The 72,089-nt window shown below is 44.4% G+C and overlaps 1 protein-coding gene across 1 annotated transcript; it reads left to right on the top strand.

The window, feature by feature from the left end:
• Positions 1-49,980: 49,980 nt before the first annotated feature.
• LOC139829789 (uncharacterized) lies at positions 49,981-51,428 on the top strand. The gene is made up of 3 exons (XM_051337097.2): positions 49,981-50,704; positions 50,814-50,945; positions 51,057-51,428. Exons 1-3 carry the CDS (start codon positions 50,075-50,077, stop codon positions 51,183-51,185), a joined length of 891 nt encoding a protein of 296 aa, XP_051193057.1. The 5' UTR covers positions 49,981-50,074; the 3' UTR covers positions 51,186-51,428.
• Positions 51,429-72,089: the final 20,661 nt, after the last annotated feature.

Raw genomic sequence — 72,089 nt, forward strand, 5'->3', positions numbered from 1 at the left:
AGGCAATGCGAAATAAAAGGCAGAATCTGTCGAAACAGAACAGTTCGTAATGACGAATTTTATTGAGGCACCAGACTTGCTCAAATGAAAATGATCAAATTGAATGAAAGTTGCGTACATATCTGAGGATCACTCACGTAAATTGGCATAATTTTCTGAGTTACCTACAGAGAATTTTGCCCAGATTCGTGACAGCAAAGAAATCTGTTTCTGCGCAGTAATCCAAATCTAGTATGAACCTTACTATCAACGACTTTACTTGGCACAACAATGCACAAAACTAAGATAAGGAGAGGTTGCTACAGTAGTAACAACTTACAAGACTCAAATATAAAATAAAAATACTGTAAAACATGGGTTGTCTCCCATAAGCGCTTTTCTTTAACGCCTTTCAGCTAGGCGCAGAAAGTGTATATCAAGTATTATCAAGAGATTGTGTATCAATATTACTTTGGGCTTTGCCCTTACCTTTCTTGTTCTTTTTCTTACCCTTTGATTTAGGGAATACATGTCTTCCCCCCGGTGTAGAGGTGAATTTCAGGGTGCCTTCTCCCATATCTATGACTGCTTCCAATAGTTTCAGCAGGGATCTTCCGAGTGTGATTTGTCCTGTTCCTGCACATTCAATAACAAGATAATCAATGGATATTGTTCTTCCAAGAATGGTTGTATGCACACCTGCGGCTATTCTCTTAGGGATTATAACAGAGTTATCAATAAGAGTTATTCCTTCTCCCCCTTTTTGCATAAACGCACGAACTTCAACTTCAGGATTACTCATTTTAGCAAACTAGATAAAGTAATGCAAGTAACTAATTTTTTTTATGTTTTTAATATAGCAAACAAAATAGCAAATAAAGTAAAACTAGCAACTAATTTTTTTGTGTTTTTGATTTAGTGCAGCAAACAAAGTAGTAAATAAAATAAAGCAAGACAAAAACAAAGTAAAGAGATTGGGATGTGGAGACTCCCCTTGCAGCGTGTCTTGATCTCCCCGGCAGCGGCGCCAGAAAAAGAGCTTGATACGCGTACAGCACGCGTCCGTTGGGAACCCCAAGAGGAAGGTGTGATGCGTACAACGGCAAGTTTTCCCTCAGTATGAAACCAAGGTTTAATCGAACCAGTAGGAGCCAAGAAGCACGTTGAAGGTTGATGGCGGCGAGATGTAGTGCGGCGCAACACCAGGGATTCCGGCGCCAACGTGGAACCTGCACAACACAAACCAAGTACTTTGCCCCAACGAAACAGTGAGGTTGTCAATCTCACCGGCTTGCTGTAACAAAGGATTAGATGTATAGTGTGGATGATGATTGTTTGCAGAAAACAGTAGAACAAGTATTGCAGTAGATTGTATTTCAGTATAGAGAATTGGACCGGGATCCACAGTTCACTAGAGGTGTCTCTCCCATAAGATAAACAGCATGTTGGGTGAACAAATTACAGTTGGGCAATAGACAAATAGAGAGGGCATGACCATGCACATACATATTATGATGAGTATTGTGAGATTTAATTGGGCATTACGACAAAGTACATAGACCGCTATCCAGCATGCATCTATGCCTAAAAAGTCCACATTCAGGTTATCATCCGAACCCCCTCCAGTATTAAGTTGCTAACAACAGACAATTGCATTAAGTATTGCGCGTAATATAATCAATAACTACATCCTCGGACATAGCATCAATGTTTTATCCCTAGTGGCAACAGCACATCCATAATCTTAGAGGTTTCTCTCACTCCCCCAGATTCACCGAGATATGAACCCACTATCGAGCATAAATACTCCCTCTTGGAGTTACTAGCATCAACTTGGCCAGAGCATCTACTAATAACGGAGAGCATGCAAGATCATAAACAACACATAGACATAAATTGATAATCAACATAACATAGTATTCTCTATTCATCGGATCCCAACAAACACAACATATAGCATTACAGATAGATGATCTTGATCATGTTCGGTAGCTCACAAGACCCGACAATTAAGCACAATGAGGTGAAGACAACCATCTAGCTACTGCTATGGACCCATAGTCCAGGGGTAGACTACTCACACATCACTCCAGAGGCGACCATGGCGGCGTAGAGTCCTCCGGGAGATGATTCCCCTCTCCGGCAGGGTGCCGGAGGCGATCTCCTGAATCCCCCGAGATGGGATTGGCGGCGGCGGCGTCTCTGGAAGGTTTTCCGTATATCGTGGCTCTCGGTACTGGGGGTTTCGCGACGAAGGCTATTTGTAGGCGGAAGGGTAGGTCAGGGGGCGTCGCGAGGGGCCCAGGAGACAGGTCGGCGCGGCCAAGGGTGGGGCCGCGCCGGCCACCCTCCTGGCCACCTCGTGGCCCCACTTCGTTGACTCTTCGGTCTTCTGGAAGCTTCGTGGCAAAATAGGACCCTGGGCGTTGATTTCGTCCAATTCCGAGAATATTTCCTTACTAGGATTTCTGAAACCAAAAACAGCAGAAAACAAAGAATCGGCTCTTCGGCATCTTGTTAATAGGTTAGTTCCAGAAAATGCACGAATATGACATAAAGTATGCATAAAACATGTAGATATCATCAATAATGTGGCATGGAACATAAGAAATTATCGATACGTCGGAGACGTATCAACCTCCTCGTCTCGATGTGGCCAGAGAGTGCCACCGGGAGAAGCCATTTTCTCTCACCCTTGAGGCGCGGCGGCGCATTCCTGGCGTGGTTCGGCGGAGGTGATGTATGAGTGGTCACGGCGAGCAACGTGATGAGATGGCGGCAAGGAGGTGGCCTCGTACGTCGGAGGTGGTGCATCTTGATGTGTGAGGCTGCTGGCTGCGGTGGCCCTCTGACCCAGATCTGGGTTCCCATTTGGCTGGTTGGGGAGGGAGGGCATGGTGGGCAGCGGATGGGATCTCTCGGGCGCGCTGCTAGTGGGGCTCGATGGTGTAGAGACAACATGGAGGTGTTGTGGAAGCAGCAAAGTGGCGCAAGGATGGTGGTTTCGTTCTACTAAATCTAGGTCTAGTGGCATGCGAATCCGATGTCCGACACTTTGTGCGAAAGTCCTGCCCATTTTTCGGTTTCGGCTATCAGAGTGGCTTCAATTGTCATTTTCTCCATGGAAGTGTCATCGAGGAGTTTCCGGCATCCCCTTCATCCTCCGAACGTTGTCTTTGCGTGAAAACCTAGATCTGCTTGGGCAGCGTCCTCTACATGGCTGCTTTGTTAACACCATTGCTTCAGGAGACACTAATTAGTGGAGCTCAAGGCTTTCGGAGAGAAATAAGAGACACGGCACAATCCAATTGAGTCAAGACAGACTGGGCTTTTGAATGGAAAATGGAAGCCCATAGAGCTAGTTGTTCCAAACATTTCAGAGGATGTACCAGCTGTCTCCCGCGCTACTTTCCAGCCAAATTTTCACGCTAGGTGACTGCCCAGGGATTGTTTCAACGACGAAGCGTGCGTGCACGCATGAGATTAGCCACCTAATCATGCTTAGCGACGCACGTGTGCCGACCAGTTGGTCGAATTAACTGATCCCGGTTGGCCGGCCGCACGCACGCCGAGCTAGCTAACACGTACAGTACGTGTGGCGCGGAGCAGACACAACGACTGGCTTGCACGCACGCTCCGTTTTTAGTTAACTCTCAGGCGGTCGGTTCTGAATGCATTGGAATGGCACCCGAAGCTAGATGATCAGTGGATCCTAGAAGAGAACTCAGTAACTTAATCGGCAGTCCATCTGGTTGCAACTGTAGCTAGATCATCGTGTACTGCTGTACTCCTTCAGTTTTTATTTTTAACTTAGCGTTCTAGTTTACTTAAAATCAAACTTTTAAGTTTGATCATAAAATATCAGCATTTATCATATAAAATACTATATGGTATTATAACTATAACATAAATTATATTTTCTTATCATATGCTTTTGGTATTATGGATGTCAATAATTATCCAATATTTTTTACAACTTTATATAGTTTTTTTAAAAACAGATGCGAAAGGTTTGGCTCAATCTGTTAATTAAGAAGAAGAGAATTGCCTAATCAATTAATTGAATACCGATCGAAAACCATTACAACAAGTCAACAATACCTCATGTAGTCTACTCTGAAAGCATGAAAATTCTACCACCACAAAGTAGCAGCATATTGATCACCACATAGAAAAACCACTAAAAACATACGTAAAAGATCTCGGAGATGACATTCAGAAAGGATGAGAACCATCCATCAAGCAGTTGCAGACACCTTCCTTGTGGCACTACTCTTCTTATCTTTGCTTGTGAGATAATCTTGGACCTCTGGATTTCCCGTCTCGAAGTCTTCTCCGCTATAAGGCAAGGAATCTCCTTGGCCTCTAAACAAACGAATAAGTCACAAAACTCTCTAGCAAAGCCACCCTTGCACTGGTATTTTTGGGCCTTATCACGACAACTTTCGGTCTATCAACTACAACAAGCTCTAATACGACAAACTTTGCCTGGCTCCAGTGAGAGATAGGCTGCAAGCAAGTCGAGTTTGAGCAACTTACACTAGGCTCACCTCAGCTCATAATAAAATTCGGGTGAACTCTGATTGAGTCGAGCGAAAGGTAGAACCGTAATGTTGGCTCAGAGTCAGCTTATAACGATCTCTAGTCGATCTCAAGCTAAAAATGACAAGAAAAATTATTGTATTCGAATGCAATTTGCAACTAGTAAAGCACACAACGACACCATAGCAAAACACTACTAAATATTATTTCAATCAAAGCCAAGATAATAAAATTTTCTACAGTCAAACTTTGGTCGGAAGGCCTATGATGGCTATTTATAGGGGCATACCACAAACCATTAATGCCGAAATTTCTCACCAAATTAATTAACCGTCCATATTTTGTTGCACACGGAACGAAGCAAAATATCATTTTCACATCATATAAGGTAACAAGTTATCCTATTTATTTTCAAATATCACAAAAATATTTAGACATAATTATATTATTTGGAGCTAACGAGTTCAAATCAAGCGAGCTAGTGGTCGCTCAAGATCAACTCGTTTTTAGGACGAGCTACGTTGGAAACATATACTCGGCTCATTTCATTTTTGGCTTGATGTCAAATTGAGCTAAAAGATGAGTTGAACTCTAGTTGCTCTCAAGTCTCAATCTTTTCTTGCAGCCCTACTACAGGAGGGGCGAGGACGGAGGTGCGCCTTGGGCTCGCTCTAGTGCTTGTAGTCTCCGGTATATGGTCCAAGATTTTATTTGTAATTTCTTTTACTTATTGAGCTATTTGTACTACTATTGATGATTATCAATAGGTTGTTGGATTTTTCGCAAAAAAAGAGAACCTCGAAGTTAGGTGCCGATGCTCCTGCCCCGTTAACCTATTCGTCATAATATCTTGGCTCCACCGATACGATGAATTGAACTATTTAGGTCGCCGTTTTGGTTTGGAAATGCCCTTAGGTTGGTCATAGTGGGAAGTAACTTAGACTAGTAACATATGCCATGTTACTAGTCTAGGTTACTACCTTCATAGTGGGTAATAATTTATATGTGGTGTCATGCATTGTGTCATTATTATGCCGTAGACTCATTTTGCTTTGGGGTGTGTGATGTTATGGTAACATAGCAAGTTACCATCTCACTTTTTTTTTATTTATTGGCATACCATGTCACCAAAATGTCTTAAAATGTGTGATGTTACTAGCTATGTTACTCCCACTATGAGACTACCCACAATGGGAGTATCATAGGTAGTATCATGCATTTCATGCATGCAAAATGCTGATGTGGCACTGCAATTAAGGATGGGAGAGAGGGTACTAGTATCATAGGTAGATACTGTATCATGGCACATACTACTAGAAAAATTAATGTCAAGTAAATCTTGTACATATATTTGCATTGAGATTCTACAAAATAATTAATATATGAAAACTATGATACTAGTACATGATATCATGCATTGTGGAGATAGTAACATGTAGTAGTATCATACGCATGATACTTCTATATGATACTATGCATTGTGACTAGTCTGAGCAGTCTTACAGTGTCGGGTAATGACTCTACGGATCGATGGAACGAGCGGTTAGTTGGTTGGTCCCCCTGGCTCATTTATGAAGTTCACGTGCGCGGGAGGACTAGTAAGATTACGCACCCTGGTTGGGCCATTAATTGCGTAATCCTCGTCGATCCATCCAGCATGAGCAAGAGATACGCCAAGTTGACCTCGCCAGGGGTACTTCTTATAAGTTCATCCAATTGTTACTTCTGTTGTTGTCCGAGTCCGACCAAAACAACCCTGCACTTGCAGTAAAAGCCATTACCCGACTCAGCATTTATACTGCTATATTCATGTTTTGTGCTTTTCTACAGCAGTACAACAGAGTAGTTACTTAAGCTTGGCTTGGGCTACGTGCTATCACGTCTAGTTCTCAGATATAGCAATCACATAAGATAATGACCGATCAATATTAAGGTAGTGCTGTAAATGGCAAAATCGCGGATGGCCATGCATGTGGTCCGTATCGTCCGAATTAAACCAGCACGGAATTGGAGGGCCGAGTTAATCCTTCAATCAATCAATGGATCGATCCAAACCCTAGCCGCAATTAGATTAGCTCCGACGTCGACACCTGGATGTGTGCACGCTTGCTATTCTTGACTCGCAATTAAAGGAGAGCCAGAGCAACTTGAGTCATTAATGACTAGCATAAATGTAAAGAAGATTACATGCATTAATCACAGCGTGTGCACGAGCGTTAAAAAACACACTCATTGGGGGACAAGCAGTCAGTAAGAACATCAGGGAGAGAATTGCAGATTAGCCAGCATCCAGGCCAGGGATTAACGGTATCCCAAGCATATTGTCCCGTAATTTCTCTCTTCTCTAGGTCGTCTAGGATCCGCTAATCTGCAGTTAGTAGTACGTAGTAACTCCTTTTCAGAAAAAAAATAGAGTACACGGTAACATTCGGGCGAATTACCAGGAAGGTACGCGCCGACCATTGGTAAGCACCATGATGTTGTAGAGTTTGCAACTTTGTATGCTATATCAACTGACAGCGACGACGCTCGAAAAAGTTCCCGTTTGTGAACACATTTTTTTTATAGAGAAAGAGGTTTCCTCCGGACATGGTGGTTTTGGTTCATATGTCTAAATACACCTATTATGGAATATGCATTTCAACTTTATTTTCAAAATGTCAAAAGATTCTGCAAAAGAAATCTAGGTGTACATCCTAATATGCTATGTTTACACATAAAAATTTGTGGTAAAAAGATATCTCATAACAAGCTATTTTGGAGCACCAAAAATTATCTTTTTTTCAAAAGTCATAGACAATGTCACTTTTTCGCGGAATTTTGTGTACGCACATAGAATGTCCGGATGTACAACGTACCTAGAAGCTTCTCCGGCCTCGAATTTTTTAATATTTTAAAATATATATTTTGAATAATGGGTGCATCTACACCTATGAAACACAAGGGATATCCCGCTTCCTCCGGTTTTCATTAACGAACCTTACAAGTACTACGCCTTCTATGAATATATGTACACACTAAACTCTATCTTAAATTCTTAATAGGTCTGTATCTATATAAAGTTGAGACACGTTGAAACGGAGGTACTACCTCTGATATGTATTAATCGAATCGACGCGGGTGCCACACTCATGCATGCACTGAACTAACTCTGCGTCGGTTAAAAGCGAAAGAAGGGAGTAGTACATTGCAGCACAGATATGGAAATCATAGTCTGGTGAGAAGCGATACCCACGTTGGACAGATCATGTGCGTGTTATATATCACTAGTGGAAAACAGGGATTTTATCCCGGTGCATTTGGGTGTTTAGTGCCGGTTGTGCAACGGGGACTGCACAATGAGAACTAAAGGCCTATACTTTTAGTCCCGGTTTAAATATAAACCGGGACTAAAGGGTCCTCCATGCGGCTCGTGGTGGAGGACCTTTAGTCCTGGTTCCTAAGACGAACTGGAATTAAAAAGTGTCTGTCGCGGTCTCTGCCGTAGCAGAGTTTTAGGGTTTTATGTTATTCATTCAAATCTGCAATGCATACATTACTCAAGAAACCACAAACATCGTCATGAATATATAGACATCCTCATGAAATACAGTACACGTAATGCATGTTTATAATATAAAGTCGATCCTTCTTTACCATATCTATTTCATATCCCTAATGTCATATATGAACTCCCGATGGTATGCTCCAGTTGGAGCTATGACCTCCCTAAATAAGAATCCCGCAAATTCCTCTTGAATTTCTCGTATGCGATCCACCGTTAGGACAGAGTCCCGCACGCGTTCCATCTAATTTAAAAAAAGATCAATATATATGAATGGAACTCAATACAATTGATCGTAATAAAAAAGATTGTGAAATATTGTTCACGTACATGAAGGGCATGTATAGCCATCTCCGGGTCCCGGTGACAGGCCGTCTCGCGAATGAATTCGTAGAATTAGTATCCACATAAGTTATCCCGGGTTCCTGCTTCAAACATTTTACGAAAAAAATAGTTCAATCAAACTAATAATCAAGTATGATAATGCATGATATTAAAACAAAAGATCTAAGAGATTCGTGGACATATCTATAGTACTACTTACAAGGCGATCTTGAAATATAAGCTCCGACTTCTATTCACCCGGAGCAGTCTTGATGAACCGTTTCCAAGCCCTGCCCTGGAAACAAAAAAATGGGTAAATGAGTTATTAATTACTTGATATCAAGAAATTAGAACAAAAGATGTCGATACAGCAAAATATTGATTGAAAATTCCTCTAGAGCAGGGCAGTCAGGTTCGCCCATTCCCGATGCTCTTTACGTTTCGAGTCCATGATAAGTACTACTCTTTTTTTCAGCTCAATGATTAGAAGAATATAGTAGAATCTGTGCACGCATAACTAAGAGGACTAGTTAAGACTTAACATCGAGTAAGCGAAATTAAATATGTATAAGACAGTAACACTCACTCGAAGTTGATGGAAAGAATATTTCTGATTTTTTTGTTGCTTCTGTAAAAATAGTAGCAAGTTATCCTCTGTGTCCTTGGGAAATATGATTACCGTAGCTTCATAAACGGTGTTTGGGTCAATGAACCGAATGTCATAGAGTCCGCCTCTTTTGCATTCGAGCATCTTCATTCTGCATAATATATAGCATATAAAAGAATATATTGAGGAAAATTGTTAGTTCAATGAACGAGATGAGCTAGAGACTTAATTGCAGAAATAAATCACTTACAGATAGCAGCAACTCATTAGAGTTTTGTCGAGGACGTCTTGATTAAATAACTGAAATAATTCTTCAAAGTCAATGTTTAGCTCATCGTTTTCCCAAAAGTAATGTTCATCTTTAAGTCCCACTGTGAGTACGATCTTCGACTCCCTTTCGCATCTGAGTCCCTAGAAGCGGGAGCTGGCGGTCAGGGTTGGCGAGAGGATGCGCGTATGTGTATGAGTATGTGAATTTGGCCATGGGGAAGTAACTTTCGTACTGAACGGGTGCTCCAAGATCTCTAGCCGCCCGTTGGATCAAATTTTCCGTCTCCGGGTCATCATAGGAATGCACGATCAAGGGGGGTCCCGATTGATTTTCCTGTTGTCAGAGCTGGGCAATTGTTTCCCCTTTTAAGGGTCTACTTCTATACTTTCTCTCACAATCCGCTCTAGAGGATTGTCCAAGAGAGCGATCATAATCAGTTGCCAACTCAGCTTGCTTTGCTCTCGTCTCGGCAAAGTGTCTCACTGTATTCGGTGGTATAAACAGCTTTGGCGGGGGCTTGTTCGGTGCAAAATGTGCCTTCACCTCGTCCTGTGATTGAGTGATGTTTTCCTAATCAGTCTTCTCGTATGGTAACTTCTCAGAAGTCTTAGACCTCTCCGGAGCTCATGATCTCTTCGGAGCTGTAGTACTTGCCGGGGTACTCATCCTCTTTTGCCGAGTCTGCTTAGGCGGCAGAGTCGGCGGAGTCCCCTGACGAGGAGGAGGCGGCGGAGTATGCTCGCGTGGAGGAGACGGCGGAGGCGGTGGAGACGGTGGAGATGGTGGAGGCGGCAGAGAATGAGCTGGAGGTGGCCTGCTTGACTTCGAACCTGGAAGCACAATGTATTCCTTTCGCCATAGAAGGGTAGTTCTAATGGCTTCTCCCAGTTCAGCCAGTTACCCATCTTCACCTGCAGGGTGGTCAAGCATCACCGGCTCATATCGTGCCATCACTTCATCCACCCCCGCAATAGCATAGCCATCTCAAACCGGACGGCAATGGTAAGTTGTTGTAGGTAAGACATAGCCGACCGCCGCCTTCATGGATATGTTCACAACTTTTACATGTAGCTCACAAGGACGGCTCTCTGTGGTATCATCCACGGGGTAGCGGGGAGCCAACATCGTATGATCATCATAACTAGTATTGAGCTGCGTGGAAGCCATGCTACTTTTTCGGTGCTGAGATTGATGCGGGTTGATTGCATCGAATGTAGGATCTTCATGCTATCCCTGAGATCGCTGGCCGAGTACTTCGTTAATTTGGGCCTATTGTACCCTCACTTGTTGCTGCGTCTCCCTCAAAGATTCCTCTAAGGACGCGAAGCGGTCTGCTTCCCTTGCCTTTCTCCTCTCATGGCTTTTATCAGGAAATATGTTCCTTTCCTCTGGAAAGCCATACTTCCACGGAAGGGATCTTGTTGTTCCTTGTGTTCATCAGTCGTGTTCTTTATTCCCAAGGGCGTGCGTCATCTCGTCGTTCTCTCTTTCGGGATGGAACCACCCCTCCTGCACGTCCTTATGTGCAGATACAAGGGCTTCAGCGGGGTTTTTAGATGTTCTTTTGCCATAATACACTTTGCTGTTTCTTGGTCCAACTTTTCCCCAACCCCGTTGAACCACTCCATCGCTCGTTCGGCCCAATCCGTTGTCTCTATATTGATCCATTTTTTGATCAGTTCCGCCTCAACTGCCTCCCACTTAGGCATGTTAGACTTGTAGCCACCTGGACCCGTAATATGGTGATATGTCTTCAATGAAGCATTTTCTTTATTTGTTTTTGACCTTTTCTTAGCTTCATCTGAAAGATTGAACTTCACGAATTTGGGCCAATGATCTTTTATCTTCTCATGCGCTCTAGTGAAGTCTAGAGTCTTGTTTTTCTGGACATAGTCATGGAAAAATCTTTTCTTGTGGTTCTTGAATTGTTCGGCCATCTTCTTTAGAGCCTGATACGCGTACAACACGCGTCCGTTGGGAACCCCAAGAGGAAGGTGTGATGCGTACAGCGGCAAGTTTTTCCTCAGTATGAAACCAAGGTTTATCGAACCAGTAGGAGCCAAGAAGCACGTTGAAGGTTGATGGCGGCGGGATGTAGTGCGGCGCAACACCAGGGATTCCGGCGCCAACGTGGAACCTGCACAACACAACCAAAGTACTTTGCCCCAACGAAACAGTGAGGTTGTCAATCTCACCGGCTTGCTGTAACAAAGGATTAGATGTATAGTGTGGATGATGATTGTTTGCAGAAAACGATGAAACGATGTTGCGGTAGATTGTATTTCAGTATAGAGAATTGGACCGGGGTCCACAGTTCACTAGAGGTGTCTCTCCCATAAGATAAACAGCATGTTGGGTGAACAAATTACAGTTGGGCAATTGACAAATAAAGAGGGCATGACCATGCACATACATATTATGATGAGTACTGTGAGATTTAATTGGGCATTACGACAAAGTACATAGACCGCTATCCAGCATGCATCTATGCCTAAAAAGTCCACCTTCAGGTTATCATCCGAACCCCCTCCAGTATTAAGTTGCTAACAACAGACAATTGCATTAAGTATTGCGCGTAATGTAATCAGTGACTATATCCTCGAACATAGCACTAATGTTTTATCCCTAGTGGCAACAGCACATCCATAATCTTAGAGATTTCTGTCACTTCCCCAGATTCATGGAGACATGAACCCACTATCGAGCATAAATACTCCCTCTTGGAGTTACAAGCATCTACTTGGCCAGAGCATCTACTAGTAACGGAGAGCATGCAAGATCATAAACAACACATAGACATAACTTTGATAATCAACATAACAAGTATTCTCTATTCATCAGATCCCAACAAATGCAACATATAGAATTACAGATAAATGATCTTGATCATGTTAGGCAGCTCACAAGATCCGATAATTAAGCACAATGGGGAGAAGACAACCATCTAGCTACTGCTATGGACCCATAGTCCAGGGGTAGACTACTCACACATCACTCCGGAGGCGACCATGGCGGGGTAGAGTCCTCCGGGAGATGAATCCCCTCTCCGGCAGGGTGCCGGAGGTGATCTCATGAATCCCCCGAGATGGGATTGGCGGCGGCGGCGTCTCTGGAAGGTTTTCCGTATCGTGGCTCTCGGTCCTGGGGGTTTCGCGACGGAGGCTTTAAGTAGGTGGAAGGGCAGGTTAGGAGGCGGCACGAGGGGCCCACACCACAGGGCCGCGCGGCCAAGGGGGGGCCGCGCCGCCCTAGAGTGTGGCCACCTCGTGGCCCCACTTCGTCTCCTCTTCAGTCTTCTGGAAGCTTCGTGGCGAAATAGGACCCTGGGCGTTGATTTCGTCCAATTCCGAGAATATTTCGTTACTAGGATTTCTGAAACCAAAAAACAGCAGAAAACAGCAACTGGCACTTCGGCATCTTGTTAATAGGTTAGTTCCAGAAAATGCACGAATATGACATAAAGTGTGCATAAAACATGTAGATAACATCAATAATGTGGCATGGAACATAAGAAATTATCGATACGTTGGAGACGTATCAGCATTCCCAAGCTTAGTTCTGCTCGTCCCGAGCAGGTAAAACGATAACAAAGATAATTTCTGGAGTGACATGCCATCATAACCTTGATCATACTATTTGTAAAGCATATGTAGTGAATGCAGCGATCAAAAGAATGTATATGACATGAGTAAACAAGTGAATCATATAGCAAAGACTTTTCATGAATAGTACTTCAAGACAAGCATCAATAAGTCTTGCATAAGAGTTAACTCATAAAGCAATAATTCAAAGTAAAGGCATTGAAGCAACACAAAGGAAGATTAAGTTTCAGCGGTTGCTTTCAACTTATAACATGTATATCTCATGGATATTGTCAACATAGAGTAATATAATAAGTGCAATATGCAAGTATGTAGGAATCAATGCACAGTTCACACAAGTGTTTGCTTCTTGAGGTGGAGAGAAATAGGTGAACTGACTCAACAATGAAAGTAAAAGAATGGTCCTCCATAGAGGAAAAGCATCGATTGCTATATTTGTGCTAGAGCTTTGATTTTGAAAACATGAAACAATTTTGTCAACGGTAGTAATAAAGCATATGTATCATGTAAATTATATCTTACAAGTTGCAAGCCTCATGCATAGTATACTAATAGTGCCCGCACCTTGTCCTAATTAGCTTGGACTACCGGATCATCACAATGCACATGTTTTAACCAAGTGTCACAAAGGGGTACCTCTATGCCGCCTGTACAAAGGTCTAAGGAGAAAGCTCGCATTGGATTTCTCGCTATTGATTATTCTCAACTTAGACATCCATACCGGGACAACATAGACAACAGATAATGGACTCCTCTTTTATGCATAAGCATGTAACAACAATTAATAATTTTCTCATATGAGATTGAGGATATATGTCCAAAACTGAAACTTCCACCATGCATGGATCATGGCTTTAGTTAGCGGCCCAATGTTCTTCTCTAACAATATGCATGCTTAACCATAAGGTGGTAGATCTCTCTTACTTCAGACAAGACGAACATGCATAGCAACTCACATGAAATTCAACAAAGAGTAGTTGATGGCGTCCCCAGTGAACATGGTTATCGCACAACAAGCAACTTAATAAGAGATAAAGTGCATAAGTACATATTCAATACCACAATAGTTTTTAAGCTATTTGTCCCATGAGCTATATATTGCAAAGGTGAATGATGGAATTTTAAAGGTAGCACTCAAGCAATTTACTTTGGAATGGCGGAAAATACCATGTAGTAGGTAGGTATGGTGGACACAAATGGCATAGTGGTTGGCTCAAGTATTTTGGATGCATGAGAGGTATTCCCTCTCGATACAAGGTTTAGGCTAGCAAGGCTTATTTGAAACAAACACAAGGATGAACCGGTGCAGCAAAACTCACATAAAAGACATATTGTAAACATTATAAGACTCTACACCGTCTTCCTTGTTGTTCAAACTCAATACTAGAAATTATCTAGACCTTAGAGAGACCAAATATGCAAACCAAATTTTAGCGTGCTCTATGTATTTCTTCATTAATAGGTGCAAAGTATATGATGCAAGAGCTTAAACTTGAGCACAACAATTGCCAAGTATCACATTACCCAAGACATTTATAGCAATTACTACATGTATCATATTCCAATTCCAACCATATAACAATTTAACGAAGAAGAAACTTCGCCATGAATACTATGAGTAGAAACTAAGGACATACTTGTCCATATGCTATAGCGGAGCGTGTCTCTCTCCCACAAAGTGAATGCTAGGATCCATTTTATTCAAACAAAACAAAAACAAAAACAAACCGACGCTCCAAGCAAAGCACATAAGATGTGATGGAATAAAAATATAGTTTTAGGGGAGGAACCTGATAATGTTGTCGATGAAGAAGGGGATGCCTTGGGCATCCCCAAGCTTAGATGCTTGAGTCTTCTTAGAATATGCAGGGGTGAACCACCGGGGCATCCCCAAGCTTAGTGCTTTCACTCTCCTTGATCATGTTGCATCATACTCCTCTCTTGATCCTTGAAAACTTCCTCCACACCAAACTTAGAACAACTCATTAGAGGGTTAGCGACAATAAAAATTAACATGTTCAGAGGTGACACAATCATTCTTAACACTTCTGGACATTGCATAAAGCTACTGGACATTAATGGATCAAAGAAATTTATCCAACATAGCAAAAGAGGCAATGCGAAATAAAAGGCAGAATCTGTCAAAACAGAACAGTTCGTATTGACGAATTTTATCGAGGCACCAGACTTGCTCAAATGAAAATGCTCAAATTGAATGAAAGTTGCGTACATATCTGAGGATCACTCACGTAAATTGGCATAAGTTTCTGAGTTACCTACAGAGAAAACAGCCCAGATTCGTGACAGCAAAGAAATCTGTTTCTGCGCAGTAATCCAAATCTAGTATGATCTTTTCTATCAACGACTTTACTTGGCACAACAAAATACTAAACTAAGATAAGGAGATGTTGCTACAGTAGTAAACAACTTCCAAGACACAAAATAAAAACAAAGTACTGTAGTAAAAACCATGGGTTGTCTCCCATAAGCGCTTTTCTTTAACGCCTTTCAGCTAGGCGCAGAAAGTGTGTATCAAGTATTATCAAAGGGTGGTGCATCTTCAGCGGGGTGTGGAGTTTTCTCAACCAGGCATAGTATATTAGATACATAAGTTTTAGCATCTCCCTTTTTATTAGTCTTAGGTTTGCTACTCTCATCAAACAAATTTTCAGGAACAAGCCAAGCATAGTTATTTTCTAGTGCATCATTCATCGCTAGGAGCTTACATGGTATTGGTGCTTTGATCTCCCCACCATCATTAATATTATTAGTGTACTTTATTCTATCCATATCTATCTTTTCAAGGAGACTAACAAAATTGGTATAAGAACCAAGCATATCATATTTAGCAAAGACCTTTCTAGCCTCTCTTGCTATACCACCAAATTCTCTAAGAAGGGTTTCTAAAACAAAATCTTTCTTTTCCCCTTCTTCCATATCACCAAGTGTGAGAAACATGTGTTGGATTATAGGATTGAGATTAACAAATTTAGTTTCCAACATGCGAACTAAAGCAGCAGCAGCAATTTCATAAGTAGGAGCAAGGTCTACCAAGTGTCTATCCTCAAAATCGTCAATGGTACTAACATGGTTGAAAAATTCCTCTATATTATTTCTCCCAACTATAGACCCACTTCCTACCGGTATGTCTTTCGTGGTAAAATTAAAAGGAAACATGATGAATCAAGTAAAGTAAATGCAAGTAACTAATTTTTTTGTGTTTTTGATATAGCAAACAAGATAGCAAATAAAGTAAAACTAGCAACTAATTTTTTTGTATTTTGATTTAGTGCAGCAAACAAAGTAGTAAATAAAACTAAGCAAGACAAAAACAAAGTAAAGAGATTGGGATGTGGAGACTCCCCTTGCAGCGTGTCTTGATCTCCCCAGCAACGGCGCCAGAAAAAGAGCTGGCGCAAAGTTGACGTGGGAGTTAGAGATCTCTGTGATGTAACTTTTCTTCAGTTCCCCGGCAACGGCACCAGAAAAAGAGCTTGATACGCGTACAACACGCGTCCGTTGGGAACCCCAAGAGGAAGGTGTGATGCGTACAGCGGCAAGTTTTCCCTCAGTATGAAACCAAGGTTTATCGAACCAGTAGGAGCCAAGAAGCACGTTGAAGGTTGATGGCGGCGGGATGTAGTGCGGCGCAACACCAGGGATTCCGGCGCCAACGTGGAACCTGCACAACACAACCAAAGTACTTTGCCCGAACGAAACAGTGAGGTTGTCAATCTCACCGGCTTGCTGTAACAAAGGATTAGATGTATAGTGTGGATGATGATTGTTTGCAGAAAACAGTAGAACAGTATTGCAGTAGATTGTATTTCAGTATAGAGAATTGGACCGGGGTCCACAGTTCACTAGAGGTGTCTCTCCCATAAGATAAACAGCATGTTGGGTGAACAAATTACAGTTGGGCAATTGACAAATAAAGAGGGCATGACCATGTACATACATATTATGATGAGTATTGTGAGATTTAATTGGGCATTACGACAAAGTACATAGACCGCTATCCAGCATGCATCTATGCCTAAAAAGTCCACCTTCAGGTTATCATCCGAACCCCCTCCAGTATTAAGTTGCTAACAACAGACAATTGCATTAAGTATTGCGCGTAATGTAATCAGTGACTATATCCTCGAACATAGCACTAATGTTTTATCCCTAATGGCAACAGCACATCCATAATCTTAGAGATTTCTGTCACTTCCCCAGATTCATGGAGACATGAACCCACTATCGAGCATAAATACTCCCTCTTGGAGTTACAAGCATCTACTTGGCCAGAGCATCTACTAGTAACGGAGAGCATGCAAGATCATAAACAACACATAGACATAACTTTGATAATCAACATAACAAGTATTCTCTATTCATCGGATCCCAACAAACGCAACATATAGAATTACAGATAAATGATCTTGATCATGTTAGGCAGCTCACAAGATCCGACAATTAAGCACAATGGGGAGAAGACAACCATCTAGCTATTGCTATGGACCCATAGTCCAGGAGTAGACTACTCACACATCACTCCGGAGGCGACCATGGCGGCGTAGAGTCCTCCGGGAGATGAATCCCCTCTCCGGCAGGGTGCCGGAGGCGATCTCCTGAATCCCCCGAGATGGGATTGGCGGCGGCGGCGTCTCTGGAAGGTTTTCCGTATCGTGGCTCTCGGTCCTGGGGGTTTCGCGACGGAGGCTTTAAGTAGGCGGAAGGGCAGGTTAGGAGGCGGCACGAGGGGCCCACACCACAGGGCTGCGCGGCCAAGGGGGGGGCCGCGCCGCCCTAGGGTGTGGCCACCTCGTGGCCCCACTTCGTCTCCTCTTCGGTCGTTTGGAAGCTACGTGGCAAAATAGGACCCTGGGCGTTGATTTCGTCCAATTCCGAGAATATTTCGTTACTAGGATTTCTGAAACCAAAAACAGCAGAAAACAACAACTGGCACTTCGGCATCTTGTTAATAGGTTAGTTCCAGAAAATGCACGAATATGACATAAAGTGTGCATAAAACATGTAGATAACATCAATAATGTGGCATGGAACATAAGAAATTATCGATACGTTGGAGACGTATCAGAGCCCACTCCCTGACTTTCTCCTCTATCTTTTTGACATCGAGATTCTCCTATGGAGGTAGGGTGAACTGTGTCATGAGCTCACACCAAAGGTTGTCTTTGGCTATATCATCGACATATGTACCTTCTCAACCTCTTCAGCCTTAGGCTTGTGCTAGTCTCGAACGGTGATCGGGATTGAGTCCCTAACAACAACTCCGCATTGACTTACAAATAATCTTGCCGCCTTCAAGGGAGTAGTCGGTCGTCCATCATGAGCGATTTCGATGATGTCGAACCTAGCACCATCGCTCAAATTTTTGGCCGAGCCTCGCTTCGACTTTACAGAAGATTGGCTCGATCCGGATGGCTAAAAAAGAAAGATTTCATCGTCAATATATATATATATACAAATCAGTTAATGCATCTAGTCAGCAGCGGCTTAATTTATATACCTAGGTGGACTTTGAAATAACTAAGATTCCAGAGCCGTCATCTTCTCCTTCACCGGAGCCATTATCTTCTCCCTCACTGGAGCCATCATCTTCTCTTCGCTCAAGATCCTCCGCTCCCTCACCGGAGCCATTCAGATACGTTGCGTTGCGTTGACATCGGCATCTCCACCAACTATGAGGTTCGCCATCAGTTCTTCTTGTACTTCTCTCTGTCAGCGTCCATAGTTTCTGCAAAGACTTGCAAGTTATAGGAATCATCATATAATCACATATATATATTAATTAAGGATAATGCAAAAAAATTGGAGTTACATATATAACTATTAATTAAGGATAATGTAGTGCTCAAACCAAAGATTGCAGGTACATATATAGATCGGGTCCATTTTTTTATTTAACCCTAATATATCACTACAACTACAAGAATCCCATGCATGAACCTCTCAACATCGACCGGGTGCTGAGCCGCAGGCGGTGGACAACCAAAGATACAAAACAACCACGGGATCATAGTTCACGTGTGAGATCCCTGGATAGCCGACCATGTGTTGGAATACATGTTGTCCAACACATGCATGTAACGACGAACGTGCTCGTCCTCCTCTCTGATGCAGCGATGTACTAACTCTTCTTGGGGGATGGCTCCCTCCGCACCGCTCATGGCCCACGCGACCGCCACCAAAGAAGATCCAGGTCGAAGAAGGGACCCGGATTCCTCACCAAGGTGCGCGCCCCAGAAGGTAACACCTTCTAGTGCCAGCCCGGCGGAGCCCAGTCCTGGACTTCGGTCATCTGGTTAGGAACGTGGCCAGAGACTAGCCCACGACGCAGGCGCGACATCGTAGCTATGAAAACTAAGTCATATATACTAACAAACATAATAGCATGCTAAATAAACAAACATAATATCATGCTAAATAAACTAACAATATACAAACTAATATTGTCCTAAATACACTAACTATATATACATACTAAGAATAGAGTTCTATAACTAATATTTCTAACTAACTTTTTCTATTCTAATACTTCTGACTATTTCTAACTAATATTTCCAAACTAATACTACTACTAATATTTAATAATTAAATATTTCTAACAAATTCTTTTAACTAATTTTTCTAACTAAATAATTCTAACGAAATATTTCTACTACTAATTCTAACCAAATAATTCTAAACAACATAAACTAACATAAACTAAATATTTCTACTAACATAATCTAACCAAATACTACTAGTAGTACTTTGTAACCAAATATTTCTACTACTAATTCTAACCATATAATTCTAACTAAATATTTCTAAACAACATAAACTAACTAACTAATTAATCTAAACAACATAAACAACAACAAAATTAACAAAAAACCTACAAAATGTGGAGGTGGCCAGTGGTGAAGATGGTGTGGCCGAGGCCGGAGAGGAGGCGGCCGGCGTGGTGGCGGTGGAGGATTCCGGCGCGGCGGCCTCGATCGGAGGAGCTCGGCACGTGGCGGCGGGAGGTGGCTGGTGCGGAAAAGGAGGAGAGGACGAGGCGCGCGCCGGGATGCGGCGGCAGCGCCTGCGGCGGCGGTGTCTACGATGGCGCGGAGGCAGCGAGCGAATTTGGCAGCCTGGCGATGCTAACTCCTTCTCCGCGGGAATGATCTGCACGGAGAAGGAGGCGTTACCGCTAATAGGGGAAGGACGCTTTGGCCCCGGTTCGTGGCATGAACCGGGACCAAAGGCCCCCCTTTGGTCCCGGTTGGTAATACCAACCGGGACTAAAGGGGATTTTCGCCGCGCCCTGTTTGGTGCGCGCACAAACACCCATTTAGTCCCGGTTGGTAATATAGCATGACATATGGCATGTCAAAATATTCATAAAAAATGGCAAAGATCTATTTGGATGCGTATTTTCAAGTTAGTTTTGTTTCCCGCTTTATTTTAAATCAGAAAATAATATATAGCATGTCAAAATGTTTAGAAAAAAATCTATGTAATAAAAGTATAATTTATTCTTTATGAACATTTAATTATTGAAATTCCTTATGTTAAATGTTTGAATAAGAATTTAAATATCTTATGTACAATTTTGAATGTGACAAAACTTCCAACATGAAAAGTGTTTTAATTTATATAATTAGTCTAAAACCATTTTATGTTTTCTAAAATATTTATTCTAACTATTCAAACTACTAACCATTTTGCAATTTTCAATTTAAAATGCATTAATTTATATCTTTTGCATAATTTATATTCCGACAAAGTGTTTAACATGAAAAGTGTTTGAATTTGGAAAATTAATCCAAAACCATTTTATATTTTCTGAAATAATTATTCTAACTGTTCAAACTATTAACCATTTTCCATTTTCAATTTATAATCCTTTAATTTATAGATTTTGCATTAATTTATTCGTGGATGATGCTGATGATGATGAGGAGGAGTAAGAAGAGGAAGCGAGAGCTGGTGGTGAGCATAGGAGGGACAAAACGAGTACGAGAAGGATGGCTTCATCATGGATGATGCCGAAGATGATGAGGAGGAGGAAGAAGAGGAAGCTAGAGCTGGTGGTGAGCAGAGGAGGGACGAAATGAGTAAGATAAGGATGGCTTCATCATGGACGACGCTGATGATGATCGAGGAGGAGGAAGAAGAGGAAGCCAGAGCTGGAGATCTAATCTTTAGTACTGGTTGGTGGGTGCAACGGGGACTAAGGTGATTTTACAAGCCATCTAACAAAACTATCAGCGGGATAAGGACGTGTGGGCAACCTTTAGTACTGGATGGTGGGTGCAACCGGGACTAAAGGTGGTTTTTTTGTATCATCTAACAAAATTGTCGGCATGATAAGCACGTGTAGGCAACCTTTAGTCCCGACTGGTGGGTGCAACCGAGACTAAAGCTGTCGGCAGGATAAGGAAGCGTGGGTGGATGCACTGCTCGACGAGATAAGGCATGTAGCGCACGACGCCCTATCGGAGGAACAATACGAAGGAGGAAGCGGCGCTGTGCCTATAAAAGGAGCGTTGATAATCGCCATGGCAAGTAGCTCAACAAGCCAACCTAGAAGGTAGGGAGCTTCATCGCCATGGACGGAGGAAACGTTTGGGAAATCTCCCGTGTCGGAGCTTCTCGAAGATGTCATTGGTGCACACGCCCTAGGACATCTACGGAAGTTCCGCCTGGAAAAAATTCCCCACAAGCCCGTGAAATCCTCCATCTCCTCTAACAGTGTTAGGGAAAGGGTAGGGAAATCTCCCGTGGCGGAGCTTCTCGAAGATGTCGTTGGTGCAAACGCCTTAGGACATCTTCAGAAGTTCCGCCGTAGAAATTTTTTCCCGCAAGCCCATGAAAGCCTCCATCTCCTCTAACAGTGTTGGGGAAAGGGTTGGGAAATCTCCCGTGGCGGAGCTTCTCTAAGATGGTGTTGGTGCACACGCCCTAGGACATCTTCGGAAGTTCCGCCTCGGAAAATTTTCCCCGCAAGTCCGTGAAAGCCTCCATCTCCTCTAACAGTGTTGGGAAAAGGGTTGGGAAATATCCCGTGGCGGAGCTTCTCGAAGATGTCATTGGTGCACACGCCCTAGGACATCTTCGGAAGTTCCACTTTGGAAAAATTTCCCCGTAAGCCCGTGAATGCCTCCATCTCCTCTAACAGTATTGGGGAAAGGGTAGGGAAATATCCCGTGGCAGAACTTATCGAAGATATCGTTGGTGCACACACCCTAGGACATCTTCGAAAGTTCCGCCTCGGAAAAATTTCCTCGCAAGCCCGTGAAAGCCTCCATCTCCTCTAACAGTGTTGGGGAAAGGGTTGAGAAATATCCCGCGGCAGAACTTCTTGAAGATGTCGTTGCTGCACACGCCCTAGGACATCTTCGGAAGTTCCGCCTCGAAATTTTTTCCCCACAAGCCCATGAAAGCCTCCATCTCCTCTAAAAGTGTTGGGGAATCTCCCTATGGTACGTCACAACCTCTATTTAACTAGTTAAACCAAGACAACCATCTTCAGTGTTAATATCTTACATAGAGTTACATTATTACACAAAAAAAAATGGAAAATTGATTACCATATTGAGATACACATGTGTGCCATTAACCTTCTTCGTGTATGCCCTTGCTTATGATCGCGTTGGCCGTACCATGGAGCATCTTCATCATTTAACTTGATGCTTGGGACAGTATTCACTGTGAAGGGCAGAATTTTATCAAACTTATTATAATCTTTTGACATGACTGGCTTGTCCTCCACACCCACGTTGTTTCTTTTTCCTGAAAGAACTATGTGGCGCTTTGGCTCATCGTATGATGTATTCATTTTCTTATTTTTTTCCTTTTCTCGGTTTGGTAGACATGTCCTTCACATAGAAAACCAGGGCCACATCCTTGGTTAGGATGAATAGTTCGTCTCTGTACCCACGATTGTTGAGATCCATTGTTGTCATTCCATATAACTTGTCTACCTGAACCCCGCCTCCTGTTATCTTGACCCATTTGCACCTAAAAATATGGACCTTAAAAGAAGGTCCACAGTCAAGTTCACATATCTTCTCTATGTAACCATAATATGTGTCCTTTCAGCCTTTGTTGTTTTTTTGCATCAAAGTGGACACCACTATTTTGGTTGGTGCTTTTTTTTTAATCTTGGGTGATCATGTAAAATGTATTTCCATTTATCTCGTACCCTTGGAAAGTCAATACAATCGAAGATGGTGTTTTGGCCAACAAGTACAGTTGATCTCCAACAGTGGTGTCATTCATGAGATGTTTTTGCAACCAACAGTGGAGTCATCCGACTGCCCTGGGTGTTGGAAGCATACAAAATTCTTGTCTACATTGATATCACGGAGCCACCAAGGTGGAACTTTGTAGAACTGTTTAGTGTGCTTGAGTGAAAGAATGGTCGTCCATACTTATCATTGCTTTCGTTCCTAGCGTGTCTTTTCCACTTAGTCTCCCCTCGTGCCGCGATTCAGGAACACCAATCGGTTTAAGGTCAGGAATAAAGTCAACACATAACTGAATGACCTCCTCTGTTCCATAGCCCTTGGAGATGCTTCCTTCTAGCCTAGCATGGTTATGAACATATTTCTTTAAGACTCCCATGAACCTCCCAAAGGGGAACATATTGTGTAGAAACACAGGATCGAGATTGGAAATCTCATCAACCAGGTGAACAAAGAGATGCGTCATAATATTGAAGAAGAATGGTGGGGACACCAGCTCAAAACTAACAAGATATTGGACCACATCACTCTGCAACCTCTGTAGACTTTCTGGATAGATTACCTTCTAAGAAATTGCATTGTGTAATGCACATATCTTCACAATGGGTACTTGAACATTTTCCGGTAGAAGCCCCCTCAATGCAATCGGAAGCAATTGCATCATTATCACGTGGAAGTCATGAGACTTCAGGTTCTAGAATTTTTTCTCTGCCATATTTATTATTCCCTTTATATTGGACGAGAAGCCAGGCGGGACCTTGATACTTCTCAGTCATTCAAAAAAGATTTCCTTCTCTACTTTTGTAAGAGCGTAGCTAGAGTAATGATGTCCTTTATCAGTCTCATGCATGTTGGCTGGGTCTTTCATATGTTGTTGGTCCTCCCATGCTTTTGGTGTATATTTTATCTTTCTGTACATGTCTAGGAAGCCTAGCAGGTTCACGCAAAGATTCTTTGTCACGTGCATCACGTCGATTAAAGAGCGTATCTCTATGACTTCCCAATAGGGTCCCAAACTATAGATTTCTTCTTACACATGGCCGCGTGTCCAGCAGCATCATTCGGAACAGACTGTCCGCCAGGACCCTTTCCAAAGATTACTTCTAGATCCTTGACCATACCAAATATATCAGCACCATGACGGTGGGCAGGCTTCTTGCGGTGATCTGCCTCACTTTGAAATGCTTGTCTTTCTTTCTTACGGATGGGTACGCGTATGAAATCGACGATGCCTCAGGTACACAACATTCTTAGATTTATCCAAATATATATTGTCAGTCTCATCTAAACAGTGTGTGCATGCATTGTATCCCTTATTTGATGTCCTGAAAGGTTACCAAGAGCAGGTCAATCATTGATGGTTACAAAAAGTAGCGCTCATAGGTCAAATTCCTCTTGTTTGTGCCCATCCCACACACATCCACATGTTATGGCTCACAGCTGTAGAAGTTCTTCAACTAATGGCTTCAGGTACACATCAATATCGTTACTGGGTTTCTTAGGGCCTTGTATGGCACAACCAAGGAGGAAGGTTATAGATACATAGAGTCACAGGCCAGGTGCTATGACTGCATCTCTGCTCATCAAAAGGATTCATGCCATCTGTACTTAAACCAAACCTTAAGTTCCGTGTTTCCTCTGCAAAGTACGGGAACTTTCTATCGATTTTTCTCCATTGTGACCCATCCGTAGTGTGTCTCAACATCGCGTCTTTCTTACAGTCTTCTTTGTGCCATCGCAACAACCTGGCGTGCTCTTTATTTCTGAACAAACGTTTCAGCCGTGGTATTATAGGAGCATACCACATCACCTTGGCAGGAACCCTCTTCCTGGGGCGCTTGACAAGGTATTAACTTGCCAATGCCTACGGATTGTAGACTAGGGTTTAGTTGGAAGTAGAGGGCAAGTAGATCTCGAAGGTTTCAGCCGAAAAATACTCGACGATTATGAAGCTAGGGTTTGTAAACAATGATTCGATGATTTCTTCATCCCTCGACTCCCCCTTATATAGGAGGCGGAGCCGAGGGATTCGTGCCGTACAAGTTACAGAGTCCGGGAAGGTTTCTAACTCATCCCGTAAGATTACAAATAACACTTCCTATTACAACTCTAGTCTTCCTTAGTAATATCTTGGGCTCCCGAATCTTCTTATTCTTCGGGTAATGGGCCTTCAGTAAACCCTGGGTACTATCTTCGGCAGGCCCATTTGGGATGCCTATGTCAGTAGCCCCCGAGATTTTGCTTGAATCGCAGAGTTAAGGAAAATCTCCACTGTTTATTTTTATTTGACAACTTCAACTTTTCTATATTTCTTCTCATAAACTTCTATATTGTACAGGGATAATGGTAGTTGGGGCTAGTTCATCTGACGGATCAGGTACTAGTTAACTGCTCTAGTGGCAATCCGCAAAAACCTACTTCAAGATCACGTCCCTGGACATGATCTCGGGATACTGGTGCAAACTTCGACAGGTGCCGCTTAAGGTCTTACCATTCTGTCGAGTCCCAGTAAAATTTATCGGGTACCTAACGCGTCCGTTAGGATTTTTCTTCGTATCTGTTGATACGGATAAAAGTAGCAGAGCGCAGTCTTCGGCGATGCCACGCCCAGCAGAACGGATCTGGGGTCTTAGCTTCGCAAATTTGCGGCATTCAGAAATTGATCGCAACTTTGGCGTTCTGAGAATATATTGTCGAGTGCTTATTCGGCTGTTGGAATGGCACATTTTATCGAGTCAAAGATGACTTATATCAACCTCCCGATGGGAGTATATGCAGAGTTATTTATAACTCGAAATATACTCTTTTTGCTCTGCTATCTTTCTTTTTTCTCTTTCATTCTTTTCACTCTTTTCTCTTTTTTTTAATGATTTCATCGGGCACGCGAGCAGCGTTCCCGATGGGAGTAGCCCCCGAGGCTACAGCCAAGGACTTGTACTTGGTTGTAGGCTCCACGCCTTATGCCGCTATATTTTCTTTTTATCTCCCGAAGTTTTATAATTCCTCGGGTGCGCGAACAGCGCTCCCGATGGGAGTAGCCCCCGAGGCTATGAGCAAATATTTGTATTTGATCATAGGCTCACGCCATTTCTATTTTGTCTTTCTGGATCTTTTTCTTTTTTCCAAAGTAGCCCCCGAGCATTTGATCAAAAACTTGTATTTGATCAAAGGCTCAGCATTATTTTCCCATGTCGCCTTTTATGAAGCTGTTGAGTCAAAAAATTTCTTCTGCCAAGGTGACGTTATTACTGACGATAGCCACGACTGCCAGTCAAAAATTTGCGACAAGTCTTCTCCCGCTGCCTTGCGGGCCCAATTGATCCACTATCTTGACACGTCGTGCGAGTGGGGGACTCACGTCCTCCGCTTTTTCTGGCGCACGCACCGTAACTTCTCCAATGTGAAAATACTTTTTTACCCTTGTTTCCACGTGGCTATCATCTGCCTCACACTCTTCCCATCCAACGGTCCGCCGCTTCACCGCACCTCTATATAAACACTCCTTCTTCCTCCTCGAGCACTTCCGCTCGCGCCGTTCTCCTACTCTCATCTGCGAATTCTCCTCCTGCGACCCACAGCCTCCTAAGCTCCTCGCCTCCAAGCTGCAAACCCTGCGCCATTGTTGATGCCACCGCGGCGGTTGACAAGGCACAGTACGCCGGAATCCTTCATGGCCGCCGTGGATCTGGGGGCGGCGGAGTGGGAAAGATCGAAGATTTCCACCCAGGACATCAACATGCTGAAGAAACTGGGGATCAGCAAGAAGCCCAAAGCGCTGTGCTTCCCCAGTGAGGAGAGCTACCCAACCCCTCCAATGGGGTATCGGGTAAGTTTTGTCGACCACCTCATCCGCGGTCTTTCCGCCCCCATTCATCCTTTTCTCCGCGGACTGCTCTTAATTTATGGTCTGCAACTCCACCACCTCACACCAAATTCAATCCTCCATATCTCCATTTTCATCACCCTTTGCGAGGCCTTCCTAGGCGTCCAGCCTAACTGGGTGCTATGGAAGCACATTTTCTTCTGCCGCCGTAATGGCTCGCCCAATGTCGCCTATAATATAGGCGGCGTTGTAATTTCTGTTCGTCCCACTGTCGACTACTTCGACGTCAAACTCCCTGACTCAGTTCAAGGGTGGCGCAAGAAGTGGTTGTACATTCAGGAGGAGAACCACGGATGTGCTGAAGACAACATCCCTCCTTTTGATGGCGCCGAAAAAATCCTTCGCCGCCGCTCCTGGGACGCAGAGGCTACCGAAGAAGAAAAGGCGTCGACAGAAACCTTGATGGCTCGCATCCACGAGTTGCAAAATACTCGCGGCAAAGAGCTGTCGGGTATCCAAATCACGGCTTATTTTTTTAGGACTAGAGTGTAGCCGCTTCAGGCTCGCAAATACCCTCTCTGGAAATATGCTGGCGACAAGGACGCAGATCGGCTATCGGTGGATTTGGAGGTCAAGGATTTAGAAAAACTTGTCCGAAAAATCTCGTCTCTCAGCAAAAAAGATCCTGTCCCTTCTTCTTGTCGTGTAAAACCATTCAGCGCCGCCAATCCACTTCCCAAGGTAATCTTTGTCGATTGTCTTGTTACTGCTTTGCTATCTTTGTTGTAACTCCTTTTCTGATATCTTCCCCTGTTTTATTTTTATTTTGTACAGAACCATCCAGACCTTGTCTCGCTTCCTCCTCTTCCTGAAGGTGGGGAAGTCAAAGAAAGGGCCATTGTCACTGATGACAACCAAGAGGCCCCCTCTTTTGTGAATGAACCCGTGGATTCTATAAAATCTGCGGGATCTTCTGAAAAAGATGGTGTCTCCGAAGGCACTGCGTCGGCACTGTCTCCTCCTCCTGCTGTTTCTCCAAAGAACAAAAGGAAGAGGAATGATGTCGAAGATTCCGGCACCTCCAAAGCCGAAGAAGTTGATCCTTCACATCAGAAGGCAACTTATGATCCCTATCTTGAATCCCTCATCAGCTCGTAAGTCACTTTGATTTCCCCCTTTTTTTTGTACTCGAAGTTTTTTGTCTTATCGTGCTTTTTTATGCTGTCGATCTTTAATCACAGTGATGATGAGGAAGAAGTACCAACTCTTGACGTGGCTCCTCGAACGAGCACGTCACATACTTTAATTGTTTCGGAGATGCCAGTTGAGGGAGAAGAATCTTCGCCTCCTCAACAAAACATCGTCACCACCACTCCTCCTTCAAGCCCTCTTGCTCCTTCACCAAAAAGGACAAGAGTGGAAACGATCGTCGAGCCTACCCCTCAGTTGGGTAGCTCCTCTAATCCTCTCTTAGATGATGTAAGTTTTTGTTTTCTTGCCAGTTTCTATATTTCCTTTGTTTGCTTCCTTATGCCTTCATATTTTTCTCATACCGATGTTTTCTTTCTTTGTTCTTCTTTGACAGCCTATGATCAAAGAGCTTGTTCGCATCGGATCCCAATTCATTGGGTACCGTGAGTATGCCCGCAAGACTGAAGGTAATAACTTTTTTGCTGCTCCTTGGTTATAACTTCTTGCTCCTGTTTTTGTCGCAATTTTGACGATTCTTTTTCTATTTTGGCAGAGAAACTTGCAGAAGCCAACAAGCTTGTCGACACTCTTGCTCAAAAACTGGAGCAAAGTGAAACGGCTCGCAAGAAGGCTGAACTTGACGCTAGCCAAGCCAAAGCAGAGGCTGATGAAGCCAAGGCAAAAGCTGCTGGTGTCGAAAATCTGCAAAAGAGACTTGAGGATGCCGAAACTGCTTTAAACGAGCACAAGGCCGCGCAGGCTACTCGTGAAAAGGGAATCCTCAAGCGCTTGAACACGCAGAATCGGCGCTTCCTCGGTAACTTTGTCGATCCCTTCTATTTTTCTTAGGACTTGCTTTTTTTTCTTTTTACTTGCTGTCGACCAACATATATTTTCTGTGGCAGGTCAAACAAACCAAGAGTTTGATCTTGAGAATCCCACCAATGATCCTCTCCTTGACGCGCTCTCTTATCTGGAATTTCATGGCCAAGAAGTTCGCGAAGGCGTGGTGAATGCTGACGCAGGATTGTCGAAGCTGTTCCCCTACTTCTTCCCGAAGAAAGAGGAGCCCAAGACTTTCCTTGCCCTTGCCAAGGACTTCAATCCACCGGAGGATCTTGGACTGAAGATGCGCCAGGAGAACATGAAGATTGCTGTCGAGAGCATCGTTGCCTTGGTTGCTGACAGCCAACAAACTGTTGACTGGATGAAGGTTGGCGACACCGAACAAATAGAGCAAACAAAATGGCGGTCGTTGATCAAGGCAGCCAAGCCCAACACGAAGAAAATCCTGGCCTATCTCGGGATCAAGCCATCTGCAACTCCTAGCTCATCAAGGCCGGAGGTCTAGTTGCATGCCTTTTTTTTTTTCTTTTCTTTGCTTTCTCTGTTTCTTTTGCCCTTGTCGCCACTTTAGCTTTGGCGACAATTATCCTAGTAGTCCTTTTGGAGAACTTCTTTTGTAATGTCCATGTAAATTTTCTAGAAATCAATGAAATTCCTCCTAGCACTATCATTGATCGTGGGACTTTTCTTTTCCAGTTAATATTTGATAACTATTCGACCAATCCTTGCTCTGCCGATGCTTCACCTGCTTCTTCCTTCTCGAAGAAAATGCTAGTCGATGATAACCCCCTCGAAGGTTCTTCAAGCAAACATTTGTCGGCAGGTTTGCAAGAACTTCAACAACAACTTCAGTCCATGAAGAAACAAACTCTGGCAATGATGGAACAATCTCGAAAAGCATTTGAAAAAGAGAAAATCGCTCTTCAACAAGCCAAAGAGGCTCTGGCTGCCAAGGATGCTGCTGTGTTGGAGGCTGAGAAAGCCACTACCCGAGAAAATAGCATGCTCGAGCTGATGTCTGAGGCTAGCACAGATATGCTAGGTACGTTTTTCCAACTTCGCACTGCCTCTTTTTTGCTTTACTGTGCCTCCCCTTAATTTTCTTGCCTTGTCGCTTAATAGGCTCGGTTCTTGATGCTGCCGCCGAAGACCAAAGAGTGAACGAGAGAACGAATCTTCTCGTCAACCTTTCCCTTAACCATGGGTGTCTGTTCTGGGCCACCCCTGAACGAACCCAGCAAATTGTCAGGTTCCAAGATCGTGCTTGCCAGGTGCGCGAATTTCTCAATTTTTGCACGACAACGTTAACCCTTGTTTACAAGACTTTATTTCCTCGAAATGAGGTTCCCAAAACTCTTCCTGGATTGCTGGAGACTTTTAGAGATGCCCCTCGCATCCATAATTTTGTGCGAGCTCAATTGACTGCCGAAGCAAGGTTCGCCATGATTATGATAAACATTTGCCATCCAAAGTTGGACCTGACGAAGATTGTTGCTAATTGCCTGGCCAAGAAATCACGGCGAAAAAATGATATTGACACAATCAATGAGATGGTAACTCCTGTGGCCGAGTCGATGATGGATGAGCTTCTTCGGATGGATTCAGAATTCTTCGTCAAGGGGACTTATGCTGAACACAAAACAACCAGAGGCTTGTCCATAGATAGTATTTTAGGCCTCGATTGAGCTGTACTATCTTGCAAGACATTGTGTCTGTATCTTTTTTGATTTCCTTTTTTGTTTCCAAAGAAATTTGTTTTATATTGTAAAGTGGTCTATATTGTTGAAGCCCCCGAGCCTTTGGCTAGAGTTTATACTGTTTTTCCATCTCGAAAAAATTTCCTCTTGTCGTAAGAAGATGTCTTTATTTTTTCATCGATAGGTTGCAAGCCCCCGAGTATCTTAGTGCCGAAGTTCTATATTTTTGTTGCGAGGTTTTTAGACCAAAGCAATAAGATTTTGACGAGTACACTATATTTATAATTGTTAGCTTCCGATGTTTATATTTGGCGAGGTATTAGTGTACCAAGGCGAAATATTTCGGTAAGACTAAGTTATCTATATTGTACGTATTCTGTAACTTGAAGGCGTTGAACCCCCGAGCATATCGAAGAATAAGAAGTATATCTCCACTATCTTTATTATATTGTAGCACCGCGAGCCCGCCTCATTAAAACCTTTCCGGCCCCACTCGGTGCCCCGAAAAGGAAAAGAGTGCGTCTGAAAACTCGCGGGCGTTTCTATACATTGTATTTTTACAGAGGAGGACTATATTTCGACTCTAGGCGTAGAACCGCCTGAGCTGCGCCACGTTCCAGGGGTTTTTCTCGGGAGCCCCTGTCTTCTTGTCCTTGATCCTGTATGCTCCTCCGTCGATGACTTCCGTGACGACGTAAGGCCCCAACCATGGTGATTCGAGCTTTTCAGTACTTTTTTGATTTAACCGTAAGACCAAATCTCCGACCTGGAAAGATCTTGGCCTTAACCGTCGACTGTGGTAGTTTTTGAGGTCCTGCTGGTACTTGGTGACTCGTGAAAGTACCTCATCTCGGGCTTCATCGAGTGCATCCATATCATCCTCCCGAGCTTTTTGTGATGTTTCTTCGTCATACTCTGTTACTCTTGGAGAATCATGCTCTATTTCAATTGGTAATACTGCTTCGGCTCCGTGGACGAGAAAAAACGGAGTTTCTTGTGTCGCCGTATTTGGTGTTGTTCGGATGCTCCACAAAACACTTGGCAATTCCTCTGGCCAGGTATGCCGAGCTTTTTCAAGCGGTCCTAGCAGGCGCTTTTTGAGGCCGTTGCAGATGATTCCATTGGCTTTCTCGACTTGGCCATTGGTTTGCGGGTGCCCAACTGACGCAAAGTGCAATTTAATGCCTACTTCTGCGCAGTATTCCTTGAATTCTTTGGACGTAAAGTTTGAACCGTTATCTGTAACAATGCTATGAGGCACTCCAAACCGAAAAACGAGGCCTTTCACAAACTTTATTGCCGACGCTGCATCTGGTGAATTTATTGGCTTCGCTTCTACCCACTTGGTGAATTTGTCGACAGCGACCAGCAGGTACTCATATCCTCCTGGTGAAGCTTTGTGCAACTTGCCCACCATATCAAGTCCCCATTGGGCAAAGGGCCACGACAATGGTATTGGTGTCAGTTCTGCTGCTGGAGAGTGAGGTTTTGCTGCAAATCTTTGGCACGCATCGCAAGTTCGTACTATTTCCTTGGCATCCTCAATTGCTGTCAGCCAATAAAATCCTGCCCGAAAAACCTTGGCTGCAATGGCTCGACTACTTGCATGGTGGCCACATATTCCTTCGTGTACATCCTTCAGAATTATTCTTCCTTCTTCGGGTGTGACGCACCTTTGCAAGACGCCTGAAATACTTCGCTTGTATAACTCCCCTTTGACCACTGTGAAAGCTTTGGATCGTCGAATAACTCGCCTTGCCTCAACTGGATCGTCGGGTATTTCTTTCCTGAGGATATATGATATGTATGCTTGCATCCAAGGAACTTCTACCATCATCACAAGCTCTTGGTCCTCTTCGTCCTCCATGGTTTCTTTGAGGGGCGCCGAAGTTTTTTCTTCCTTTGCTTTTTTCTGCACCTTTTTCGGCTTCGTGGATCTCTCTGCTATTTCTTCCCAAAATACTCCTGGCGGGATTGGGAGGCACTGCGACCCGATGTTTGCGAGAACGTCGGCTTCATCATTGCTCAATCTACTGATGTGATTTACCTCGCATCCATCAAACAGCTTCTCGAGCTCATTGTACACCTCCTTGTATGCTATCATGCTATCATTAACTGCGTCACATTGGTTCATAACTTGCTGAGCCACCAATTGTGAGTCGCCAAAGATTTTTAATCGAGTTGCACCGCAAGCTTTCGCCATCTTCATCCCGTGTATGAGGGCCTCATATTCTGCTTCATTGTTGGATGCGTTAGGGAACGTCATCCGGAGGACGTATTTTAACTTGTCGCCTTCAGGTGATATAAGTACCACTCCTGCGCCAGCTCCTTCTACTCTCTTGGACCCATCGAAGTTCATGGTCCAAGTTCTCGACAAATCTGGGGGTCCCGTGTTTTGCAGCTCCATCCACTCTGCAATGAAATCTGGCAGAACTTGCGACTTGATTGCCTTTCTTTTTTCATACGTGATATCCCGAGGGGAAAGTTTTATTCCCCAAAGGGAGACACGCCCTGTAGCTTTTAGATTGTTCAGTATATTTGAAAGGGGTGCTTCGTTGACTACTATTATCGGGTGTGCCGAAAAATAGTGGCGCAACTTCCTTGCCGTTGCAATTACTCCATATGCTAGTTTCTGGTACTGCGGGTACCGCTGTTTGGAAGGCAATAAAACTTCACTGATGAAATATACCGGCCTTTGCACTCCATGGAGTTTTCCTTCTTCTTCTCTTTCAACAACTAGCACCGTGCTAACCACTTGGGGTGTGGCTGCAATGTACAGCAGGAGAGGTTCCTTTTCCTTCGGCGCCACCAAGATTGGTGGTGTCGAGATTGTGCGCTTCAGATCCTCGAAAGCTCTGTCGGCCTCTTCGTTCCACTGGAATTTCTCTCCTTGCTTTATCAGAGCGTAAAATGGTAACGCTTTTTCTCCCAGCCTGGCGACGAATCTGCTCAAAGCTGCGACTCGCCCGGTTAGCTGCTGTATTTCTTTCAACTTCGTTGGCTTCCTCATTGTTACGATAGCTTGTATTTTGTCGGGATTTGCTTCAATCCCTCTTGCTGAAACTAGAAACCCCAGAAGTTCTCCTGCTGGGACGCCGAAAGAACACTTCGTCGGGTTCAGCTTGAGGCAGAATTTGTTGAGGTTGTCAAAGGTTTCCTTGAGATCCTCGATCAGCGTCGCCCCCTTTTTTGACGTTATGACGACATCGTCAATGTATACTTGCACGTTTTTCCCAATCTGTATCGCCAAACACTTCTGCATCATCCTCTGATATGTTGCTCCCGCGTTTTTCAGACCAAAGGGCATTGTTCTGTAGCAAAACACGCCATAAGGTCTGATGAACGTTGTCTTTACTTCATCTTCTTCTTTCAATCTAATCTGGTTATAACCAGAATATGCGTCCAGGAAGGAAAGACGTTCACATCCAGCCGTGGAGTCGATAATTTGATCGATCCTCGGGAGGGAAAAGTGATCCTTTGGACAATGTTTATTGAGGCACGTAAAGTCGACGCACATGCGAAGGACCTTAGTATTTTTCTTCGGCACCAACACAGGATTTGCTACCCATGTGGCCTCTGTGTGCAGCTCCTTGATAAAACCAGCTTCTCGTAGTCGATCGATTTCTGACAGCATAGCCTTGCGGTTTGGTTCCGAAAAACGCCGCAAAGGTTGTTTGATTGGTCTCGCTAGTGGATCCAAATTTAGGTGGTGCTCGGCAAGTTCCCTGGGTACTCCTGGCATGTCAGCTGGACACCATGCGAAGATTTTCTAGTTCTCACGGAGGAACTCGACGAGCGCGCTTTCCTATGCGAGGTCCATGTTATTTGCGATGGATGTCGTCTTTTTCGGGTCTGTCGGATGAATCTGCACCTCCTTAGAATTTTTCTCAGTATTGAAAGTTGATTCTTTATTTGGCCTTCCAACGTCTGGTAGCACGTCGTAGTCAGTCATACTCCTTGACGCCAAATACTCAGCTTGCATCCCGAAAGTTTCTGATATCCGATGAAAATCCTTATCGCACTTATCGGCTAAGGCGAAGCTTCCTTTGACTGTGATTGGTCCCTTAGGTCCAGGCATCCTCCACAACAGGTATGTATAATGTGGTACCGCCATAAATCTAGCATATGCTGGTCGTCCCAACAGAGCGTGATACTGCGACGGAAAATCCACAACTTCAAACTCCAGCTTCTCGATTCTATAATTCTCTCGGGTTCCAAACTGAACGTCGAGATTAATCTTCCCCAGTGGATAACTTGGTTTCTCCGGTGTGATACCATGAAACCTTGTGTCTGTTGGCTTCAGGTTTGCTAGGGATATGTTCATCTTCCTCAATGTATCTGCATACATAAGGTTAAAGCTGCTGCCGCCATCTATGAACACTCGAGAGACATCAAATCCCGCAATGACTGCTGGTAGGATAAGTGCTGACTGCCCTGGTCGAGGAACTTGCTGCGGATGATCTGCTATGGTGAAGCCAATATCTTGTCCTGACCAATTAAGATACTCGACTGTTGGTGGAGGCATTTTTTCTGCCATGAAAACCTGTCGCGAGATTACTTTCTGAGCCCTATTGGATGGCCTTCCCTTCTGAATCATCGAAACCGCTCCGTTAGAGTTAGGATCGACGTAAGGTGGTGGTGGAGGTGCTACCGCTATTCTGAGCTGGTGTCGATTGTCTTCCGTAATCGCGGGAGGAGGTGGCAAGTGAATCTCACTCCTGGGTTCTCGAGGATTTCTCTGTGCTGCCCTGGCATTAGCATGCTCTGCCCACCTTAACATTGCTTGCAAATTGCGACAATCTTTCTGCAGATGTCCTGACTGTCTTTTCCCGTTGCTATCGAGGAAAAAGTGCATCTGACATGGCCCGTTCATCATCTCTTCAGGAGACACGAAAGGCCTTGGGAACCTAGGCCCGCTATTTTGCCTGTTGTTTCGAGAGTCATCTCTATTGTCGCCTCGCTGCTCATTGCTTCTCTGATAATCATCTCTGTTGCTTCCTCCTGTGTTTGCTCGGAAGCCTGCTGAGATTTGTCCTGGGGCATCATAACTCGGGTACTGCCGAGGAAATCGTCGCCTCGGTTGATAATTTCGACCGCGGTCCTCCTCTGGCGACCTGTGCCGTTTGTTGTGAACAACATCTTCTCTATCTGCCCATCTGTTTGCTATTTCCATTAACGCGGATACTGTCTTTGGGTTGGTCCTCCCCAAGTCCTCGACAAAATCTCCACGCCTGATTCCTGCGACAAACGCATCTATCGCTCTCTCGTCAGATATATTTTCTGCCGAGTTTTTGATGATGTTCCACCTTTGGATATATTTTCTCATTGGCTCGTCTGGCTTTTGTCGGCATGCTCTCAACTCGTCTAATGACGCAGGTTTCTTGCACGTGGACCTGAAGTTCTTGACGAACATGTCCTCGAAGCTTTCCCAGCTGTCGATAGATCCTGGAGGCAGTTTCTTTATCCAAGACCGTGCGGCTCCACTCAAATGCACCTGGATGCTTTGCATAGCTGTTGCTCTGGTTCCTCCTGTGAGCTTCACCGTCTCGAGATAATCAACTAGCCAATCCTCTGGATCTTGAAGGCCGTCGAATTTTTTGAAGTTATCGGGTAACTTGAATCCCGAAGGGACTCGAGTTTTTCGCACTCTCCTCGTGAAGCACGGCAAGCCGCACATATCCTCGTCGTTTAACTCTGGGGACTGCCGATGTTCCCTCCTGCTTTGTCGCGCTCTGTCGACCCTTGCTTGTGCTGCCGTATCTCTTGCTCCACTTGGTCCTTCAGGAGCTGCTGCTGCTGCTGCCGCAGGTCGTGGACTATTTTGCCTTGCTGTTCCTTCGGGAGGTGTTGATACAAACGCCGTCCCCATGGCTCCAACTCCTGCTATCGCCATGTTGTACAGTGTTTCCCTTGGATCTCCTGGAGGTGGTTTAGATGCGAGGATAAAAGCTTGTGTCGCCATATACCCAGCCTCTGGTGTCTTAGGGATGATGTTTCCTCTTGTGTCTATCGACATAAAAGACATGTCGAGGTTTTGGACCAGGTGCTCTCTTTCTCCTTCGGGTACGTGTTGTAACCTTGATCTTGCTCTGTTCCGAGCCTCCCTGTGGCTATCACCCGAAGTTCTAGATTGTCGACTCAGCTCTGCCCTTCTCCTGCTGGATGCGGAGGCTGCCTCCTTTCTTCTGTTTAACTCAGCTGCCTGTTTTTCCAATTCTCTTGCAGCACGTGCGAGCCTATATTGATATGCTTGTAATTCTTCTGGCGTGGCTGTGTTGGCCATTGGTTCTGAGCCATCCATAGCTCTCGCAGCTCTATCCCATGCTGCTTGCGGGAGTCGAACTCTGTCTCGCGGCTGTGGCCCGATATATTTATTGCCTAGACCTCGTCGCAAATCAGAGGGATCAACGTATGGATTTCTCAAATCGTCGAAAGCCTCAGATGTTTCTTCTTGGTCATGGCTTGGCTCTCCGATGACATAAATCTGATGATACTTTGTATTCAGATCTATGTTGGGTTTGGTGACACCATCGCTAAGATTGGCGAAGACCTTGCCCATTGTAGTAGATTTGTCGATGAAGTTGTAGCTGTCGACACTGCTTGAGCCATCGCTTATATATGAGTCCGCAGATGACTCAAACGACATGTCGCTGAAGATCTTGGCGAGTTTTTCTCTCGCCCTGATGCTGATGAAGCGTGACGACGAAGTTTCTTCCTCTCCTGATTCGGTTGACGATGTATAGCTTGAAAAATCGGAATCGACCGCCGACGATCCCGACGAAATCGGAATTTCGACATGATACGATCCCTCTTTCTCGACGCGAAAGTGAAACCTTCCGAACATCATCTCCATAGGCTCCTCCAGATATGCATATGCATCCAAACGGGAGGGCGGGTGATGTCTACGGGTGCTTCTATTCTTGTAGACAGTGTTGGGCCTCCAAGAGCAGAGGTTTGTAGAACAGCAGCAAGTTTCCCTTAAGTGGATCACCCAAGGTTTATCGAACTCAGGGAGGAAGAGGTCAAAGATATCCCTCTCATGCAACCATGCAACCACAAAGCAAGAAGTCTCTTGTGTCCCCAACACACCTAATAGGTGCACTAGTTCGGCGAAGAGATAGTGAAATACAGGTGGTATGAATATATATGAGCAGTGGCAACGGCACCAGAAAAGTGCTTTGCCCAGGACAGTAAACAAGCAATAGTAACGCAGCAGTAGTAACGCAGTAAACAAGCAGCGATAGCAGTATTTAGGAACAAGGCCTAGGGATCATACTTTCACTAGTGGACACTCTCAACATTGATCACATAACAGAATAAATAGATAGATGCTAGACTCTACACCCTCTTGTTGGATGATGAACACCACTAACTGTGTAGGATTACACGAACCCTCAATGCCGGAGTTAACAAGCTCCACAATATTCAATGTTCATATTTAAATAACCTTAGAGTGCATGACAGATCAACACAACTAAACCAAGTACTAACGTAGCATGCACACTGTCACCTTCACGCTACGAAAGGAGGCATAGATCACATCAATACCATCATAGCAATAGTTAACTTCATAATCTACAAGAGATCACAATCATAGCCTACGCCAAGTACTAACGTGGCGCACACACTGTCACCATTACACCGTGCAGGAGGAATAAACTACTTTAATAACATCACTAGAGTAGCACATAGATAAATTGTGATACAAAACACATTGCAATCATAAAGAGATATAAATAAGCACTTCACTATGCCATTCATAACAGTGAATAAGTATTCTGTGAAATATAGCCTAAGAGACCCACACGGTGCACACACTGTCACCTTTACACACGTGGGACAAGGAGTCTCCGGAGATCACATAAGTAAAATTCACTTGACTAGCATAACGACATCTAGATTACAAGCATCATCATATGAATCTCAATCATGTAAGGCAGCTCATGAGATTATTGTATTAAAGTACATAGGAGAGAGATGAACCACATAGCTACCGGTACAGCCCCGAGCCTCGATGGAGAACTACTCCCTCCTCATGGAAGACAGCAGCGTTGATGGAGATGGCGGTGGTGTCGATGGAGGAGCCTTCCGGGGGCACTTCCCCGTCCCGGCGGCGTGCCGGAACAGAGACTCCTGTCCCCCAGATCTTGGCTTCGCGATGGCGGCGGCTCTGGAAGGTTTCTCGTACCGTGGCTTTTTCGTGTCGAGGTTTTAGGTCGAGGGGGCTTAAATAGGCGAAGAGGCGGCGTCAGAAGGTCAACGAGGTGACGACACCATAGGGGGGCGCGGGCCACCCCCAGGCCGCGCCGGCCTATGGTCTGGTGGGCCTGTGGCCCCCCTCTGGCGACTCTCGGGTGTTCTGGATGCTTCCGGGGATTCTAAGATCTTCGGCGTTGATGTCGGCCGATTCCGCGAATATTTCCTTACTAGGCTTTCGGAAACCAAAAATAGCGTAAAACAAAGAATCGGCCCTTCGGCATCTCGTCAATAGGTTAGTTCCGGAAAACGCATAAAATGACATAAAGTATGCATAAAACATGTAGATATCATCAATAATGTGGCATGGAACATAAGAAATTATTGATACGTCGGAGATGTATCAGCATCCCCAAGCTTAGTTCCTGCTTGTCCCGAGCAGGTAAATGATAAACAAAGATAATTTCTGGAGTGACATGCCATCATAACCTTGATCATACTATTGTAAGCATATGTAGTGAATGCAGCGATCAAAATAATGTAAATGACATGAGTAAACAAATGAATCATATAGCAAAGACTTTTCATGAATATTACTTCAAGACAAGCATCAATAAGTCTTGCATAAGAGTTAACTCATAAAGCAATAATTCAAAGTAAAGGCATTGAAGCAACACAACGGAAGATTAAGTTTCAGCGGTTTCTTTCAACTTGTAACATGTATATCTCATGGATAGTTGTCAATGCAAAGTAATATAACAAGTGCAATATGCAAGTATGTAGGAATCAATGCACAGTTCACACAAGTGTTTGCTTCTTGAGGTGGAGAGAAATAGGTGAACTGACTCAACATAAAAGTAGAAGAATGGCCCTTCGTAGAGGGAAGCATTGATTGCTATATTTGTGCTAGAGCTTTTATTTTGAAAACATAAAGAGAGCATAAAAATAAAGTTTGGAGAGGTGTTTGTTGTTGTCAACGAATGGTAGCGGGTACTCTAACCCCCTTGCCAGACAAACCTTCAAAGAGCGGCTCCCATTTTATTTTATTTTTGGGTGGCACTCCTTCCAACCTTTCTTTCACAAACCATGGCTAACTGAATCCTCGGGTGCCTGCCAACAATCTCATACCATGAAGGAGTGCCTTTTTATTTTAGTTTTATTATGATGACACTCCTCCCAACCTTTGCTTACACAAGCCATGGCTAACCGAATCCTTCGGGTGCCGTCCAACAATCACATACCATGGAGGAGTGTCTATTTTTGTTAATTAATTTGGGACTAGGAATCCCATTGCCAGCTCTTTTTGCAAAATTATTGGATAAGCGGATGAAGCCACTAGTCCATTGGTGAAAGTTGCCCAACAAGAATGAAAGATAAACACCACATACTTCCTCATGAGCTATAAAACATTGACACAAATCAGAGGTGATAAATTTTGAATTGTTTAAAGGTAGCACTCAAGCAATTTACTTTGGAATGGCGGAGAAATACCATGTAGTAGGTAGGTATGGTGGACACAAATGGCATAGTGGTTGGCTCAAGTATTTTGGATGCATGAGAAGTATTCCCTCTCGATACAAGGTTTTAGGCTAGCAAGGCTATTTGAAACAAACACAAGGATGAAGCGGTGCAGCAAAACTCACATAAAAGACATATTGTAAACATTATAAGACTCTACACTGTCTTCCTTGCTGTTCAAACTCAATACTAGAAATTATCTAGACTTTAGAGAAACCAATTATGCAAACCAAATTTACAAGCTCTATGTATTTCTTCATTAATGGGTGCAAAGTATATGATGCAAGAGCTTAAACATGAGCACAACAATTGCCAAGTATCACATTATCCAAGACATTTTACCAATTACTACATGTAGCATTTTCCGTTTCCAACCATATAACAATTAACGAAGAAGTTTCAACCTTCGCCATGAAAATTAAAAGCTAAGAGCACATGTGTTCATATGAACCAGCGGAGCGTGTCTCTCTCCCACACAAGCATTTATTCAAACAAAAGCAAAAACAAAAGCACACAGACGCTCCAAGCAAAGTACATAAGATGTGGCCGAATAAAAATATAGTTTCAAGAGAAGGAACCTGATAATTTGTCGATGAAGAAGGGGATGCCCAAGGCATCCCCAAGCTTAGATGCTAGAGTCTTCTTGAAATATGCAGGGATGAACCACCGGGGCATCCCCAAGCTTAGAGCTTTCACTCTTCTTGATCATATTGTATCATCCTCCTCTCTTGACCCTTGTAAACTTCCTCCACACCAAACTCGAAACAAACTCATTAGAGGGTTAGTGCATAATCAAAAACTCACATGTTCAGAGGTGACACAATCATTCTTAACACTTCTGGACATTGCTCAAAGCTACTGGAAGTCAATGGAACAAAGAAGTCCATCCCACATAGCAAATGAGGCAATGCGAAATAAAAGGCAGAATCTGTCAAAACAGAACAGTTCGTAAAGACGAATTTTATTGAGGCACCAGACTTGCTCAAATGAAAATGCTCAAATTGAATGAAAGTTGTGTACATATCTGAGGATCACTCACGTAAATTGGCATAATTTTCTGAGTTACCTACAGAGAATTTTGCCCAGATTCGTGACAGCAAAGAAATCTGTTTCTGCGCAGTAATCCAAATCTAGTATGAACCTTACTATCAACGACTTTACTTGGCACAACAAAACTCAAAACTAAGATAAGGAGAGGTTGCTACAGTAGTAAACAACTTCCAAGACACAAATATAAAACAAAGTACTGTAGCAAAATAACACATGGGTTATCTCCCAAGAAGTTCTTTCTTTATAGCCATTAAGATGGGCTCAGCAGTTTTAATGATGCACTCGCAAGAAATAGTATTTGAAGCAAAAGAGAACATCAAGAGGCAAATTCAAAACACATTTAAGTCTAACATGCTTCCTATGCAGAGGAATCTTGTACACAAATGAATTCATGAAGAACAAAGTCACAAGCATAGGAAGATAAAACAAGTGCAGCTTCAAAAATTTCAGCACATAGAGAGGTGTTTTAGTAACATGAAAATTTCTACCACCATATTTTCCTCTCTCATAATAACTTTCAGTAGCAACATGAGCAAACTCAACAATATAACTATCACATAAAGCATTCTTATCATGAGTCTCATGCATAAAATTATTACTCTCCACATAAGCATAGTCAATTTTATTAGTAATAGTGGGAGCAAATTCAACAAAGTAGCTATCATTATTATTCTCGTCAAGTGTAGGAGGCATAGTATAATCATCATAAAATGTACTGTCCATAGTAGGTGGCACCAAAAGACTATTATCATTATAATCATCATAAATAGGAGGCAAAGTATCATCAAAGTAAATTTTCTCCTCAATGCTTGGGGGACTAAAAAGATCATGCTCATCAAAACCAGCTTCCCCAAGCTTAGAATTTTCCATAGCATTAGCAACAATAGTGTTCAAAGCATTCATATTAATAACATTCCCATTAGCATGCATATAAAGTTCCATAGGTTTTTTAATTCTCTCTTCAAACACATCATGTCCTAATTCAAGATAAAGTTCATAAAGATCTCTCATATTTTTGTTGTTTTCCATTATGCCTAACTAGTGTAAACAAGAAACAAAAAGGTGCAATTGCAGGATCTAAAGGAAATAGCTTCGAGCACAAACACAATGGCGCCAGAAAAGTACTGTTACCTGGAACCGGAGTATGAGTGCCTTTTACCTTTCCTCCCCGGCAACGGCGCCAGAAAAGTGCTTGATGTCTACGGGTGCTTCTATTCTTGTAGACAGTGTTGGGCCTCCAAGAGCAGAGGTTTGTAGAACAGCAGCAAGTTTCCCTTAAGTGGATCACCCAAGGTTTATCGAACTCAGGGAGGAAGAGGTCAAAGATATCCCTCTCATGCAACCCTGCAACCACAAAGCAAGAAGTCTCTTGTGTCCCCAACACACCTAATAGGTGCACTAGTTCGGCGAAGAGATAGTGAAATACAGGTGGTATGAATATATATGAGCAGTGGCAACGGCACCAGAAAAGTGCTTTGCCCAGGACAGTAAACAAGCAGTAGTAACGCAGCAGTAGTAACGCAGTAAACAAGCAGCGATAGCAGTATTTAGGAACAAGGCCTAGGGATCATACTTTCACTAGTGGACACTCTCAACATTGATCACATAACAGAATAAATAGATAGATGCTAGACTCTACACCCTCTTGTTGGATGATGAACACCACTAACTGTGTAGGATTACACGAACCCTCAATGCCGGAGTTAACAAGCTCCACAATATTCAACGTTCATATTTAAATAACCTTAGAGTGCATGACAGATCAACACAACTAAACCAAGTACTAACGTAGCATGCACACTGTCACCTTCACGCTACGAAAGGAGGCATAGATCACATCAATACCATCATAGCAATAGTTAACTTCATAATCTACAAGAGATCACAATCATAGCCTACGCCAAGTACTAACACGGCGCACACACTGTCACCATTACACAGTGCAGGAGGAATAAACTACTTTAATAACATCACTAGAGTAGCACATAGATAAATTGTGATACAAAACACATTGCAATCATAAAGAGATATAAATAAGCACTTCACTATGCCATTCATAACAGTGAATAAGTATTCTGTGAAATATAGCCTAAGAGATCCACACGGTGCACACACTGTCACCTTTACACACGTGGGACAAGGAGTCTCCGGAGATCACATAAGTAAAATTCACTTGACTAGCATAAAGACATCTAGATTACAAGCATCATCATATGAATCTCAATCATGTAAGGCAGCCCATGAGATTATTGTATTGAAGTACATAGGAGAGAGATGAACCACATAGCTACCGGTACAGCCCCGAGCCTCGATGGAGAACTACTCCCTCCTCATGGGAGACAACAGCGTTGATGGAGATGGCGGTGGTGTCGATGGAGGAGCCTTCCGGGGGCACTTCCCCGTCCCGGCGGCGTGCCGGAACAGAGACTCCTGTCCCCCAGATCTTGGCTTCGCGATGGCGGCGGCTCTGGAAGGTTTCTCGTACCGTGGCTTTTTCGTGTCGAGGTTTTAGGTCGAGGGGGCTTAAATAGGCGAAGAGGCGGCGTCAGAAGGTCAACGAGGCGACGACACCATAGGGGGGCGCGGGCCACCCCCAGGCCGCGCCGGCCTATGGTCTGGTGGGCCTGTGGCCCCCCTCTGGCGACTCTCGGGTGTTCTGGATGCTTCCGGGGATTCTAAGATCTTCGGCGTTGATTTCGTCCGATTCCGAGAATATTTCCTTACTAGGATTTCTGAAACCAAAAACAGCAGAAAACAGCAACTGGCCCTTCGGCATCTCGTCAATAGGTTAGTTCTGGAAAACGCATAAAAATGACATAAAGTATGCATAAAACATGTAGATATCATCAATAATGTGGCATGGAACATAAGAAATTATCGATACGTCGGAGACGTATCAGCGGGTGAGGAACAAAATCAACAGGACCAGTAGCGATCTGTTTACCTCGATCCATTGCGTTGCTTGCGATTGATGAAGTCGATGATTTTGCAGTTGATGAAGTCGATGATCTTGAACGTGCCATCGAGACCAGATCCTTGACGCCTCTAGTCCCCACGGTCGGCGCCAATTGACAAGGTATTAACTTGTCAATGCCTACGGATTGTAGACTAGGGTTTAGTTGGAAGTAGAGGGCAAGTAGATCTCGAAGGTTTCAGCCGAAAAGTACTCGACGATTATGAAGCTAGGGTTTGTAAACAATGATTCGATGATTTCTTCGTCCCTCGACTCCCCCTTATATAGGAGGCGGAGCCGAGGGATTCGTGTCGTACAAGTTACAGAGTCCGGGAAGGTTTCTAACTCATCCCGTAAGATTACAAATAACACTTCCTATTACAACTCTAGTCTTCCTTAATAATATCTTGGGCTCCCGAATCTTCTTATTCTTCGGGTAATGGGCCTTCAGTAAACCCCGGGTACTATCTTCGGCAGGCCCATTTGGGATGCCTATGTCAGCGCTCGCCCTCAACATCACCCAGATCATCTCGTGTGTTCTTAAACCACAATGCAGTGCACACCGAGCATTCATATAAATTCTCGTACTCACCGCAGTAGAGGATGCAGTCATTAATGCATGCATGTATCTTCTGCACGTCTAATCCTAGAGGGCAGACAACCTTCTTCGCTTCGTACATACTGGCAGGCAATTCCTTACCCTTCGGAAGCTGCTTCTTAATTATTTTCAGCAACTTTTCAAACCTTGAGTCAGTCACACCGTTCTCTGTCTTCCATTGCAACAATTCCAATGTGCTACCTAGCTTTTTTTTGGCCATCTTCGCAAGTTGGGTACAACAATTTGTTGTGATCCTCTAACATCTGGTCGAAGTTCAACCCTTCCTTTTCATTTTCATAGTCTCTCCTTGCATCAGCAATGGCCCGACCAAGATCATCAGTAGGCTCATCTGATGCCTCTTGATCTTTTGCTTCATTGTCTTTATTGTCTTCTGATGGAAAACAACCCCCTTTGCAGTATCACCGTATTCATGGAACATGGGATAGTTGACATCATCCTCTTCCTCTTCATTGTCTTCCATCATAACCCTTCTTTCTTCGTGCTTGGTCCAACAATTGTAGTTGGGCATGAAACCGGACCGCATCAGGTGGGTGTGAAAGGTTTTTGAGGAAGATTAATTTATGTTGTTCTAACACTTAAAACATGGACAATATATAAAACCATCCCGTTTGTTTTCGTCAGCCACACCGATAAAAAATTCAGGCCAGCAGTGAACTCGTGAAGGCATCGATAACTGTACATCCATTGCCGATTCATCTGCATGATATAATTAAGCTTATCAAAAAAACATTACAGAACATCATGTTTTGTGAAGCGATGTATAGATATACACATGCATTTTATTAATGATGGATGAAAGGATAAAGTTTTTAACCTCGATGGAGAAGGAAAAAAAGAGGAAAAAGCTTACGTGTGGCTTGTTTTGTGTGAACTCATGTGGTAAAAGCTCTTAGGCATTTCATCGAGCACCTCTTGTGCATAAGAAGAGAGAGCAAAACAACATACACCTATCTTGTGCTAAGAAGTGGAAAATGCTAAATGTGGCTCACAGTTGGGTAGGGAAGGGGTATATATACAGAGATGGGACTTTAGTCCCGGTTGGTAAGGAAAACCGGGACTAAAGGTCCACGGGCCGTGGCTTGCCCTGACCCAAGACCTTAAGTCTTGGTTTGTATTACAAACTGAGACCAAAGACCTTAAACGAACCGGGACTAGAGGGTGGCGTCGCCCCGTGCCCGTCGAACCGAGACCAATGCCCCCCATTGATCACGGTTCATTTTTAAACCGGGACTAAAGCTCCCAGGGGCTTTGGACAAAAGCCATGTTTTCTACTAGTGTATAGAGATCGGAAAAGTCTCTGATGGCACGCATCCAACAAATGGATTATGTTCTACACCATATCAATATCCGTATGTGGTACAATACAACTCTAACAGACCACTTAATCTTAACCTACAGATATGTTAAGATTACACTTAAACTCATCTAAACTCTTTACATGTAAAGACTTAGTGAAGCCATCAGCAACTTGATCTTTGTTAGAGATGAATTTGATTTCCCGTACTTGCTCGCAACTCATTCACGAAGAAAGTGATAGCCAATTTCAATATGCTTCGTCTGGCATCAAAAATAAGATTGGTTGAGAGATAAGTATCACACCATAAGCATGGTCTTTCTTTGAGCGAAACGCCAAGTTCTCGAAATAATGCTTCAACCAAGACCAACTCGGCTTTAGCATTGGCTAGCACCTTGTATTCTGGTTCACTGCTAGAGGGTGAAATAATAGCTTGTTTTCTATCACTCCAATAGATTAAGCTAGAACCAAAAAAATAGCAAATCCTTTTGTAGAATATCTATAATCAAGACAATATCATGTCTAGCCTGCATATGAAAATGCACTAGGAAGTGTAGAAATAGATCTTTGAATAGTAAGTCCTACCTTGATTGTACCTTTTGACAAACCTAAGAATTCGCTTAGCGGACCGTTGTCCGATGAGCAGTGATAGGTACATGAAGATACTAACAAACTTCGTTGACAGAGAAAGATATATCAGGATGTGTTAATGTCAAATACATGCAACAACATATCTCTAGTCATGAGTATCTTTAGAGCTATAGACATGGGTGTTGGACATGATATACATGTACTCATACAAACTCGTACGAGCAAATCAGTAGCATATTTTTTCTCTGTTATGACACGCCCATTGGAGAACTGTTTCACTTCAATGCCCAAAAATAAGTGAAGGTCAGCTAAATCTTTAGGTGCGAAACATGTACTTAAGTCATGAAGAAGTGCAAAAGTTGCTTGATCGGAGAAACTAGTCACAATTATGTTATCAACATATATCAAGAATTTTTTGTGATACCTAACTTGTTGTAGAGAAATGATGATGTGTTTTCTTTTGAAGATGTGAATCCAAGTTGTTGTAACTTAGATCTCAATGGATAAAACCATGTACAAGGGGCATATATATAGAGAGCTTTCTCAAGTCTTAAGCTTTTTACAAGGGGCTTCCTTAGTCCATAGAGAGCTTTCTCAAGTCTTCGTTTGAGGATCTTTTCTGGACTTAACTATTGCAGAGGCACATAACTGTAATTTATGTGCCTCTGCAATAGTTAAGTCCAGAAAAGATCCTCTAGAGGCCATATCTATTTCATTTTTATTCGCTTCATAGTGCTCCATCAAAAATATATAAAACATACCTTCAGTCATGTGGTCAAGACAACCACTATCAGACTTGTTTTGGCAATTCTTGTCTCTAGGGGCTGGAGCAATACGACAGCTAGATGTCAAAAACGCGTTCTTATATGCTCTTCTAGAAGAAGAGGTCTATATGAAGCAACCGCCAGGTTTTGAAAATTCTCAAGCTCCTCATTACATATGCACACTTGACAAGGCTCTATAGGGGTTGAAACAGGCTCCTTGTGCGTGGTACTCTAGACTGAATAAAAAGTTGCAAGCTCTTGGTTTTACACCATCCAAGGCTGATACATCACTTTTACTATATAAGAGATCCAGTATTATGATATTTGTCCCCATTTATGTTGATGACATTATAGTTACCAGTTCTTCAGACAAGGCGATTTCTGTTTTGCTTCAAGATCTCAATACTGATTTTGCCCTCAAGGACTTAGGAAATTTACACTTGTTTTTAGGCATTGAAGTGAAGAGATCAATGGATGATTGCTTCTTACACAGGAAAAGTATGCAACCGAGTTGCTTGCCAAAGTCGGTATGAAAGATTGCACAACCTCTCCTACACCTTTATCATCTAGTTGGAAATTGTCACTGACAGATGGTTCAACTATTGGATCTAATGATGTTGCTCAATGTAGAAGCATAGTTGGTGCTTTGCAATATCTTACATTGACCAAACCTGATATATCCTATTCAGTTAACAAAATATGTCAATATTTTACATGCTCCTACAACTGCACACTGGACGGTTGTCAAAAGAATTTTCCGCTATGTTTAGGTACTCTGAAAGTTGGGCTTACTTTTCAGTAGTCACCCTCCACTTTACTTAGTGCCTTCTCAGATGTAGAATGGGCTGGCTGTCTTGATGATAAAGGGTCTATAGGAGGTTTTGCTATATTCTCTGGACCAAATTTGATCTCCTGAGTGCTAGAAAACAAGCTACTGTTTCAAGGTCAAGTACTGTCAGCAAATCATGTCTTTCGTGCTAGAACAAATCATATAGAAATTGACTACCACTTTTTCACAGAGTGAGTTGCAAGCAAATTTCTTGGCATCAGATTTATATCTAATAAGGATCAAATTGCAGATAACTTCACAAAGGCATTGCCAGTAAAAGATCTTAATGATTTAAAACGTAATCTCAACCTTTCACAAGCTAGGTTGTGATTAAGAGGGGTTGTTAAACATAGTTTGTATTAGTGTCCGGTCTCTTTTGCCTTTCTACACATGTATATGGAGTAGTACTCCAATACGTGTATACCAACTTGTACAATGCCATCTCTAACGAGGTATGTTGTTACACCCAAAACCCTAACAATCACACAGCTTAGGTAGAGTTTCAATTTCATCCAAAAAAGTTCAATTTTGCACGTAAATTACACATGAAATTGAATTACTACCTCCGGTCGAGTTTAATTGACGCAGGGTGTAGCATGATAACATGGACCTGGGCAGCTGCTGCGTCGATTAATAAAGTCCAGAGGGAGTTTTTTTTTTTGACCGAGAATTAACTTAATCTTGGTCGACTAAGAATTAATCGCATGCTTCTGTGTAATAAGTATAGGTTGTGCTTCTTAGATGCAAGGACAATTGTTGTGAGTTATCTTGTGGCGGTATCGGTTTGATACGGTTGAAATAAACAATCTAAAGAAGCCTTCATAAAAGTGAGATGGTGTTAATTGCTTTCTTGACACCGATGCAGTATACAAATACTGACTTGTTTTCTTCAATCTCTCGCTCTAAGGAACGATGCGCAAAGCCTCTACGTGTTCTTGAAAGAAAAGAAACAGGCATGAATTATGCTCCATTTCCATTGCACGGCCGCAATAAAAGAGAGGGCATGGCAAATGCTGAACCAGCCGCTGCGTCCCACGTGAGAAGAGATGAGTCGGGAATCTGCCGGGCGTCGTCTCCGCCGCGCCTTCCGCTCCCTGCTTCCCCTCCTCATTACGGGTCTCGCCATGCCTCTTCTTAGCTTGGATCCGCACCGGCGCCCACGATAACATAACCTGCCTGCCTCCTGGAGCCCCTAAAGCACGCCGAGCACTTAGACCCGATTGGCCGCGACCCGCACCCGCCATGGAGCTCAGGCTCCGGAAAGAGAGGAGAACTAGGGTCTAGGGACACAGCAGCGGCAAGGATCGGCAGCTCGATCACCTATCTGCCTCGAGCATTTAATGCCGATGTGCTTTGTATACTCCTCCGGTCCTCCCACACGCTCACTGCTTTGTTGTACCGCCCTCCATGCATGTGGCCGCCATGGATCGGGCCTCCGCGCCGCCGCATGTATATATATGACCCGGGGCATGGCGAGAAGGCACAACACTCGAACCATTGCCGCTCGTTGCACAGAGCTAGAGAGATACTAGCTTGGTTTAGCTGCCCACTAACAAAAACTAGTGCTAGCTTAGCTAGTTTGGTAGATACGTGATCCTGATCATGGTGTTAGTGCGGGAGCCGATGGTGATGTATGACGGCGGCTACGACGACGCCGAGACGTCCACGCTCGGCTACGGCGGCGTAGATGAGGCCGCGCTCTTCGATTTCGGGGCCTACTCCTACGCCGACAGCGACCCGGCCGGCGCCGCCAGCGCCTATGTGCCGAACAGCCCGAGCTGGGCGGGCGCGGGGCCCTCCGTACTCACGTTCGACCGCACCGCGCGCGGTCAAGGCGCCCAGGCGGCGGCCGCGGCGATGTTGATCGCGGACGAGGAGGCCGACTGCGACGCGTGGATAGACGCCATGGACGGAGACGACCTGGCGGTGCCAGCGGCGACCATAGGCTTCGACCCGGCCTCGGGATGCTTCAGCCTCACCCAGAGGCCCAGCGGCGCGCGGCGGCCGTTCGGGCTCCTATTCCCGGGCACATCCAGCGGCACGGCTTCGGCCGACGCCGCGTCGCCGGCGCGCAGCATCTCCCAGAAACGGACCAACGTGGTGCGTATGCAGGACGCGGAGCCGCCGCGGGCCGCTAAGAAGCAGTGCGGCGCGAGCAGGAAGACGAGCAAGCCGAAGCCGCCGGCGGCGACCACCACATCCCCCAGCTCTCCGCAAAGCCTCGTCGCAAAGGTAATTAAATTTCGCTGCCGGCCGGCGCCCAAAATGCACTGCTCGAATTCTTTGCGTCTCCGTGCTTTCGGTGGATCTGAACGTACCGTTTCTCTGAATCGTGTTGCAGAACCGCCGTGAGAAGATCAGCGAGCGGCTCCGGACGCTGCAGGAGCTGGTGCCCAACGGCACCAAGGTGGACATGGTCACCATGCTCGAGAAGGCCATCACCTACGTCAAGTTCCTGCAGCTACAGGTCAAGGTGCGTATTATCTCTGAACGTGCGGTGGCACCATCCATCAGATATATCACTTACTGAACTATGTTATATCTACCGGTCGGCCTGTGCAATTCTGACATGATCGATTCGCAGGTGCTGGCCACGGACGAGTTCTGGCCGGAGCAAGGTGGGATGGCGCCGGAGATCTCACAGGTGAAGGAGGCGCTCGACGCCATCTTGTCGTCGTCGCCGCCGCCTTCACGGAGGGGGCAACTGAACTGAATTAGCTGGCTAGATAGAAGGGAAAATTAGTTATACTTAGCTAGCCCGTGCATCAAACGTAGTACGTATAAGGAAGGACTTTTAAAAAAAAAAACGTATAAGGAGGGATATGGTAGAAATTAATCAACCAAGAACCACCGCAGATAAATAAGGAGGCCAGCATATATAAGTACATCCTCTTGTTAATTGTCACAAGTATGTAACCTTTTTTTTTTGTCATGTTACACACGTACCGGATGTAGAAGAGAAGTGAGGTTTAACATTTTGTTAAGCCCGCTGGCTCCTCGATCTGTTCTTCTTTACTAGACTTTGGCTACCCTTTTGTTCAAATCATACTCATGTAAGCTCCTAATAGATCAGGATACGAAATGGCTAATTAGCAAATCGAGTTGCACGAAGCATCTTATACTTTTTTGATGATTTCAACGGAGTTGCTACGTTGTGCGAACCGCACATACATGACCAAAGTCATGTGTTGGTATGTGCCTTCTTTTTGGCACGCACGGAGCATCTTATACGGCGATGTATAATATTTCATTCATTGCGTTTTCTCCTCCTGTTATCCTCATTGTTCTTCGGAGGACGCCATCTCGACATTTCTACCCCATTTCTGTGTTTTACCATCCATCTTTAGAGCATATCTAAGAAATAATGTATAATAGGACATCTAAAGGTGATGTACAAATTATACATCACCAAAAATAGGTTTTCCATCATCTGTGTGCAGCTTTTGGTTTACAAGACCATATAAAATAGGGCATGCCTGCCACACATGGTGCTGTAAATTGGGCACAGCTGTCGCATAACCAGCTCCACAATTTTAACTATATATGGATGATCACCACAAAATATCGACAACAAATGAATTTGAGATTTTGCAAGATCGTCACACACATATATAAAATTAAACTTCAAATCCGCATTGCATAGCATAGATGTCCAACACAAACGACATCCATATGCATAGTTCAAAGCAATGTAAAAAAAAAAAGGTTACCTTCAACATAGTTCAATACAAACACATATTATAGTCACTTCTCCTGCATAATCGTCATTGATGTCATCATTGGCATCTCCTTTCTCCGCATAACACAAGTGTGTATTTCGTCGGGGTGTAGTTCGTCGTTATTCCCCTCTGATTTTTATCCAAGAAAACCCATCGTCGAAATCAAGACTGGTGTCATCACAGTGCGTTTCATATTCATGTGATGGGGTTTCTTAACAGATAAACTCTTGAGATGCAACATTCATACGTTGCAAAAACGCAAATCATATAAAATTGTGGTTGTGATTTTGCATCACATAAGTCATATATTGATGGAGCAGTTGTCGACCACAGGCTTGTCTTAACCAATCAAAATATGTGCTATGTGTAGACACCAAGAAATAGCGATCTAGTAGTGTGAACTTGTTTTATTTACGATGGATTGAGTGTTTAATATATTTTTTTCACATTAAGTTTTTGTTTCTCCACGAACTTGTGTTAACTGCACAACTGCAAGAACGGTGTTCATTTTGTCGGGCGCTCTATCATTACTAAGATGGAATTTGTATATATTTCAGTGCAAGTTGTACCAGCCATTCATTATAGGTGCAAACTCTTGCAACCTTGCCAACCTTGCAAAACTTCGCAGTTCATTATAGTTTTTGTTTCGAACTACGAGGAGAGGACTTAGTCAATCAGCCAACCTTTTGCAAAACTTCGCAGTTAGTAGATGGTAGCACATAGTGGCAACTTTTCGCCCTGTCATTATTCATGCTTCCTTGCGCTCATTTTTCCTGGAGTTCCACGGATGTAATACTCCGCATTTTCTTTTAGTGCTAGCTTAGGGCACCCACAATGCATTGTATCTTAATGATGTATCTTAAGCAACATTAAAGTTTTAGATACAACCCTTGCAATGCATCGCATCTTACCTTGGTATCTAAAAAAAGGCTCTATTTATTACGTTTTGGGATTAATGCTAGCAACTTCACTTAATTTGTGACCTACTTGTGGCAACACAATAGTACAATTCATTTGGACAATACGATCTATTAGTCAGTTCATTGCCTGAAATATTCATCTAGAGAACAAGACTGGGTTGCAGACTTGCATCCATTTGTAAATATCTGGCTGATCAAAGCGGTGCATAGAAAGCTCATGGAGCAACAAAGCAGTGCACCTACCGATTAATGCTAATGTAGACGTCCAAAGTCCAAGCACGACGCTTGAGTCAGGGGCTCAGGAACTAGAAGGCCACCTGATTCCAAACCTGGGAACGGCCAATCGAATGTCAGCTTCTTGAATCGAAGCCTTGCTATGTCGCTATGACGAACTGAATCTGAGCCACGATCAATAGAGGGCGCAGGGATATCTACGGCGAGCGCCAGAGGCCTTGTATGAGGAGAAGGCGGTGAGCAGCCTGCAGCCGTGATGAGCTCGTGACGGGCTGACGGCAGCAGCTTGGCCGACGGCTACGGTGGCGACCTGGACGGAAGGCAGCGGGTAGAGGGAGGGAGAGAAAGGTGCATGCGCTGCGCACAGGATACGGTGGACGAATAACCGGCTTCGGTTTCCACGCCAAGAGTCGTATCCTAAAGAAGATACGATGCCCTTCTCTTTCTTCATTAATTAACCTTCCACATCACCATTGTTCCTACGTGGCTGGTTTTAGATACGGTACAGCTTGGAGCATTGGGGAAGCCCTTATGTCTCTTGTTTTCTGATACATATTTAATTTATGAACTATTAATGAAAAATATCAACAATCATACTACCAAATGCATATAATATAAAGTAGAGCTTATGATGATTAATACATATGTTACGCTATAGATGTTAATTTTTTTCTAAATATTTAGTCAAAATTTGCCAATTTTTACTTTGACTAAACCCGAAACGCTAGCTATCTAATTGTGAACAGAGGGATATTTTACAACATTACTCTAATATTTGGTTGACCAATTACACACCTATTAGGATCGTCTTAAATGAGCACCAAATGAGCTACCCCCATATTAGCTACTCTAATATTTGGAGTAATGAAGATAGCTGACTTTGTCAAGCTTAATTCGATTGATCACGAGCAGCTTGTCAAATGATCTCTTGGCATTACTGCGGGCGCGCCGTTTGCATGCACACTAGTGGAAAACAGGCCTTTTGTGGCGGGTGGTAAGGGCCTTTTGTCGCGGGCGGCCATCCGCGACAAGCAAGGCGCGATAAAAGGTAGGCCTTTTGTCGCGGGTCGCTTACGACCCGCGACATAAGGTCCACCACGTGGCAGCCGCGGGGCGCGCAGGGCACATGCCCTTTTGTCGCGGGCGGTATTACCACCCGCGACAAAAGGCCCTCTACGTGGCGCGCGCACAACGCTGCTGCTTTAGGGTTTGAGGGGTGCAGCACCCCCCCCCCCCCCCCGCCACCGACCGCCTGTTATTTCATTTTTTTTCATTCGAAAATAAAAGTTGCATATATTTGTACGCTGCTAGAAGTTGTACACGTTCATTCATTATATATATATATATCGATCAAACAAATATTGGAAGCAAAAGTCGATTCCCCTTACACATATTCGTAGATTCCCTACATATATACATGGAGCTCACGATCGACAAGCGGTACTAACGACCGTCTATTTGGAGGTAGAGCATCTATTTGGACTAAACAAGCCTTTGTTGTTTATTACTTCTCTAACCAAAAGTCCCGCCAGTTCCTCCGCGATTCCTAGTGCGTGTTCCTTTGGTTGGAGTCTGTCCCGCATGAAGTCGACATATATACGAAAATGAGATGAGTATGACTATATCAGTCTTGATAACGAAATATTGATGATAATAAATAAATTTGTGAATGTTATTGATTACGTCGAATTTATTTTTGTTCTGCTTCTCAGTGGTTAACATGCGAATGGACTCGCAAACGTAGTATCCACATATATTCGTCCCTTGTGGCTGCTGGGGGCACGGTACAGGAGTAAACGTTAGCTTCTTTGCAAAGGTAATCTCCTTATGATGATTCTTCAAAGTTTGCCAAGCCCTGCCAGGCAAAAGAATGATTGAATGAGTGGATAATTAATTGATATCTCACGAAAGATAAAGCGCGGCGATGAAGGAAATTACACTTGGAGCAACTTCTGCAAGTCCTGGAACCCGTCCACGCCTCTACTCAGTGGGTCTCTTACTTCAACTATTCCCTTATCAGGTTGAATGTCTAGTAGAATCCAGTGGAAGCTGCACATGTTATGCATATACGTCAGGAATTACACTTAACATCGAGTAAGAAAAATTGAATGTGCATAAAAGATCATTAAGACTCTCACTCGTAGTTGTAAGGAAACAATATTGAATCACAGAAATATTGCTCCCCCAAAAACCTTAGTAGGTTTCCCCCCGTTTCTTCGCGTTTATGCTTCACCGTTTCAACATGTATTTTATCTGGGTCAATAAACCCAACATTGATAATATTATTACTTTTGCATTCACTGATCTTCAGTCTGCATAAGAGAACACATAAGATATAATGAATATATATATGCAATGAAAACGAACATGAACTGAATGAAAATGAACTTATATGTAGTTAACAACTTACAAGCAATAGCAACTCATGAGAGATTTGTCGAGGGCATCTAGATTGAATAACTGTCAGAGTTCATTCATCTCAATATGGATCTCCTCCTTTCGGTAGTAATATTCCCATGGTATACTCGCCACGATGTACATTATGTTCTCCTTGCATGCATCAAGGTACCACTGATGCAAATTCCGCATATGTGTTGGCAGTTTATGCAGCTGCTCTCTGCTGACCAAGTCGGCCCCGTAGACAAATTTAGGAGCTATATCAGCAATGGGTAGTGCAGCATCTGCTGCAAGTAGCAATTCCTCCACGGAAACTTTACAGGCAGCCGCTAGGCTTGCAGCTTCTTCCATATCGAAACCACCATGTTCCTGGTACACCTTGGGAACATTAAGCACTTTGAGTGCTGGGATCGATTGTTTGGGCTGAGCACCGAGGAGGGGAACTTCCTTTCTCTTTTTGCCTTTTGTCGTTTGCTTGGCCTTGAGGGGTGCACTTGTTGAACTTGACTTTTTCTCAGCTGCACTTCTAGCTGATGATTTGCTCGTGCCAGCAATGTCCTTCTCCTTAGCCTTTTCATCCTTCTTTTGGTCAATTACCTTCGCAAGAGTGCGTGTATAGTCATCCTTCTTCTCGTGTAACTCATACTGCGATGGTGTGTTCAGAAAACTAGTAGCATATTCTATTTGCTTCTCTATGTATGGCTCTGGCGCTGGAGGTTTTGGCTTATGAAAAAAATCATAATTGTATTTCTTAACAATGGCATCATTTTCCTCCTCAGTACGATCGTAAGGACGGGGGGGGGGAGGAACCTTTGGTACTTTTGGGAGGGGCGACATCTTGCGGACAGGACTCTTGAAACGCTTCCGGCTGGGTGCATTCCGAGTCTTAGTGGGCGGAGGCGGCGGCGCTGGAGATGGAGATGGACTACCGATGTCGTGGTCGACGTCGTACCCACGGGGTGATGGTGGCGACATGTGATCAGTAGGAGGAGGTGATGGTGGCCTGCGATCACCTGGAGGAGGTGATGGTGACCTGCTGGGATGACTGGTACTAGGTGCTACCCAGCCTGGCAGCTTGATGTTCTTCTTTTCCCAGAGAATGATTTCTCCCAGCACCTCTCTGAGTGTAAGCCCCCCATCACCTTCAGGGATATCGAGCTCCAATGTCTCCCACGACGGGACAACTGAATCCACCCCGACACGAGCATAGCCAGCTGGAATCGGATTGCCATGCCATGTTGCCGGCTCACCTTCAGGTCCAAATGCCGGTAAGACATAGCCGACCGCCACCTTAACAGACACCTTCCTGAACACCTCATGGAGATCACAAGGTGTTTGCTCCTTGATTCCATCCAAGGGGTCGCCAGGACCGGCATCTATCATCATCTGTGTAGGAGGGGCCTCCGAGTCGGCCACGCTGCTGTCTCGTCGCTGAGATATGTCAGCGGTATTATCTGGCGGGCGCTGTCCTTTTAGTTCATTTATCTCCCGCTGCTGCTGCTGGTCAAGTCGGCGTTGGAACTCGGCCATCCGGTCATTCTGCACCTCCAGCTGGCGTTGTTTAGCTCTCGCTCGGCTTCTATAAGTCTCCGCGTCGGCCGGAAACCCAAGCGACCACGGAACACTAGGGCCGAAGCCTCTTGTTCGTCCTCCCTTCTCAGGATTACCGAGGACAAGCGTCAGCAAGTCTTTCTCTCTCTATCGGGAGCAAACTTTAGTTTTCCCGCCTTTATATCTGTCGTCACTTCAATCCATTTTTGCCTGGGTACCCTAACCCTGGTGTCACTTCCAACAATGTTCGCTGTCTTCATGTCATACTCACAGCCATGCACGAGGAACCAATTTCGAGCCCTAGTGTCCCATCCTTCTCGCGTGGGTTCTGGAGTGATCCCTTTTAGCTCCATCTCAGCCTCTTGTGCATCCCACTTAGGCATGGCTACTCCGTAGCCCCCTCGCCCCGTATGATGGTGATATTTCTTTTCACTTGCATTCTTCTTGTTTTTCGTTGACAGGTTCACAGCCTCCTCTGATTCTTTGTACCTCACAAATTCTTCCCAGTTATGCTCCTGCTTTGCTAGGTAGTTCTCGAATAATGGAGGCTTCTTGTCTTTCTTATAATTTTTCCATAACCGGTTCTTATACGCCCGGAAAAGTTCCCCCATCTTCTTAAGAGCCCATTTCTTCACTAGCGCCCTCTGCTTAGCATTCTCAGACTCCGATCCCAAATCTGGCAAAGTGAAATGTGCCATGAGGTCGCTGAAAAGTGTGTCTTTGTACCTATCGGCAACCTGATTTTCGGACACATTCTTGGTCTTGTTCCATTCTCTGATAGTGATCGGGATACGATATCTAACCACAACTCCGCACTGATTTTTAAATGTCACTCCGACATTCGCGGGTACCACCGGTTGGCCTTCCGGTGATATAGCTTCAATTGTGAAGTGGTCTTTTTTGGTCAACTTCTTTGCCGGGCCTCGTTTCTCTATCTTATCTTCGGAGGCCTAAGAGAATACATATAGAATTGCATTAATGCCTCTATACTAATGCCTCGATACATATGTACATATAGAATTCCATTAATACCTCGTCATGGCCGGAGCCGTCGGCTTCTCCGTCACCGGAGCCGTCGGCTTCTCCATCACCGGAGCCGTCGGCTTCTCCATGACCGGAGCCGTCGGCTTCTCCATGACCGGAGCCGCGGGCTTCTCCATCACCGGAGTCGCGGTCTTCTCGGTCGGCTTCTGTACCATCGCGGATTATGTCCGCGAACATGTCTTCCTGTTCCAAGTCTCGTTCGAATGGATCCATTGTTTCTGCAAAAGAATTAAATCGATAAGTACATGTTCTAACCCTAACCCTAATCAAACACAAACCAAACCCTAACCCTAATCAAACACTAACCAAACCCTAACCCTAATCGGCGACACGTGTTTGCGAGAGGAAGAGGGTGTCGGCGACGCGTGTTTGCGAGAGGGAGAGGGTGTCGGCGACGCGTGTTTGCGAGAGGGAGAGTGTGTCGGCGACGCGTGTTTGCGAGAGGGAGATGGTGTCGGCGACGCGTGTTTGCGAGAGGGAGAGGGTGTCGGCGACGCGTGTTTGCGAGAGAGAGAGAGAGAGAGGGTGTCGGCGACGCGTGTTTGCGAGAGAGAGAGGGTGTCGGCGACGCGTGTTTGCGAGAGAGAGAGGGTGTCGGTGGACGCGTGTTTGCGAGAGATAGGGTGTCGGCGACGCCAGTTTGCGAGAGAGGGTGTCGGTTTGCGAGAGAGGGTGTCGGTGTCGGTGGAGAGAGGGTGTCGGCACAAACTAAATCCATAAAGCAAATACATATACTAAAAAACCGTAAATAAATATACTAAACATTTTTCTAAACTAAACATTTTTCAACCTAAAACTAATCAATTAACTAACTAAACCTAAACTAACTAACTAAACCTAATTAAACTAACTAACTAATTACATAACTAATTACATACATAACTAAAACTAACATACATTACATACTAACTAAATTAACTGAATTACATTACATACTAACTAAACCGGCCTAAAACTAATTACATAACTAATTACATACATAACTAAAACTAACATACATTACATACTAACTAATTAACTCAATTACATTACGTACTAACTAAACCGGCCTAAAACTAACTAACTAACTACATTACATACTAACTAATTAACTCAATTAAGTATAAAAAAATGAAAAAAAAAGGCAGGGCGCCCGAGCAGGCGCGGCGGCGCTACCTCTAGCTTGCAGATGGCGGCGCGCGCTGGAAGCTGAGGCGCCGGCGGCGGCCCGAGGACGCGCAGGTGGCGGCCGGCCCGCGGCGCAGAGAGGAGGGCGCAGCGGCGGCCGAGGCGCGCGCGGCGCGAGAGGCGGCAGAGGCACGGCGGCGGCCCGAGAGGAAGAGGCGGGGGCGGCGCAGAGGGCGGCGGCCGGAGGCGAGGAAGACGGCGGCGGCGCGGCCAATTTTGGCAGCCTGGCGGCGCAAAATTCGTCTAGGGTTGGCCTCCGTGAGTCGCGGGTGGCGGCTCCGCCCGCGACGGCCCCTCTTATACCCACCCCTTTGTCGCGGGTGGTGGCTCGACCCGCGACAGAAGACCCCTTTTGTCGCGGGTCGTGCCACCACCCGCGACAAAGGGGGTCTTTGTCGCGGGTCAAGCCCCCACCCGCGACAAAAGGCCTTTGGGCTGATCCAATGCACAGCCCATCCAACGGCTCTGGCCGTTTGAATCCAATGGCCTAGAGCCGTTGGATGGGCTGTGCCACGGATCAGCCCATCTATACCTCTTCACCCTTTTATTTTTTGTATTTTAAATTAATAAAACTATTATTTCAATAACTTTTGAATGGTAACTCAAATACAAATGTTTTATATATGAATATTGATCAGAAAAAGGTAATGAACATGAATATGACATCCATATACCTATTTGCATCTCGCGTCATATGAAACATTGATAGTCGGGTATGTTTCACCCCTGTGCACCGCCGCCGTGCCACACGTGTCGCGTCCCCGTGCCATGTGTCGCGTCCCGTCGACGCCGTCGTGCGACGTGTGGCCACCGCTTCCACGTGCCTCACCCGCCGACACCGTCGTGCGACGTGTGGCCACCGCTTCCACGTGCCTCACCCGTCGACGCCGGCGTGCGACGTGTGTAGCCGTGGCTTACACGTGCCATGCCCCGCGTGCGCTATATATAGCGACGAGTGCGGGTGCAACCACACGTCGCCACCGCCTCCTCCGCTCATTCATCTCCGGGATGCCTCCACGTCGTCGAGGGGCGTCCGGTTTCCGTGGCGTTCGAGTGCGTCCGAGCGGTAGGTTCTACGCCGAGATACGCGCCGGTGGCTTCCGCCTCACCCTCGGCACGTACAACACGCCGGAGCTGGCGGCGCGCGCTTACGACGCGGCGGCATGGCGTTTTCGGCGGCCACGGCGCGACATGAACTTCCCGGATGTTGAATCGCTAGAGGAGGCAGAGTTCCTCGCGCCACCGCCGTGCCTCGTCGACGGCACCGCCAGGTGCAGCGCAGGATCGCCATCACCGAGCACGATGAGCAGTTGATGCGCCAGTGGAGGGCGCAGTTCCCCAACGACGTCGACAACACCGACGCGTTCTTCGCTATCCTTAGGGCACAACGCAGGTCCAACAGGCGCCACCGTCGGGCCGTCGCCAACTTCGAGCTCGAGAACCCGAATACAACTTGGACCGAAGACGACCCTCGGTGAGATGACATTTGGACGGAGACAACCTCCGACGACGACTGAGACTAGACTAGTAATTTATCTATTTTATTGTAATTTCAATAAAGTCGTTGTCGGTTCTATTAGTTTAAATTTAGTTTATAAAGTCGTTGACGGTTGTTTGTTCAATAAAGTGGTTGACACGAAATTTATTACGACTGAACTGGAATTAAAGTATAGAGCTCAACTGAAAATTAAGATACATGGCCAGATTCGAATGTTGGAGCCATTCAATCATAGTCGTGCCTAGCCCTATAATACTCGCCACTGTAGTCATCATAGTCGCCGACGTCATCGTCGCTAGCATCGGGGTCGCGGTTGTCCAACCTCGGCGGGTGAGCACGCGTGGGCTGGGATTGAGGGTAGCGCAGGCGGGGGCCACGATAGGCCAGGACGCTCTGGAGAGTCCGGCCGCGCCACCACATCCGACGGCCGGCCTCGTTGAAGTTCGAAGGAGACGGGCCGTCCTCCTCGTACCTGGCAACCGCCCTCTCACGCCGATTGATGAAGAAGCTGTCCCAAGTCGGGCTGTAGTCGGGATGCCACTGGGGATTCCTCCGCTACTCAGGCGTGAGCTCGAAATAGTAGTGGTTTGTGATGGCCATCTCGTGTGGCACACCAAGAGGGATAGGAGGGACCGGTACGCCTCCGACGCTCAGCAACCAGCCGGTCGGGACGCGGTAGCCGGGCGGGCAGGGGTAGTTCGAGGCGCAAAGCGCCTCCGCCTCCCGGGGTGTTAGACATACGATGGAAGCCATGGGAGAGAGTGATGAGGTTTGCAGATATGAGTCCAAGCCTACATATATATAGTGGAAAAATGGCGGGAATGCGGGAAGAAAATAGGCGGGAACGAAGTGGCGCGCGAAACTTTCATCCCGGGTGGAGGCTCAAACCGCGACAAAAGACTGGGGGAGGCTTATCTAGGAGGGCCTTTTGTCACGGTTGGTGGCTGCAACCGCGACTAAAGCTGTCGGCAGGATAAGGATGTGTCGGTAACCTTTTGTCACGGTTGGTGGCTGCAACCGAGACTAAAGCTGTCGGCAGGATAAGGATGTGTCGGTAACCTTTTGTCACGGTTGGTGGCTGCAACCGCGACTAAAGCTGTCGGCAGGATAAGGATGTGTCGGTAACCTTTTGTCACGGTTGGTGGCTGCAACCGCGACTAAAGCTGTCAGCAGGATAAGGACGCGTGGGTGGACGCACTGCTCGATGAGATAAAGCATGTAGCGCACGACGGCCTGTCGAAGGAATAAGACAAAGTAGAAGCGGTGCCGTGCCTATAAAAGGAGCATCGATACGCCTTGCCAAGCAGATCAACAAGCCAAGCACAGTTTCATTCCCATGGATGAAGGAAAGGGTTGGGAAATCTCCCGTGGCGCAGCTTCTCGAAGATGTCGTTGGTGCACACGCCCTACGGCATCTACGGAAGCTGCTCCTCGGAAAAATTTCCATGCAAGCCCATGAAAGACTCCGTCTCCTCTAACAGTGTTGGGGAAAGGGTTCTCATTATTACATAAATGTAGAGATTGTCTTGGGAACTATATATGAAGAATACATTATTACATTGCCATCTAGTGTTGTGATCTTCTACGCCGTAACCATGGAGAATCTTCATCATTTAGCAAGATGCTTGGGGCAATTTTCACCGTGAAGGGCGGAATTTCTTTAAACTTATTATAATCTTCTGACATGTCTGTCTTGTCATCTATTCCCATGATGTTTCTTTTCCCCGAAAGAACTATGTGGCGCTTTGGCTCCTCGGTTGATGTATTCTTTTGTTGATTTATTTTTCTTGATTTGCTAGACATGTCCTTCACGTAGAAAACTTGAGCCACCTCGCTGGCTAGGACAAAAGGCTCGTCCAGGTACGCAAGATTGTTGGGATCCACTGTTATCGTACCGTACTTATCGTCAATATGTATAGCGCTGAGCTTCACCCATTTGCACCGAAACAAAGGGACCTTAAAAGTGGGACCATAGTCAAGTTCCCATATCTCCTCTATGTATCCATAATATGTGGTGGTCTGCCCATTCTCGTCTTTTGCATCGAAGCGGACACCGCTGTTTTGGTTGGTGCTCTTTTTATCTTGGTCAATCGTGTAAAATGTATTCCCATTTATCTCGTACCCTTGGAATGTACATATGTTTGAAGATGGTAACCTGGCCAACAAGTACAGCTGCTCCACAACAGATGGGTCATTAATGAGATGTCTTTGCAACCAATTGCCGAAGGTATTCATGTGTTGACGTGTAATCAAGGACTCGGGCTGGCCCGGGTTTATTTCTCGTAAAACATTCTTATGTTTCTCGATGTACGGAGCCACCAAGCTAGAATTGTATAGAACTGTGTAGTGTGCTTGATTGAAAGAAATCTTGTCCCTCCACACCGTTGCTTTCCTTCCTAGTGTGCCTTTTCCAGTCAGCCTCCCCTCATACCGAGATTCAGGAACACCAATCGGCTTAAGGTCAGGAAGAAAGTCAACACAAAACTCAATGACCTCCTCAGTTCCGTAGCCCTTTGAGATACTTCCTTCCGGCCTAGCTCGGTTATGAACATATTTCTTTAAGACTCCCATGAACCTCTCGAAGGGGAACATATTGTGTAGAAATACAGGACCGAGAATTCTAATCTCTTCAACTAGGTGAACGAGGAGGTGCGTCATAATATTGAAGAAGGATGGTGGGAACAACAACTCGAAGCTGACAAGACATTGGACCACATCTTCCTGTAATCCTGACAAAGTTTCTGGATCCATTACCTTCTGAGAAATTGCGTTGAGGAATGCACATATCTTCACAATGGCTAGTCGAACATTTTCTGGTAGAAGTCCCCTCAATGCAACCGGAAGCAATTGTGTCATAAGCACGTGATACCATGGGACTTCAGTGTTGGAATTTTTTCTCCTTCATATTTACTATCCCCTTTATATTCGACGAGAAACCAGACGGAACCTTGATACTGAATAGGGCTTCAAAAAAGATCTCCTTCTCTTGTTTGGTAAGAGCGTAGCTGGCAGGCCCTACAAACTGCCCTGGATGATTGCCGTTTCGTCCTTTATGAAGTTCCTGGTCCTCCCGTGCTTCTGGTGTATCTTTTGTCTTTCCATACACACCCAGAAAACCTAGAATATTCACACAAAGATTCTTGGTCAGGTGCATCACGTCGATTGCAGAGCGGACTTCCAGGACTTTCCAATATTCTAGCTCTCAAAAAATAGATTTCTTCTTCCACATGGGCGCGTGTCCGTCATCGTCTTTTGGAACAGGTCGACTGCCTGGACCCTTTCCAAAGATAACATTTAAATCCTTGACCATGTCAAATATATCAGCACCACTACGGGGGATAGGCTTCGGACGGTGGTCTGCCTCGCCATTGAAATGCTTGCCTTTTTTCCTTAAGGGATGCTTGCGCGGAAGGAAACGACGATTGAACGGGTACACAACTTTTCTGCTTTTTCCCAAATATTTACTTTCAGTCTCATCTAAACAGTGTGTGCATGCATTGTATCCTTTGTTCGTCTGTCCTGAAATGTTACTGAGAGCAGGACAATCATTGATGGTTACGAATAGCAACGCTCGTAGGTCAAATTCTTGCTCCGTGTGCTCATCCCACACACGTACACCTGGTTTGGCCCACAACTCCAAAAGTTCATCGACTAATGGCCTTAGGTACACATCAATGTCGTTGCCCGGTTGCTTTGGGCCTTGGATAAGCACTGGCATCATAATGAACTTCCGCTTCATGCACAACCAAGGAGGAAGGTTGTAGATACATAGAGTCACGGGCCAGGTGTTGTGACTGCAGCTCTGCTCCCCAAAAGGATTCATGCCATCTGTACTTAGACCAAAGTATAAGTTCCTTGCCTCACCTGCAAAATCCGGGAACTCTCTCCCGATGTTTCTCCACTGCCGACCATCAGCGGGGTGCCTCAACATCGCGTCTTTCTTACGTTCTTCCATGTGCCATCGCAACAACTTGGCATGCTCTTTGTTTCTGAACAAACGTTTCAACCGTGGTATTATTGGAGCATACCACATCACCTTCGCAGGAACCCTCTTCCTGGGTGGCTCGCCCTCAACATCACCAGGGTCATCTTTTCTGATCTTATACCGCAATGCACCACATATCGGACATTTATTCAAATTCTCGTACTTCTCACCGCGGTAGAGGATACAGTCAATAATGCATGCATGTATCTTCTGCACATCTAATCCTAGAGGGCAGACAAGCTTCTTTGCTTCATATGTACTGACGGGCAATTCATTATTTCTTGGAAACAGCTTCTTTAATATTATCATCATTTTCTCAAATCCCGAGTCAGTCACACCGACCTCTGCCTTCCATTTCAGCAATTCCAATATGCTACCCAGCTTTCTATGCCCATCTTCACAACCTGGGTACAACAATTTGTGGTGGTCCTCTAACATCTTGTCGAACTGCAACCTCTCCTTATCCGTGCCACGCCTCTTCTTGCATCGTAAATGGCCCGACGAAGATCATCATCAACAGGATCATCTGATGCCTGTTCTTCACCTCCTTCTTCTTCATTGTCGTCCATTGCGGTATCAAAGCATTCAGAGAACATAGATCGGTACTGGTCATCATTATCTTCTTCCTCATCGTCGTCTTCAATCATAACCCCTTCTTCTCCGTGCTTGGTCCAAACATTATAGCTGGACATGAATCCAAACCGAAGCAGGTGGCTCTTAATGTCTCTTGAGCAAGAGTAATCCTTCTCGTTCTTACATTTTAGACATGGACAGCACATAAAACCTTGCTTCGACTTGTTGGCCTCGGCCACAAGCAGGAAAGAATTCACGCCTCTCTCGAAAGCGGAGCACATCGGTTACCGTACATCCATGGATGACTCATCTGCATCATAAGTACAATTATATATGTATCAGATGCAATCACCTTGCTAAAATTAGTATTGTACGGACTATGCATATATATATAGTCGAGAAAATAGTTGCTAACCTTTTAGGATCAAAAAGAGGAGAAATATTATCAAATAAAACCAAGTGGCATCCCTCTCACAAGCATTCCATCAACACCTCTTGTGCACATGTAGAAAAAATGAGCTAGCATACACCTCCACCTTCACCACCAAGGAAAAAATGAGGTGGGGGGTGGCTGGCTGCTTCTATATATATAGGCATGGACATTTTGTCGCGGGCCGTATTACGACCCGCGACAAAAGAGGTGGCCACGTCGCTCCTACCCCTTTTGTCGCGGGTCGTAATACGGCCCGCGACAAAAGGCCGCGACAAAAGCCTCTGCCGTATTCGGAGCGATGTGGCCACCCCATTTGTCGCGGGTGCAGGCGCGCCCGCGACAAATGGCTCCCACAGAAGCCCTATTTTCCACTAGTGGCATGAGTGCGCAAAGCATGTCGGCCCATGTTTTGTGATCTCATCATCCACCGCGTGCAAGGCGAGAGAATCTTATCAGTTTGCGCAAGTGTTAAGTAGATTCCACACAGCCATCTACGTCACTCAGTTTGATTTAGATTTGAGAAAGACCAAGAGAGAGTGGTGGCAGATACATGCACGGGCTCACAGTTGTGCAGTTAACTAGAAGGATACTGCCGAAAAGTACTCGACGATTATGAAAATAGGGTTTGTGAGACAATGATTCGATGCTTTCTTTGTCCCTCGACTCCCCCTTATATAGGAGGTGGAGTCGAGGGATTCGTATTGTACAAGTTTACAGAGTCCGGGAGGGTTTCCAACTCATCCCGCAAGATTACAAACATCTGCTCCTAATACAACTCTAGCTTTCCTTAATATTAACTTGAGCTTCCGATTCTTCTTATTCTTCGGGTCGTGGGCCTTCAGTAAACCCCGGGTACTATCTTCGGCAGGCCCATTGGGGATGCCTATGTCAGTAGCCCCCGAGATTTTGCTTGAATCGTAGAGTCAGGGAAAATCTCCACTGTTTATATTTACTCGACAACTTTAAGCTTTTCTATATTTCTTCATATGAATTTCTATATTGTACAGGGATAATGGTAGTTGGGGCTAGTTCATCTGACGGATCAGGTACTAGTTAACTGCTCTAGTGGCAATCCGCAAAAACCTACTTCAAGATCACGTCCCTGGACATGATCTCGGGATACTGGTGTAAACTTTGACAGGTGCCGCTTAAGGTCTTACCATTCTGTCGAGTGCCAGTCATATTTATCGGGTACCTAACGCGTCCGTTAGGATTTTTCTTCGTATCTGTTGATACAGATAAAAGTAGCAAACTGACGTCAGAGACGACGCCACGCCACACGGAACGGATCTGGGGTCTTACCTTCGCAAATTTGCGGCATTCAGAAATTGTTCGCAACTTTGGCATTCTGAGAATATATTGTCGAGTGCTTATTCGGCTGTTGGAATGGCACATTTTATTGAGTCAACGGATGACTTATATTGCTCTCCCGATGGGAGTATATGTAGAGTTATTTATAACTCGAAATATACTCTATTGTTCTTCTATCTTTTCTTTTTTATCATTTCATTGGGCACGCGAACAGCGTTCCCGATGGGAGTAGCCCCCGAGTCTACAGCCAAGGACTTGTGCTTGGGTGTAGGCTCCATGCCTTATGCCACTATATTTTTCCTCTGCCGAAATTTCCAAATCTCTCGGGTGCGCGAACAGCGCTCCCGATGGGAGTAGCCCCCGAGGCTATGAGCAAATATTTGTATTTGATCATAGGCTCACACCATTTCTATTTTGTCTTTCTCGAACTTTTCATTTTTTCCAAAGTAGCCCCCGAGCATTTGATCAAAAACTTGTATTTGATCAAAGGCTCTTCAATATCAAAGGCTCTCCAATATCTTTTGCTGTCGCCTTTTTTATGAAGCTGGTAAGTCGAATTTTTCTCTTGCTAAAGTGACGTCATTGCTTACGATAGCTGATACGTCTCCGACGTATCGATAATTTCTTATGTTCCATGCCACATTATTGATGTTATCTACATGTTTTATGCACACTTTATGTCATATTCGTGCATTTTTTGGAACTAACCTATTAACAAGATGCCGAAGTGCCAGTTCCTGTTTTCTGGTGTTTTTGGTTTCAGAAATCCTAGTAACGAAATATTCTCGGAATTGGACGAAATCAACGCCCAGGTTCCTATTTTGCCCGGAAGCATCCAGAACACCCGAGAGCCACCAGGGAGGGGGCACAGGCCCACCAAACCCTAGGCCGGCGCGGCCAGGGGGGCCCGCGCCACCCTATGGTGTGGGCACCCCTTCGACCCTCTGGCGCCGCCTCTTCGCCTATTTAAAGCCTCCGTCGCGAAAACCCTGATACGTTCGATGAAACCCACAGAAACCTTCCAGAGCCGCCGCCATCGCGAGGCCAAGATCTGGGGGACATGAGTCTCTGTTCCGGCACGCCGCCGGAACGGGGAAGTGCCCCCGGAAGGCTTCTCCATCGACACCGCTGCCATCTCCACCGCCATCTTCATCACCGCTGCTGCTCCCATGAGGAGGGAGTAGTTCTCCATCGAGGCTCGGGGCTGTACCGGTAGCTATGTGGTTCATCTCTCTCCTATGTACTTCAATACAATAATCTCATGAGCTGCCTTACATGATTGAGATTCATATGATGATGCTTGTAATCTAGATGTCGTTATGCTAGTCAAGTGAATTTTACTTATGTGATCTCCGGAGACTCCTTGTCCCACGTGTGTAAAGGTGACAAGCAGTGTGCACCGTGTGGGTCTCTTAGGCTATATTTCACAGAATACTTATTCACTGTTATGAATGGCATAGTGAAGTGCTTATTTATATCTCTTTATGATTGCAATGTATTTGTATCACAATTTATCTATGTGCTACTCTAGCAATGTTATTAAAGTAGTTTTATTCCTCCTACACGGTGTAATGGTGACAGTGTGTGTATCCGTGTTAGTACTTGGTTTATGCTATGATCATGATCTCTTGTAGATTGCGAAGTTAACTATTGCTATGATAGTATTGATGTGATCTATTCCTCCTTTCTTAGCATGAAGGTGACAGTGTGCATGCTACGTTAGTACTTGGTTTAGTCGTATTGATCTATCTTACACTCTAAGGTTACTTAAATATGAACATTGAATTGTGGAGCTTGTTAACTCCGGCATTGAGGGTTCGTGTAATCCTACGCAATGTGTTCATCATCCAACAAGAGTGTAGAGTATGCATTTATCTATTCTGTTATGTGATCAATGTTGAGAGTGTCCACTAGTGAAAGTCTAATCCCTAGGCCTTGTTCCTAAATACTGCTGCGTTACTACTGCTTGTTTACTGTTTCACTGTGTTACTACTGCTGCAATACTACCACCATCAACTACACGCCAGCAAGCTATTTTCTGGCACCGTTGCTACTGCTTATATATATTCATACCACCTGTATTTCACTATCTCTTCGCCGAACTAGTACACCTATTAGGTGTGTTGGGGACACAAGAGACTTCTTGCTTTGTGGTTGCATGGTTGCATGAGAGGGATATCTTTGACCTCTTCCTCCCTGAGTTCGATAAACCTTGGGTGATCCACTTAAGGGAAAACTTGCTGCTGTTCTACAAACCTCTGCTCTTGGAGGCCCAACACTGTCTACAGGAAAAGGAGTGGGAAGTAGACATCAAGCTATTTTCTGGCGCCGTTGCCGGGGAGGAAAGGTAAAAGGTACTCACACTCCGGATCTCGGCTACTAAGCTATTTTACGGCGCCGTAAGTACTCAAAGCTATTTCCTTTAGATCCTGCAATTGCATCTTTTTGTTTCTTGTTTACACTAGTTTGGCATAATGGACAAGAATGAGCTTCTTATGCTATTTCCTGATTTAAAACATGGATTGTTTGATGCGAAAATTAAAAAACCTATGGAATCTTATTTGCGTGCTGGTAGTAATATTAGTATGAACGCTTTGAACACCATTGTTGATAATGATATGGAAAATTCTAAGCTTGGGGAAGCTGGCTTTGATGAGCATGATATTTTTAGTCCCCCAAGAATTGAGGAGAAAATTTTCTTTGATGATACTTTGCCTCCTATTTATGATGATTATAATGATAGTAGTCTTTTGTTACCGCCTGTTATGGAGGATGAATTTGATTATGATTACAATATGCCTCCTATATTTGATGATGAGAATAATAATGATAGCTACTTTGTTGAATTTTCTCCCACTACAACTAATAAAATTGATTATGCTTATGTGGAGAGTAATAATTTTATGCATAAGACTCATGATAAGAATGCTTTATGTGAGAGTTATATTGTTGAGTTTGCTCATGTTGCTACTGAAAGTTATTATGAGAGAGGAAAATATGGTTGTAGAAATTTTCATGTTACCAAAACACCTCTCTATGTGCTGAAATTTTTCAAGCTACACTTGTTTTATCTTTCTATGCTTGTTGCATTATGCTTCATGAATTTGTTTATTTACAAGATTCCTATGCATAGGAAGCATGTTAGGCTTAAATTTGTTTTGAATTTGCCTCTTGATGCTCTCTTTTGCTTCAAATACTATTTCTTGCGAGTGCATCATTAAAACTGCTGAGCCCATCTTAATGGCTATAAAGAAAGAACTTCTTGGGAGATAACCCATGTGTTATTTTGCTACAGTACTTTGTTTTATATTTGTGTCTTGGAAGTTGTTTACTACTGTAGAAACCTCTCCTTATCTTAGTTTTGTGTTTTGTTGTGCCAAGTGAAGCCTCTAATCGAAGGTTGATACTAGATTTGGATTTCTGCGCAGAAACAGATTTCTATCTGTCACGAATCTGGGCTGTTTTCTCTGTAGAAAAATCAGAAAAATATGCCAATTTACGTGCGTGTTCCTCAGATATGTACGCAACTTTCATTAGTTTTGAGTTTTCTGATCTGAGCAACGGAAGTATTTATTAAAAATTTGTCTTTACGGACTGTTCTGTTTTGACAGATTCTGCCTTTTATTTCGCATTGCTTCTTTCGCTGTGTTGGGTGGATTTCTTTGTTCCATTACCTTCCAGTAGCTTTGAGCAATGTCCAGAAGTGTTAAGAATGATTGTGTCACCTCTGAACATGTGAGTTTTTGATTATGTACTAACCCCTCTAATGAAGTTTATGAGAAGTTTGGTGTGAAGGAAGTTTTCAAGGGTCAAGAGAGGAGGATGATATACTATGATCAAGAAGAGTGAAAGCTCTAAGCTTGGGGATGCCCCGGTGGTTCACCCCTGCATATATCAAGAAGACTCAAGCGTCTAAGCTTGGGGATGCCCAAGGCATCCCCTTCTTCATCGACAACTTATCAGGTTCCTCCCCTGAAACTATATTTTTATTCCGTCACATCTTATGTGCTTTGCTTGGAGCGTCTGTGTGCTTTTGTTTTTGTTTTTGTTTGAATAAATGCTTTTGTGGGAGAGAGACACGCTCCGCTGGTTCATATGAACACATGTGTTCTTAGCTTTTAGTATTCATGGCGAAGTTTCTTCTTCGTTAAATTGTTATATGGTTGGAATTGGAAAATGATACATGTAGTAATTGCTATAATGTCTTGAATAATGTGATACTTGGCAATTGTTGTGCTCATGTTTAAGCTCTTGCATCATATACTTTGCACCCATTAATGAAGAAATACATAGAGCATGCTAAAATTTGGTTTGCATATTTGGTTTCTCTAAGGTCTAGATAATTTCTAGTATTGAGTTTGAACAACAAGGAAGACGGTGTAGAGTCTTATAATGTTTACAATATGTCTTTTATGTGAGTTTTGCTGCACCGCTTCATCCTTGTGTTTGTTTCAAATAGCCTTGCTAGCCTAAACCTTGTATCGAGAGGGAATACTTCTCATGCATCCAAAATCCTTGAGCCAACCACTATGCCATTTGTGTCCACCATACCTACCTACTACATGGTATTTCTTCGCCATTCCAAAGTAAATTGCTTGAGTGCTACCTTTAAAATTCTATCATTCACCTTTGCAATATATAGCTCATGGGACAAATAGCTTAAAAACTATTGTGGTATTGAATATGTAATTATGCACTTTATCTCTTATTAAGTTGCTTGTTGTGCGATAACCATGTTCACTGGGGACGCCATCAACTACTCTTTGTTGAATTTCATGTGAGTTG

This window comes from Lolium perenne, chromosome 6, assembly GCF_019359855.2.
Source record: "Lolium perenne isolate Kyuss_39 chromosome 6, Kyuss_2.0, whole genome shotgun sequence".
NCBI classification, from domain to species: Eukaryota; Viridiplantae; Streptophyta; class Magnoliopsida; order Poales; family Poaceae; genus Lolium; species Lolium perenne.

Bases quoted from the DNA above. Each gene is read 5' to 3' on its own strand.
- LOC139829789 (XM_051337097.2), top strand. From the start codon at position 50,075: ATGGTGTTAGTGCGGGAGCCGATGGTGATGTATGACGGCGGCTACGAC. The intron at 50,705-50,813 runs GTAATTAAATTT...ATCGTGTTGCAG, and splicing joins CGCAAAGCCTCGTCGCAAAG to AACCGCCGTGAGAAGATCAG. The intron at 50,946-51,056 runs GTGCGTATTATC...ATCGATTCGCAG, and splicing joins TCCTGCAGCTACAGGTCAAG to GTGCTGGCCACGGACGAGTT.